The 50,502-nt window shown below is 38.0% G+C and overlaps 4 protein-coding genes across 5 annotated transcripts; all 4 read left to right on the top strand.

Annotated features, from left to right (window-relative positions):
• Window positions 1–16,418: 16,418 nt before the first annotated feature.
• Window positions 16,419–17,597, top strand: LOC104093324 (uncharacterized). The gene is made up of 2 exons (XM_070183922.1): window positions 16,419–16,999; window positions 17,351–17,597. The coding sequence occupies exons 1-2, from the start codon at window positions 16,419–16,421 to the stop codon at window positions 17,595–17,597; spliced, it is 828 nt and encodes a 275-aa protein (XP_070040023.1).
• Window positions 17,598–26,600: 9,003 nt separating this feature from the next.
• On the top strand, window positions 26,601–34,565 carry LOC104093325 (ankyrin repeat-containing protein BDA1-like). Of its 2 annotated transcripts, none has more exons than XM_070182563.1 (2): window positions 26,601–27,404; window positions 32,724–33,391. In XM_070182563.1, exons 1-2 carry the CDS (start codon window positions 26,826–26,828, stop codon window positions 32,745–32,747), a joined length of 603 nt encoding a protein of 200 aa, XP_070038664.1. In that variant the 5' UTR covers window positions 26,601–26,825; the 3' UTR covers window positions 32,748–33,391. The 2 variants fall into 2 exon arrangements, with proteins under 2 accessions (XP_070038664.1, XP_070038663.1); XM_070182562.1 differs by lacking the exon at window positions 32,724–33,391 and adding an exon at window positions 33,597–34,565 and having other exon boundaries at window positions 26,605–27,404.
• LOC108948556 (uncharacterized) lies at window positions 33,913–34,392 on the top strand. Its single transcript, XM_070183920.1, has one exon. The coding sequence runs from the start codon at window positions 33,913–33,915 to the stop codon at window positions 34,390–34,392; it is 480 nt and encodes a 159-aa protein (XP_070040021.1).
• A 3,639-nt stretch (window positions 34,566–38,204) lies between the features above and the next one.
• LOC104116467 (ankyrin repeat-containing protein At5g02620-like) lies at window positions 38,205–40,148 on the top strand. Its single transcript, XM_009627326.4, has 2 exons — window positions 38,205–38,885; window positions 39,186–40,148. Exons 1-2 carry the CDS (start codon window positions 38,310–38,312, stop codon window positions 40,011–40,013), a joined length of 1,404 nt encoding a protein of 467 aa, XP_009625621.1. The 5' UTR covers window positions 38,205–38,309; the 3' UTR covers window positions 40,014–40,148.
• Window positions 40,149–50,502: the final 10,354 nt, after the last annotated feature.

Genomic DNA, 50,502 nt, shown 5'->3' with positions numbered 1-50,502 from the left:
TGGCATGGACTAGCTATCCCCATATCATGCCGTCCTAAATTGCCATGCTAAGACTGTTACTTTGGCAATACTGGAATTTCCTAGGTTGGAGTGGAAGGGTTCGTCTCTCAGCGCATCTAATCATGTTATTTCCTTTCTGAAAGCTCGACATATGGTCGAGAAGGGTTGTTTGGCTTATCTAGACTATGTTCGGGATACTACTGCAGAGACTCCGAATATTGATTCAATACCTGTAGTTCTGGAGTTCTCCAATGTATTTCCTTCAGATCTTCCAGGCATGCCACCAGATCGTGATATTGATTTTCGTATTGACTTGGCTCTAGATACCCAACCTATATCTATCCCACCGTATTGCATGGCTCCGAAAGAATTGAAGAAATTGATAGAACAATTTGAGGAGTTACTAGCCAAAGGGTTCGTCAGACCGAGTGTATCACCTTGGGGTGCACCGGTATTATTCGTGAAAAAAGAAGGATGGAACGATGCGAATGTGTATTGATTATCATCAATTGAACAAAGTCACTATTAAGAACAAGTATCCGTTACTGTGTATTGATGATCTATTTGACCAGTTGCAGGGTTCTTGGGTATTTTCTAAGATCGACTTGAGGTCGGGGTATCATCAGTTGAAGATTCGGGATTCGGATGTTCCAAAAACTTCTTTCCAGACTAGATACTGTCATTATGAATTTTCTAGTGATGTCTTTCGAGTTAACTAATGCCCTGGCGGCGTTTATGGATTTGATGAACAGGGTATTCAGGCAACATATTGATTCGTTTGTCATTGTCTTCATTGATGATATTTTGATTTACTCGTGCAGTAAGGAAGAACATGAGAAACATATGAGAGTGGTACTTTAGACACCGCGAGAACAAAAGCTATATGCTAAGTTCTCCAAATGTGAGTTTTGGCTAAATTCTGTAGCATTCTTGGGGAATATTGTATCGGGAGAGGGCATTAAAGTTGATCCCAAAAAGATCAAGGCAGTTCAGAATTGCCATCGTCCCACTTCAGCGACTGAGATCAAGAGTTTCCTAGGTTTAGCAGGTTATTATCGTTGGTTCGTGGAGGGCTTTTCATCTATTGCAACACCTTTGACCAAATTAACCCAGAAGGGTGCTCCGTTCCGATGGTCCGATGATTGTGAGGTGAACTTTCAAAAGCTCAAGACAACATTGACTACAACACCAGTGTTAGTGTTGCCTTTCGGTTCGGGGATGTATACAGTGTATTATGGCGCTTCACGCGTTGTTTGGGGTTGTGTATTAATGCAGGAAGAGCGAATTATTGCATATGCCTCGCATCAACTGAAACTCCACGAGAAGAATTACCCGGTACATGATTTGGAGTTAGCTGTAATTGTTCACACTCTTAAGATTCGGAGGCATTATCTTTTTGGGATGTCTTGTGAAGTTTACACGGATCATCGCAGTTTACAGCATTTGTTCAAGCAGAGGGGCCTAAATTTGAGGCAGCGAAGGTGGCTTGATTTACTAAAAGATAATAATATTACCATCATGTATCATCCGGGCAAAGCAAATATAGTTACAGACGCCTTGAGTAGAAAGGTGGAAATTATGGGTAGTTTGTCTTTCATTTCAGCATAGGAGAGGCCATTAGCTTTGGATATTCAGTCCTCGGCTAATAGACTTATGAGGATGGATATTTCAGAGCCCAACTAAGTTCTTGCGTATGTTGTGGCCCAGTCTTCACTATTTGAGCAGATCAAGGCTCGCCAGTATGCTGATCCACACTTATTGGTTCTTCGAGAAACAATACTACGGGGTGGTGCCAAGGAAGTTACTATTGGCGCAGATGGTGTTCTGCGACTCCAGGATCGTCTATGTGTTCCTAATGTGGATGGACTAAGGAAAAGAATCCTAGAGGAGGCACACAACTCTCGGTATTCTATTCATCCAGGTACTACAAAGATGTATCGTGACTTGAGGAAGAATTATTGGTGGCGGCGGATGAAAAAGGACATAGTTGAGTATGTAGCTAGGTGTCTAAATTTCCAGCTAGTTAAATATGATCACCAGAGGCTAGGTGGCCTATTTCAGCAATTGACTATACCAGCGTGGAAATGGGAACGTATTACTTTGGACTTTGTAGTTGGGTTGCCGCGGACCTTGCGGAAGTTTGATGCAGTTTGGGTCATTGTCGACATGTTGACCAAGTCGGCACACTTTATTCCGGTTGTGACTACGTATATTTCGAAGAGCTTGGCCCAAATGTATATTCAGGAGATAGTTCGGTTGCACGGTGTGTCAATTTCCATCATATCAGATAGATGCCCTCAGTTTACTTCACATTTCTGGAGAGCAGTACATAGTGAATTGGGGACCCGTGTAGAGCTCAGCATAACCTTTCATCCGCAGACCAACGGGCAGTCGGAGCGAACAGTTTAAATTTTTGAGGATATGCTCGGGGCATGTATGATTGACTGGAGGTCAGTGGGATCGTTTCTTGCCTCTGGCCGAGCTTGCTTATAACAACGGTTACCAATCTAGCATCGAGATGGATCCATTTGAGGCTTTATATGGTCGGCAATGTCGTTCACCCATTGGATGGTTTGAGCTCGGTGAGGCTAAGTTATATGGTACTAATTTGGTAAAGGATTCCTTGGAAAAGGTAAAGTTAATTCAGGAGCAACTTCGTACAGCACAATCCAGACAGAAAAGTTATGCGGATCAGAAGGCACGTGATTTATCATTTATGGTGGGTGAAAAAGTTCTCTTGAAGGTTTCGCCGATGAAGGGAATCATGAAGTTTGGGAAAAAGGGCAAGTTGAGCCCAAGGTTTATAGGCCAATTTGAGGTGTTGAGACGAGTTGGGGAGGTTGTTTACGAGCTTGCTTTGCCTCCCAATCTATCAGGAGTTCATCCGATTTTTCATGTATCTATGCTCCGAAAGTATCATGCCGACCTGTCACATGTGTTAGACTTCATCACAGTTCAGCTATATAAGAGCTTGGGTTATGAAGAGGAGCCAGTTGCCATTGTTGAGAAATAGGTTCGCCAGTTGAGGTCCAAGAAGATTTCTGCAGTAAAAGTCCAGTGGAGGGGCCAACCAGTCGAGGAAGCGACTTTGGAGGCCGAGGAGGACACGTGGAGCAGATATCCAAAGTTATTCAGCACTCCAGGTATAATTCTAAACCCGTTCGAGGATGAACGTTTGTTGAAGAGGTGGAGAATGTAATGACCCAACCAGTCATTTTAACTTTTAAAACCTTGTTCCCCTAAATAAGACTTCCCGTATGTGCTTTTATTAATTTATGACTTGCGAAAATTGTTGGTTCGGGATTTGAAAGTGTTCGGGTTGAAATCGGAACACTTGGTTCCTTAAGCTGGCCTTAAAATGCTAAGTTTGACTTCGGTCAACATTTCGAGCAAACAACCTCGGAATCGGGATTTAACGTTTCCAATAGGTTCATATGATGATTTTGGACTTGGGCGTAAGTTCGAATCGGGTTTTGGATAACCCGGGAGCGTTTCAGCGCTTAATAGTGAAAATCAACTATTTGAAGGTTTAATATTCTTTACATTTGGTTTGTAGTAAGTTTTGGCGTCGTTTAAAATCAACTATAATTCCGTAATGTCATTTAAGACTTGCATGCAAAATTTGGCGTCGTTTCGAGTAGTTTAAGTACTTTTCGGCGCATTGGGAGTAAATTGAAGAACTTGAAGTTCATAAGTTTGATTCAATTGGTTTTGGGGTGTGATTTTTAGTTTTAATGTTATTTCGGGAGTTCCGAGAGTTCGAGCAAGTCCGTTTTATGTTTTCAAACTTGTTGGTATGTTCGGGCAGTGCCCCGGGGGCCCTGAGTATCAATCGGACGAGGCTCGGACCAAGTTGGAAGTTGAAAACCAAAGCTGAAGCTCCCAGCTGCTGTCAGAATCGCACCTGCGCTTGGCCAGCCGCAGGTGCGAGAGACGAGTCGCAGAAGCGAGCAGGCCAAGGCTGCCCAGGACCGCAGGAGCGAATAATTTTCCGCACCTGTGAAGGCGTATGTGTGAGGGTAATGGGCACAGATGGCTTGAGCCGCAGGAGAAACAGATTTGGCGCAGAATCGACGCCGCAAATGCGACCCAGGCACCGCAAATGCGAAAATGCTGTCTTGGCAGAACGTTAAAATGGGCGAGGCTCAGCCATTTTTGCCAATTTCTCTCCATTCTTGGACGATTTTGGAGATTCTTAAGAGGGGATTCCAACTAGCAACTTGAATGTAAGTTAATTCTATACACTTTGAGTTAAATACATAGATTATGGATAGATTATAACCTGTAATTTTAGAAAATCAAGGGTTTAGATGAAAAACCTAGATTTTTATAAAACTGAGATTTTAACCACGAAAATGGTTATGGAATTGGATGAAAATTATATATTTGAGTTCTTGAGATTATGGGTGACGATTTCCTCCGAATATTTTCGGAATCCGGGGACATGGGCCCCGGGTGAATTTTAAAAAATTTACCATTTTGGATAGGGTAATTTAATTAATAATCTAATTTTGAATTATTGAACATATATTTATTATTTTATATAACTTTTGGATAGTTTCGGATTTTTTGGCATCGAATTGAGGCTTTTACGCGATATTTTGATCGGGAAGTGGACTTTGAGACAATGTAAGTCTCTTGTCTAACCTTGTAAGAGGGAATTTATCCCATAGATGATTTAAATTAATAGTTGTTGCTAATTGTGGGGGCTATGTACACACGAGGTGATGAGAGCGTGTGCGTAACTACTAATATTGCCAAAGTTCGGGTAGTTTAGGACTCAAATCATAAATTCCTTGTGATAATTGTATCCTTATTTAATTAAAGCAATAGAATTATGTTACAAATTGTTAGAGGAAATAGTAAAAGATTGAAATCTCACATACTTGAATTTTTGTTTAGAATATTTAACTGTTGTAGAAATTTGTACATCCTCATGTGTTAATCTCAAAAATGTGTATATATATTCTCATTCCGGAGGTTCATAAGAAAATGTTCTCCTTTCTTGTGGAGCGGACCGAATGCCTCGGCAGTATAGATGCATCTATGGATCGCGCCGCACGTCGCTCGGCAGTGTACATGATACTCTGGATCGGGTCGTACGACCTCGGCAGAAATCGTGCCTAATAATAATAATAATAATTACACGACACCTTGATATTTTAATTGCTTCTTGTGAAGTTAATTGATAAATTAGAAATTATTGAAATGTAAGGAATTAATTATTCCTGCTTGTTAAGAAAATTATTGTTGTTCACCTAAAAATTATGTTTAATTAATTATATTATATTGTAATATTATTGACCCATAATGAGTGTCAAAGTCGACCTCTCGTCACTACATCTTCAAGATTATGCTTGATACTTACTGGGTACACGTTGTTTACATACTCATGCTACGCTTGCTGCACTTTTTGTGCAGGACCTGAGACAGGTACTATCGGAGGACCTATCGGCGCGCACCCTCGTTATCCAAAGACTTAGTGGTGAGCTGCTTTTCTGAGCCGTTCTGCAGCAACTAGTGCCTCTTCTTGTATTTATATTCTGTCTATTTTATTTCAAATAATATTTATAATTTTGTATAATCTACTAGATGCTCATACACTCGTGACACCAGGTCTTGGCACACACTAGTAGAATTTGTGAATTTAATTATTTTACTTGGGTTTTAATTTATCTTATTTCTCATATCGTTCTTAATTCTTTTGAAATTTTGAAGAGTTTAATTACTCGAATAATTTTTAAAAGAATTGAATATATTACTTAAATCATTAGTTGGTTTGCCTAGTTGGGATGTTGGGCGCCATCACGACCTATAGATGAATTTGGGTCGTGACAAGTTCTCACTCCATCTTTCCCGCTCCCATTTTCCCCACGCGTATTCCCACTCCATTTTCCCACTCATTCCCCACTTATTCCCTACTCATGTCCCCCACTCCACTTTCTCACTTTACTTTCTCACTCTTTGTCCCCCACTCCATGCCCCCACTCTCCCCACAAAAAACCCTTGCCGCCGCCCCCAATTTCCCAAATATGCTCTCAAGAGAATCCAATTCACATATTTCACTCCTTCACTCATGTTGTTTAGCATACACTCATTTTCTCAACTAAAAAATCTGGATAGAGAGGAATACATACCTCCACTCCCATTTCACTCACGAGAAGAAAAAACTTGAAGAGCTGCTTGCAAAACTTTACAAAAACTCCTACAAAGAACAAAAGGAGGAAGAGGAATTTAGGAGGAATTAGGAGATGAACTGCTTGCCAAACTTTAAGAGTTGAGTTCCATTTTGAAGTTCTTGACCTTTATTCGGTTGGGTTTTTTTCTACTTTTGCTGCTGTTGAGATTGCTTGTTGAGCTTCAAACCCGCCGATTCTAGCTTTATTTGGCTTTTCTTTGCTTTTAGATTTGATCCTTGTACAATTAGGTATGTCCTCTTTAATCCTGAATTTTCCAGATTTGGTCTAATATGAAATTATGTTTGATTTTAGTGATTATCTTATTTTGACTGGAATTTATTGTTTCGACCTATTTCCGCATGAACTAAAATCTCGTTTATTTACTCGCAATGTGATGTAATGCCTAAATATATCCTTCATGATATGTATGAATTAGTCTGTGTGTCAACTTAATTTATATTCATCCCCACCCTAAAGCGTGTGAGAATAAAAATTGCTCAACAATAGCGAAGAGAGGTCCATAATGTTGAAATTGACCGTATCGATCTGTACATTCAGTTCCAGCATTTGATCCCATATTTTTATGAGCATTATGCTTTTGATATAATCCATTTCATTTCTGCAGAAGATTATTTTTAGTTTAAAAGCCAATGGCTTGATTTTCACTTAAGGTTCATATTAGTTACAATTTGCAACTTCTTAAATTTTGTAAAGTTAAAATATTAGCAATTAACCAATTTGCAACTTCTTAAATTTTGTAAAGTTAAAATATTAGCAATTAACCAAGATATATTACAATCCATTTTATGAACAATTTAGTGATTCAATCCATATTTCGACACTATTATCCCTGATGCATGGCCTCACACCAATCTCCAACTTAGGAAAGTGAATGAGTCAGGAAATAATAATTTATGAATACTCGTAGGATGCTTTAGGTGCGTTCTAATTTATTATCGTGATTGTGTACACGTTCGCGTAATATAATTATGATTTTCACAAATAAATCAAAGTACGCGTTCGTGCGACTTTGACCGAACAACCTTAATAATTAATAAAGCGTGATTAATTGTGTACACGTACGCGTGACATGATTTTAGCGCCCCAAATAAAGCGGATTTACACACATGCGATCCATTTCAAAGTTAAAATCTGTAACGTCATAATTAAAAGCGGTAAAAGGGAGAATACACATAGGTTCTAAACACGTAATTGACAATTAAGCCATGTATGATTAAAAGCGACCATGCATCACGGAATCTGGGAATGCCTAATACCTTCTCTCGGGTTAACAGAATTCCTTACCCGGTCTTCTGGTTTTGAGGACTTAAACAGAGTCAATTTTCTCGATTTGGGATTTTAAAATGAACCGGTGACTTGGGACACCATAATAATTATTCCAAGTGGTGACTCTAAAAAATTAAATAAATAATCTCATTTCGAATAATGTCACTTTAATTAGAAAAACTCTCATATCCCTCGAGAAAAAGGAGGTGTGACAGCTCTGGCGGCTCTACTGGGTACTGAAACCAGAATCTCCAGTTCAGGGTTCAGAATTAGAGCTTGTAATATAATCTATACTTGGCTTTCTTGATAGTTTCTATTACTGTGTTTTTGGGCCTAATATGCTAATTACCGCTTATTTACCGCTTTGATATTATTTGAAATGTATTAAACTGTCTTCTTACGCCTTCTTTCTCTGTCTTATAAAAATATGGTGCCCACGTACGTGTGGCCCACTTTTCAGTTCGAGGTCGTACCAAATAGAAACGAGGTTGGATCAGCAACTAGGCCGGGTAGACTTTCGTGCTCACGGTACATTGCCCTCACATCGGCTCGAGCTGTCCGCTTGGGTAAGCCATGTCTAGAACACACCCCCAGATTTTTAAACCTAGAATAACATAGCCTCATGCCGGATCCCTAGTAGGAACATTTGTTTGCATCACGTGCATTTGACTTTGGGGACTCAACACACGGGTTGGGTCCATCTAGGATAGGTGTACCCAAAATAAAAGACCATCCTAATGCATCTTACGTGTTATTTGTGCATTTATTTGTTTCAGCTTGCATGTTGATCGGCTAGGGAAAGAAAATCAAAAAACAAATCAAGAGTGAGGTAAGAGAGATAAATTTGCCCGGTTCTGAATACCCCAGTATTTGGAAAAGTCTCGAAACTCTGCTGAAATGTTTGAAAACAATATATAAAAAAAGAGAGAAAATCATTTCCAAATGAGTCAATATCTTCAAAAGCATGTTTTTCCGGTTGTGTCAAAACTAACCGAACTACGCAGGACTGATTCTCACCGGATGTGAGATACATAGGTAACCTACATTGGGTTCGGCCTCATTTTTGCAAAAATAACCAAAAATAATAAAATGTGTCCGGTACTCTTGTCAAATGAGTAAGCCGACCCAGCTTATGTTATATCCCGAGCCGTTTTTGCAGGAATAGCCTTAGAATATCTTCACAATTGTCGAAGGGTTATTCTCGCAAAGAACGGACATGTCTGTCAATGGGGCATCACTTTTTCCATTAAGTGCCTTTCCCCGGCCTCAAACTTTATTTGAAAGTGTGCAGGGGCCGGGGCCATTGTTGCAAAAATAGCCACATTTTGCTAATATTGCATAAATAGTCACCCTCCTTTGATTTTTCCTTAGAAAATTGAAAACTTGTTTTGCAAAAAGAGTCCACTGGTTTGTCTTTTGAACTAGAGTCAACCCTAACCCTAACCATTCACAGGTACAAAATGAACACTGTCCAGAACCCGCCATTATTAGTTGCAGAGCAGGCTCTACTTCAGCTTCAAATGTGGTGGTACGACTTGGATAAAGATGGTCAGGACTGGGTAACAAAGCATTTGGGTGCTCTTACAGATATTATGAAAGTCAAACTGCGGGATGATCTAATTAAGGCCTTGGTAACTTTCTGGGATCTCATTCGCAACGTCTTCCGCTTCTCGGATTTTGAGCTTACTCCCACTTTGGAGGAAATAGCTGGATATTCTAGTTTCGGTCGGGATTTGAGAAATCAGCAACTTATATTCCCAAGGTCTCTCTCTGTTTACCGATTCTTTGATATCCTGAATATCAGTAAGCAAATCAAGAAAAACAATGTAGACAAAGGATGTTGTTCCTTTTACTTCCTGTATTCCAGGTATGGGCACTCAAGTGGGATTGAAATACATGAAAAGGGCCAAAACAACAAGCAAAACAAGGACACCTAGCAAATTCATCGTCTCTTTGCTTTCATAGTGGCGTTTCTGGGAATTATGGTCTTTCCAAATAAAGAACAGACAATTGATATCCGTATGGCCAAAATTGTGCAAGTCCTCACTACCAAAGAAGCTCACACGCTTGCTCCAATTATATTGTCAGACATTTATCGAGCTTTGACATTGTGTAAATCCGGGGCAAAGTTCTTCAAAGGGTGCAATATTCTGTTACAAATGTGGTTGATTGAGCATCTCCGCCATCACCCCAAATTCATGAGTTACGACCCGAACAAAAACTACTTTGTCGAAGGTTACGAGGAAAGGATTAAAGATTACAATTCTTCGAAAGGGGTTGAAGCCTGGATATCCCATCTGAGATCTTTAAAGGCGAGTTAAATTGAATGGACTTTGGGATGGCTCTCGGTAAGAGAAGTCATACACATGACGGCTACCAAAAGCTATATGTTGTTGATGGGTTTGAGAAGTGTCCAACCATATGCATCACAGAGAGTTCTTAGACAGTTGGGAAGATACCAAGTGGTGCCCGAGGATGAAGATTTGAGTGCCCAAGTCATTGAGCTACACCCAGAAGCTCCACCCCCGAGACTTTAATCCAACAAATTTGGAATGGCTACCGGTACTTGAAAGATAATACCCAGGTTCCAGATCCCGCAAGTGGTGAGGTAGACCCAAGTTATGCTATATGGTTCGAGAAAAGGTCTCGCGTTGATGATGAGCCAGAGCCCTAGTCCGAAAGGCTCGCTAAAAGGCCTCATATTCAGGCTTTTAATGAGAAAATCCGAGAATGGTTGGCCTGGGGAGAGAAGAAGAAGGGATATCAAGCAACCATTCATTCCCTAGAATAAAAGGTGAGAAGCCTCGCATTTGAGAATGACTTATAGGCGCAAGAAGCCGAAGGTGAAAAGAAAAGGTTGACCCATGATAACAAGGCGCTCCGAGCCCAACTCCGGGAAATGAGGATAGTTGCTGAAACGCCTGTGAGGAGTGAGAGGGATGAAAAGATCATGGGCAACTTAAGACGAAAAGTGCACAATTATGTAGCCGGCCTGACAAAGGCCGAGGAATATTTGGCAAAAGCTAGAGCAAAGTTGGCAAAAGGTGCAGAAGAACGGGCAAGGTCAGCCCACTAGTTAAAGTAGAGATATGATAAAGAAGTCACGACTTTAAAGAAAAAGCTGGCCACCCTTGAAAATGAAATGGTTCAGCAGATAAAGGACTTTAAAACAGAAAGAGAACATTGCTATGCATTGATTTACCAATTAGAAGAAAGCATGCAGAAGTTGCAAGACCAAAACAACACAGCCATGTAGGTGCTAGAAGCTCGTGCACAGCAAATCAGACGCTTGCTCCAAGAAAAGGGTGTCATTAGAATGAGAATCAAAGAAATAGCCGACTGCGCTGCGCAATGAAATGTCATGAATGTGAGGGTATGACCAGATCTATATTTTTTGCTTCAGTGATGTCCTTCGTTCGACAGGTGATGGCTGATCTAGAGCTCCTATAGGAAGAGATTGCATGCAGGCCCACACCAAGACCGACTGATATCCCACGGTCCCCGAAATAACATTTGAGGCCCTTTTGTATTCTTGAATTTTTGGCTTTTGAATCTGTATTTTACTTTTTCTCGAGTCTGTTTGTCCTTTCGTCCATGTCGAGTCTATTTGTTATTTTGTTTTGAGTCTGTATGTTTCCCCTTTTTTTTAGTCATCAATACCTTCAAATCTTTGTAATAGAAAAATCAAAAAGATTTTATTAATGAAAATTTGAAAAAATAAATCCCAAAATATTTTCTTTCATTTTACATTTATTCACCTAAACTACGTAATGATCTGATTCATGCGGTGACATGATACATAGGCAACCCACAAAAGGTTCGAACAAAATATTTTTCAACGATTCTAAGATGAGGGATAAAAATGAGGCACGAGTAAAAAGAAAAAAATGGAAAGAAGAAAATAAGAGCGTCAATAAGAAGCAACCTGATAAGCCGGAATGAAACATGAAGCCTTCCAAAAGCATGTTAGAAATGGTGATGATGTTAGGAACATGGAATATTACGTGTGATTCATATCTATGAAATGCCTAACCCTAACACGTTTGTTGTCTCTTATTAGTAAGCTTAAGGTGGTTGGTTTGTGGTGAAACTGGAGACACATCATTACTTCACCAGATCAAAGGGAACAGTAGTAATGGATAACAGTGATGAAATCGAGTTGGTCAGTGACAATCCCAAGGGTCAGTAAGTTAAGCAAGAGTCGGAGGAAATAAGAAAATTGAGACAACAACTGTCTGATATATATCAAGCTTGGATTTCCGGTCAGCCTCCACCCCAGGGTCTCTTAGAGGGAACTTCCACCGTACCCCGGGCTACTCAACCACCGCTCCATGCAGTGAGCGATCACATTCTACCACTAGGGTATGTGCCAAACTTCAACCTCAATACTACCACTGGTACCTCTAATATGCGACCTCTAGTTGCACTACTTAGGAAATACCCCTCTTACCGTGTCTGGCACATCGGTATATACAATCCCGCCACCACCTCCTGTGATGAGGCCAAATAATGAGCCATTACCTCGGGCTTATGATGGCCAATACTACTCTCCAAATATGGCTTTCAGGTCTCGGCTCCATATAATCAGACTCCTCAGTACGAGTCACCAGTGAAAAATGAAAAGCCTGCCAAGACAGGTGACCCAGATGAGATGGCCAGAAAAATGAAAAGTCTTGAACAAAACATAAAGAACATACAAGGACTAGGTGGTCACAAAAGTATTTAGTTCAGTGATCTCTGCATGTTCCCTCACATCCATTTTCCACCAGGGTTCATGACGAGCGCAAAACACACACTTATATTATACTCGCTAGTCAAAGATAGTATAGTATAATATCGTATTCACAAGGATTGGATTTAAACAGTATTCTCGTAGTTTGTAAATCGATTTCTATCCAAGAAGATCAACAATGGAGGTTTATATAAAGTCTAATTACAATCGCAACCAAGGTAAGCAAGAAAGTAATCAATGGGAGAAAATATGGGTTGATAAGATAGGTGCAAGATAATTGTTCGGGATCTAACTCTAGATAATTCACTTCTAATGTTCAAGTGAGTCTCTCGAATTCACTTAATTATCAGTACAATTGTTTAGTAGAAACTCCTATCTCGATTAAGTCTCAACCTCATAATATGAACCAATTAATGCTCGGTGAAGATATGCAAGAATTCCTAATAGATTGGTCTTTAGGAGAACCTCTTTCGATTATCCTCCTAACTAGGTTTAATCAAGGATTCAACTAGCCTCTTTCGATTACTTAGAAGAATCTATGAACCAACAATATAGTGCAAATATATCACAAATTATGCCTCTTTTGATTACAAGAACAAGCGAACATAGATGCAATAATTAAATCTTCCAAAAATGATCCAAATACATAAACATAGAGTTATAATCTACAAACAACCATCAATACACCAAATCCATCAAAACCCAAAAGGTTCTACTCCATAGAAATGGAGAAGTTCTTCACAAATGAAATAAAAGTAGAGGAAAATATAAATACATCTTGAGTGAGGAATGAAGGATGAAATCCTTATGATCTTGCTTCTCCCTCTTCTCCTTAGCCTCCTTAGGTCTTAAATATGTCAAAAGTGTGTAAACAATGGTGTTTTGGGGTATTTAATCCGCCTCCAAAACAAAAATGAATGAAACTACCCTTTTCTTAGTGAAATAGGACTCTTCCCGGACAGGACATGCGCGATCGCGCACCTGGAGACCTACTCGCGCACTTGGTCGTGCATTTTGCACCTTGTTATGTCCCAAGTGCGCGCCTAGTGTGTGATCACGAACTTGGTCGCACACCTGGGTGGTATAAGTTGGAAATTTAGGAAAACGTATAACATGAACGTTGTAGCCCTTTTAAGTAGCTTTCCAATGATATATTATGGATCCCAAATGTATTTATGAGAGAAAAGTTATTTTCATTTTACTGGCTAATGCACAGTATGCCTGCTCGATTCTTCGTTTCGTTCTTAAAGTGCACTATCATCCGTTGATCCCCGAACACGATCCCAACTTAATCCTTGGGCTTTTACTGAGACTTCAAAGCTCCAAAATAGTATGAATTCATGCCACAACATCTACATAACTCAGAATCACTCCTACAGGGCATAAAACACACAATAAGTGTAAAACACGCCTAATTAAAGCTCAACATAAGTATAGTATAGTAAATTAGAGTGCAATAAGCGACTAAAATATAGGATTATAGCCTACCATCAGTTCAAGACCCCAAAATTTGAGAAATATGATGGACACGACGACCCTATTGCCCTCTTGAAAAGGTATTGCAACCAGCTGAGGGGTGCAGGTGGAAAAGAAGAATTGTTGATGGCTTATTTTGGGGAAAATCCTGTGGGGGTAGCCTCTGAATGGTTCATTAAGAAAGATATCTCTCACTGGCATGTCTGGGACAACATGTCTTAGGCCTTCGTCAAACAATTCCAGTACAATATTAATATTGCACCAGATCGCAATTCCATGTCCAATATGAAGAAAAAGCCGACGGAAAGATTTAGGGAGTATGCCATCAAGTGGAGGGAGAAAGCGGCTAGAGTTAAGCCGCCCATGGATAATCATGAGTTGATCACTGTTTTTCTAGAGGCTCAAGAGCCTGATTATTTCCAAAACATGATGTCTGCAATGGGTAGGCCTTTTGCAGAAGCAATCAAGATAGGGGAAATGGTTGAAAATGGCCTCAAGACTGGTAGAATTGTAAGTCAGGCTGCTCTCAAAGCCACCACCCAAGCAATCCAATATGGGTCGGGAATTTTGGCAAATATAAAGCAGAGAGATAAAGGGTCCACGATGACTCCAGGATCCAGGGAAGTTCAAAGAGGGGCATCGCACCCTTATGTGCAGGTTCAGCAGGGGCAATCCAGCTACCCTCAACATTATTATCCCCCGTCAATTCCTCAGTACTCTGTGGGACCACCACAATAGACAATGTTTAAAACTCAATCCTATGCTCGACCTACCAACAAATAGGTACGGGCACCAGCTCCAAGGACCCCCCAACCTCAGCAGTAAAATTTTCGGGCACCCTACAACGCTCACCCCAAGCAGGATTATGGTCGAGAGCAGAGGCCGGTAGAAAAGTTCACTCCATTGGCTGAATTACACTCTAGTCTATTCTAGAAGGTGAAGCAGATGGGTATGATTGTACCCATCGCTCCCCATAATATGCATCACGATTCATATGGATTTCAAGCAAATGCTACATGTGAATATCATTCAGGTGCCCCGGGGCAGAGCACTGATGACTGTTGGACTCTGAAAAGATCCATAGAAAGACTCATCGTGGAAAAGTTAATTGTGGTAACAAATGGCGAAGACCCTCCTAATATTACAAACAACCCGCTGTCAGTACACAATGATGTTCATTTCGTGGGAATGATTGGCCGAGATCAAGAATACAAGCCGGTTGGTCAGGTACAAATGACAGTGGGGGCGATTCAAGAAAGTGCAGGACTGGAAGTAAGTCCAAGTCGAGATGTGTCGTTGATTGTGAAAGGCGTCCCGAGCTCAAAAAAGGTAACTTTACTTTTTCCTAAGGTCTCAAGGTTGGATATTTGCTCCAATGTTCCAAACCCGAAGTTGTATGTCCTTGGAGGCCACCCCATCACAAGGTAGAATCATGGTTGTACGAAGGGTATAACAGAGACGATCATAATCAAACCTTCCGTGCAACCCCCTGTGACAAACACGAAAACCATTCCTTGGAACTATAATAAAACTGTGATGACTTACAAAGGCAAGAAAATCATAGATAAAGTGGGGGAAACTGGAGGTTTGACTCGATTAGGTATGTGTTACTCTCCAAAAGAGTTGAGCAAGGCCAAGAAAATCAGAGAAGGCCAAATGCCAATAAAGAAACCAGTCACTGAAGAAGAGGCGGAAGAGTTTTTGAAAAAGATGAAAGTTCAGGATTACTCAATCATTGACTAACTAAGAAAGACTCCTGCCCAAATCTCTCTACTATCTCTGCCCATACATTCAAAAGAGCATGCCCGTGTGCTAATCAAGACCCTGAACGAGGCACATATCTCAGGGAAGATCACAGTGAATGAGTTGGAGAAGATGGCCAGCCATTTTTTGAGGTGGACAGAATCTCCTTTACTAATGATGAACTTCTTGAGGAAGGAGCTGGGCACAATAGGGCTTTGCACCTGATCGTCAAATTTGAGGGGCATTATGTAAAGCGAGTTATGGTTGATAGAGGCTCGAGTGTAGATGTATGCCCTCTCTCTACTTTGCAAAGCATAAAGATCAATACAGACAGAATCCGACCCAGCAATGTTCGCATACGGGCTTTTGATGGCTCAGCGAGAGATACCATTGGGGAGATCAACCTCACCATGACGATTGGGCCGGTTGATTTCGAAATTGTCTTCCAAGTAGTAGACATGGAAACTTCTTATAACTTTCTTCTTGGAAGACCATGGATCGATACGACCCGATTTGTTCCATCCACCTTGCATCATATGCTCAAATTTGAACATGACAGTCAAGAAATTATCCAATGCCCACTGGCAGGCCCGAGCCATTCCATCCACCATCCAGAATGGATCCTTTAAAGTACATCTTCCAAAAGCCAATACCCACCGGCAGGCTCGTAAAATGGCAAATCCTACTCACAGAGTTTGACATCGTCTATGTCACTCGCACCGCAATAAGAAATCACAGGCTTTGGCAGATCACTTGGCATAGAATCCAGTTGATGATGATTATAAGCCGCAGAGCACATACTTCCCGGACGAAGAGGTCAACTCATTAGAGGAAGTAGTTCCGAACGACAACTATGTATGGAAGATGTATTTTGATGGGGCTGTCAATATCAAAGGAGTCAGGATCGGGGAAATCCTCATCTCACCTATTGGACATCATTATCCTGCAACGACCCGACTTCGGTTCTTCTATACCAATAATACGGCAGAATATGTTTGAAAATGGCCCTCGATATGGATGTGCATGAACTATTAGTTATGGGAGATCCTGACTTGCTTATCTGGCAAGCCCAAGGCGAATGGGAGACTCGAGACATCAAGCTTATTCCATACAGACAATGTATGCAAGACCCGAGCATAAGATTTAGATCCATCGAGTTTAGGTACATTCCCAGGTTTCATAACGAGCCAGCCGACGCTTTGGCTACCTTAGCCTCGATGCTCCCTTATCCAGGTAACACTCATATTGATCCATTGGAAATTCAAGTTCGGAATCAACTTGGTTACTACAATACGATTGAGGCAGAACCAGATGGTGAACCATGGTATCATGACATAAAACGATTCCTGAAAACAAGGGAGTACCCAAAGCATGCCAAGGGAGATCACAAAAGAACTATAAGGCATCTCGCTGGTGGTTTCTTCCTGAATAGGGAAATTTTGCACAAAATGACCCCAAATTTAAACTTGCTAAGATGCATAGATTCCATAAAAGCTAAACGGATCATAAGTGAAGTGCATTCAGGGTTATGTGGGTCTCACATGAAGGGATATGTTTTGACAAAGAAGATTTTGCAGGCAGGGTATTATTGGCTTACTATAGACCAAGATTGCTTCGGTTTTGTTCGCAAGTGTCACCAATGCCAGATTCATAGCGACTTGATTCACTCGCCTCCGTCGGAATTACATCCCATGTCCTCTCCTTGGCCTTTCGTTTCTTGGGGAATGGATGTTATTGGGCCAATCGAGCCAAAGGCTTCAAATGGGCATAGATTCATTTTGGTCGCCATTGATTACTTCACCAAATGGGTGGAGGCAGTTACTTTCAAAGCAGTCACCAAGAAAGCAGTGTTGGACTTTGTTCATTCCAACATCATCTGTCGTTTTGGTATCCCAAAGACCATTATCATTTATAATGCATCCAATCTAAATAGTCATCTGATGAAGGATGTATGCGAGCAATTTAAAATTGTGCATCGCTATTCTACCCCTTACCTGCCAAAAGCCAATAGAGCCGTTGAAGCTGCTAACAAGAACATCAAGAAGATTCTTAGGAAGATGATCCAAGGGTCCAAGCAATGGCATAAAAAGTTATCTTTTGCTCTTTTGGGATACCGTACGACTGCTCGCACATCAGTGGTGCAACTCCTTATCTGTCGGTATATGGAACAGAAGCTGTAATACATGCAGAAGTCGAAATTCCCTCTCTTCGAATCATTGTGAAATCGGAGATTGAAGACACTGAGTAGGTCAAGACCCGATTATAATAGCTAATGCTGATTGATGAAAAATGACTAGCAACAGTGCGTTTTGGCCAGTTATAGCAACAAAGAATGGCGCGCACTTATAACAAGAAAGTGCGCCTACGACATTTTGAGGTAGGCCAGCTCGTTTTGAAATGCATCCTTCCGCACTAAGTATAAGCTAAAGGAAAGTTTGCCCTGAATTGTCAAGGACCCTACATCATTAAGAAAGTGTTACCAAAAGGGCCTTGCACTTGGTAGATGAAGAAGGACTGGTACCAGACATGACTTTTAATGCAGATGCAGTCAAAAGATGTTATGTTTGATATATACCCACTGCGGAAACTTTCACGCATGATTTTCTCAAATCGAGATGACGAAGGCTATCACTGCTCATTATCTCAAATAAGTGTCACCCTTTTGTTAACCCTTTTGAGCTGTATTTGTTGTCTTTGTTTTCCCGCTTTTTGGAACCTGTGTACTTGTAAAAGCAAAAATGAAAAATAAAAAATCTGAGTTAATAAACTACGTTTGACCTGATTCCGAAAGGATACGTAGGCAGCCTTACCCTGGGTTCGGTCCTATCATAATAAAAAAAATCCATATCCATAATACTCCATAACTGGGATAGAAGTTTGTTTTATTTTTGTGGTAATTTTATAAAAGGGTTCCAAAAGTTGTAATTCAGTTCAAAGTTCTTTTCACCTTTCCCCTATTAAAACCTTCTGATCGATCTTTGAAGAATGCTTAACTCATTATGTCAAGGGTGTTGGACAACCTGCCACGTGCAGTGTCTTAGTCAAGGGTGAAGAAAAAAAATAAGAGTTTTATTGGTGAAAACCCATAAAGGCACCATAAGGCGACAGTGAGTAGAGAAATCAGAGAGGTCAGTTAGCGAAAATCCGCAAAGGGCGCTACTAGCCGAATGAGGATCTTTGATACTCCGGTATGAGCACAACCAAGACAGTTTCAAGATGAACATTTGCGATGGATTTTGAGAATTATACAGCTCAAACAGATTAAGCGTCCAGTCCAAAATGTATGTCATGATTCATTGAAGTCGGCACATACCTCTAGATAAGTCTCCATATTCCTCTCCCCCGAAAGGGGCACCTTTTATTTAGACACAATTCCTTTTTTTCACTTTTAATTGCTTTTCTACTTTTACCCATAATTTTTCTTTGAGTCCTTTTTCTATCTAATCTTGCATCAAAATCAAAGAAAAGAAATGGCTACAAGACTGACTACAGTTTCCCAGTAATACTAAGCACAATTTGGGGCATATACGACATTGATGAAGGCACGAATCCATCTGTGATCTCTTTTGATAAGACGAACAACGCATCTTAAAGAAACTGAAAAGGTCGCCTAAGCAAGACTTGCTTCGTAGGAAAAGTTGACAAACAATACAGACACGAACTGGTACTGGGTGCAAGACAACTAAGTTTGATTTTAAAGGAAATTTGCCTTGCCTTAGGGACAAGGGTTAGTCGTACCATGGACATCCGGATATGAAACAGTCGGGGGCAACATCGGAGAGCCAAGGTCTCCAGGAAGCTATATAGAGTTTCCAATCATCTCGGTACCATACTGACAGAATCAGTTCTTCTACAGCAGTGGCCATGACTTCAAGATACTTAGGGCATCAAGGCCACAAATCAACCACCACATTGAAACCTCATAATTTTTCTTTGTTTGAAGCAGGAACAAAGCAATGCACAATGGCGATTTTCAAAGGACGAATATCACCAAAGGTAAGTTACTCAAAATCTCCATTTTATTTTATTTTCAGCATGCATCACTACTGTCCTTACCATTCATTTACATAGCTTAACCCAAATAGAACCTATTCTCTTAGGGGGATCCAATTCATATTTCCGGATAGAAGTACTCTTCGCCTAGGATTGTTTTACGTAGATTAACCCAGGTAGAACATATTCCCTTAGGGGGATCCAGCTCATATTTTCGGGTAGAAGTACTTTTTGCTCAGGCTTATTTTACGTAGTTTAACCCCAGGTAGAACCTATTCGCTTGGGGGGATCCAGCTAATATTTTCGGGTAGAAGGTGTCTTCGCCCAGGCTTGTTTTACGTAGCTTAACCCAGGTAGAACCCATTAGCTTAGGGGGATCCAGCTCATATTTTCGGGTAGAATTACACTTCGCCCAGGCTTTCTTTCGTAGCTTAACCCAGGTAGAACCTTTTCGCTTAGGGGGATCCAGCTCATATTTTTGGGTAGAAGTACTTTTCACCCAGACTTATCTTACGTAGTTTAACCCATGTAGAGCCTATTCGCTTAGGGGGATGCAACTAATATTTTCGGGTAGAAGTACTCTTCGCCCAGGCTTATTTTACGTAGCTTAACCCAGGTAGAACCTATTCGCTTAGGGGGATTCAGATCATACTTCCGGGTAGAAGTACTTTTCGCCCAGGTTGTCTTTCGTAGTTTAACCCAAGTAGAACCTTTTTGCCTAGGGGGATCTAGCTAATATTTCAGGGTAGAAGTACTCTTCGCCCAAGCTTCTATTACGTAGCTTAAAATCAGGTTGAACCTATTCGCTTAGGGGGATCCAACTCATATTTTCGGGTAGAAGTACTTTTCGCCCAAGCTTTTTTTCGTAGCTTAACCCACATAGAACATTTTCGCCTAGGGGGATCCAGCTCATATCTCCGGGTAGAAGTACTCTTCACCCAAGTTTGTTTTTCGTAGTTTAACACCAGGCAGAACCTTTTTCGCCTAAGATGATTCAATAGTTTTTCAGTAATACTTGGGTACCAACCCCTGGTTACATTTCCCTTTCAGTAATACAAGGTACCAACCCCTGGTTATATTTCCTTACCAGTATAGGGTATACCAATCCCTAATTGTGTTTTCCGACATAGGGTCACCATTCCCTATTTGATATTATTTTAAGCATGGGGTATACCACTCCCTAGTCTCCTTACTAGTATAGGGTACACCAATCCCTACCTGTGTTTTTCCAACATATGGTACACCACTCCCTAGTTGAGTCGAGCTAAAATATAGGGTAAACCACTCCTTGATCTCCTTACAAGTATAGGGTACACCAATCCCTAGTTGTGTTTTCCAACGTAGAGTACACCTATCCCTAGTTGATCTGATCTTAAATGCAGGGCATACCACTCCCTGGTATCTTTGTTAATAAGGGATACACCATTCTCTAACTATATTTTTTCCAACATATGATACACCAATCCTTAGTTAAGACACCATTTAGATAATCAGGGTACACCATTCCCAAAGAATCATGTTTTCTCAGGGTATACAAATCCCGACCTTTTATTATTTTTAATAATGAAGTAGTATAGAGTTTTTGTTATAATAACTCACGAAATATTCCTAGTGAAAGTTGGGGCAGAAAAATTTTGTTCGTTTATTTATTTTGGTATCTGATAAGGTTTTACCTCAAGGCAAAGGGTTTGAGATGACCAAAAGAAGAATTATATATCCAGAATAAAGAAAAGAAAATAAAAAGAAGTGAATCCAAAATGCAGAAGAGGATGAAAAGATGTGGATTGCTCGAGACATGACTGAAGTCACGAGCATTGCATTTTTTGTTTTGATTAGAAGAAGTCGTAGAAGAATGAACTAGCACCTGAAGCTAGCAAGCATCAAGTTTCAGATGAAAGTCTGCGTGAATAACTAGTCAAGACTCAAGATCAAGTTTTAGAAGACTTATAAATAGGAATCTTGTAACTCATAGTTGATAAGTTTGTTTAGTTTCTTTTGATTATTATGTAATAACAGGATCACAGACCGGAGCCTCGACGGAATCTCACTCGACTTTCCAACTCATTATTCCATCACTCTTCTTAAACTACACACGGCCTAATTCCCTTATAACCCGGGATATGTAGGCCGTCCAAACCAGGACTCAGTTGCACTCTTTTCTCTTATCTCTTCCCTTTTGAATAATAGTATGGCAAAAAATGAGTCATATCGCTCATCTTCTCTTTGCCTAAAAACTCTTCATGTTTCCAAGAAAAAAAGGGCATGCTGTGAGTACCTAAGTTTTGACCATACTTGAATGTTTTATCACTCATCTCACCAATACCTCACTTCCCACTCCATCTTTCCCGCTCCCATTTTTCCCACGCGTATCCACACTCTACTTTCTCACTCATTCCCTACTCATGTCCTCCACTCCACTTTCTCACTTTACTTTCCCACTCTTTGTCTCCTACTCCATGCCCCTACTCTCCCCTAAATAAAACCTAGCCGCCGCCCCCAATTTCCCAAAAATGCTCTCAAGAAAATCCAATTCACAGATTTGACTCCTTCACTCACGTTTTTGAGCGCACACACTCATTTTCTCAACTAAAAAATCTGGATAAAGAGGAATACATACCTCCACTCCCATTTCACTCACGAGAAGCAAAAAGTTTAAGAGCTGCTTGCAAAACTTTACAAAAACTCCTACAAAGAACAAAAAGAGGAAGAGAAATTTAGGAGGAATTAGGAGATGAACTGCTTGCCAAACTTTAAGAGCTGAGTTCCATTTTGAAGTTCTTGACCTTTATTCGGTCGGGTTTTTTTCTAATTTTGTTGCTGTTACCAATAGATTTTGTGATGCTACAGTGAGGGGGAGGTGACCCATCTCGTCTAGGGGAGGCATTGGGCGTTGCGTCTTCGTCTGTGATTTCACAACTTTCGTTGATGACGTTCATGAGGTTGGTTGGGAGGTCACTTATTATTCTCGTCCTTTCTTCTCGATTACCTGCCATGTTGGGATTTGTGCACATAAAGAAAGGAGATCTTATTCTTGCCTTTTTTTTTCTTTATGTTAGTGATCCGTGTTAGTTATAGATCTAGAAGAAACTAAAAGTTTAACTAGAAAATCCACATAGACGGCGTAAAATTGTTTGACCAAAAAATATAACTCTTGGTTCAAATAATTAAATTTATGTGATAACGCGCTAAACCTAGTTATCAATAATATTTCTAGATGTGATTTCCGAAAACGTGATTAGCATCGAACAGATCTAGTAGAGATGTAACAACAATGTGTAATAACTATTCCAAATAGTATGAGCAATAATAGAGTATTTAATAACAATGAATGACAATAAATGACATTTAAGTAAATATGAGGAATGATTCACCCAATAAAGGATGAACTAGTTAGTTGATCCTCCTGACAATAATGAATGACAACCAGATCCTCGAATGTTCGAATTATTCTCGGATTTGATGGAAAGTAGGGAATAATTTCGACAAGAATCTCGATTAAAAGGTGATGCTTGTATCTTAGTGAGAGAGAAAGAATATTTAGCCAAAAGTTTGTTCTTACGGATGAATCCCACGTGCCTTACATCATTCCCCCATTTTTCTATTTATATGAGACATATTTGTAATAAACCCTAATAGTACAAGTGCATAGAATATTCACTAGAATATTCCTTTCAATATCTTATTTCGAAAACTAATTGTTACAGCTTCATTAGCGATGCTCGACCTCGACCATTATCAACATCTCGACCACGGCTCCCATCGACTCTTCGGCTATGAGTATTTCTGCTTCCTGACCCATCTCAACTAATGACGGCTCGAGAATTCTTACTTTAGCGTAATCTTATCTTGAATATTATATGGCAGATATTGACCCATACAACATTACCCTCTTTAGTACATCTACTCGATATAAATCTAAATTAGTCGACTCGGTAAATTTTGAATATTGAGTGTCTAAAGTGAAAAAAAAATGTGGAATACTCTAAACGCAAAAGTCACGTTATAAATAACAAGGAAGATAATAACCATTTTGGAAACCTAATTCCTCTTAGTTTCTTTACCGCCAAATCAGCTTGGCATGTGACTAGTAAAATAATCTGGTAGACGAATTGAATAACATCATGAAGTGTCGCTTACTCTTTCTGTTTTTAATTAAAAAAATACAATGCAAAATTCAAATGGGAGAAGCAATCGAAAAGATTTTCTAGTTTGAGTTCGTCCTAAAATTGACATTTTTCAATTACAAAATTTCATGCTTTTAATTTTTTTATAAGAATGTTTTGTGACATCCATTATTATACTGCTTATACTAAAATTTATCAAAAACGTTAATTTCTATACCTTTGGGCTCTCTATATTTTGATACAATAACTTTATGTAGATTTAGGGATTTGGTTCGGAACAAGTTATGCAGGCAGGGATTGTATTTGTATTATGAGTATGATCTTATTCTCTATATGTTCAGAAAGGGCAAAGTGAAAAATCAGACACAGAATTCAAGTTTTGCGACCTGAAAAAAACACTTACAGACACATAATTCAAGGGTCCTTTATCTTTATGTTTCCGAGCAATAACGCAGAGAACCACAAATAGTGAGCCTCCAGTTCTAACAAAATTAAATTTAGAATTTCAAAAAAGGTGTAAATTTTATTTTGTATGAATCCCAATCATTCTCTTATCAAAGGTGGAGACTTAAAAGTATTATTGAATTCAGATCTAAAACATGGTTACAAATTTATTTATTTTAAAGGGATGTCAATCATTTTCGTACCACAGTTAGAGACTAAATAAGGGCAACTCGCTGCATGAAGCATCCCGGTTCACGCATGGTTCGGGTAAGGTTCGTATTTTAGGGGATGTGATGTAGACAACTTACTCTAATGCAAGCATTAGTGGCTGATTTCACGGCTCCCTATAGGTCACACATAGACAATTTTACCGTTACTCATAGATTCCCAATGTACCAAAGTTAGAGACTACTTTGATAAATCCTTAACTATGATTAGAATATTCTCATCTAGACCTTTATGGGGTAAGCAGTAGGGCTGCTTATCGGGCGGATTGAGCGGTTATTTACTCTTAACGGTTTGGCTTATCGGTTATCGGTTATCGGCTTTTAAATGTATTAATCCGCTAGCCACCCGATAAGATATCGGGCGAATTGGTATCGGTTTAGCTCTTATCGGGCGGTTTATCGGGCGGTTTATCGGCCTAATTCAATTTATATTGCATGCATTAATTATTTGTTGACCATTGTGACTCAAACTAAAATTCCTATGCTCAGCAGACTACATTCCAGTCTATAGAATACAATAGATGAGTCCATTACATCCCAAAGCAAACTACATTACAGATGAGTCTAGAATATGTCTTTCCTCCGCCCACAACTGCAAAGGAAAAGTCAATGCTCCCTCATTTAATTCTGAAATGATAAAATTCTAGTCTATATTCAAAGTGAGTCCAGAATACATACTTCAAAATGATTAATCCATAAGTGAGCAGACTACACAGAAATGTTTGTCCTGCAGCTAACGCCTAACAGTGCTTGAATTTCTTTAGCTTCAAAGTTCAAACAACAGCTTAATCCATAAGTGAGTAGATCCCTGTAAAAAATATGCATACACCAAATTTTAGCATTAGGCAACGAAGTAGAGACTGTGATAAATACTACTGTTAACTAGTATGCATACACCTAAAGCCCATTAACAATTTTGGAAAATAAAAATAAAAAACTAATCTCAATTAACTAATATTTAACAAGACTCCAATGGTCTCAACTTAATTGAAACGGGCAGCCATTCCTTTGGTTCGTTAACAAAATCATATATAAGTATAATGAGCAATTTATTAAGAAAAATAGTCACATAAATGGAGATGGAACATCAGAAACAAATTCATTCATGATTTCAGCCATTTTTATGGAGAAATAGTACAGATTCAGGAATGTGTACCTAAAATACTTGACAAATAGAGCTTGAAACAGCTGATAAAGGGCAGAAATGGAGATAAAGGAAGTTCAGCTACGATTTTGATAGCAAACAGCATAAGAACAGCAATGTCGACCTCAACTTCAATCCAAAAACAAATGAGAAACCCATAAATTCTCCAAGTAACACAACAGAAATCAGAAAACCTTTTTAATCTTTTTTTTTCGTTTTTCTTCTTCAGATCCGGATGTGGAAAAATGGAAATTCAGGGATTTTGTTTTAACTTTTTTCATAGGTGAGATGTATGTGCATGATAGCGAATTCTCGGCTTCCTTTTGCGTGAAAGGGAATGGGTGAGTGAGGAAGGAGACCAGGCGGGTAGGGTTTTCAAAGGGGGACCCGTGTGTCTTTTTCTTAGGGTTTGAAAAAATAGGCGTTTTAAAGAGAGGGGAGATCCGGTTGGACCAGGTGGGTCATGTAAATTGGGCTTCTAAAGGGATGGGCTTGAAACAATTGCAAAATTAGTCACTTTGGATTCAAATTTTAATTAAAACCAATTTGTGTGGCTAAACTATTATATATATTTTTGGCGTTAGATAGAGTACTGGAAGTCGACGAGATAGAGTGTTGGTGGCTGCTGGTTAAAATTTAGGCGTTAAGGTTTCTAAATGTCTAATAGTAAATTAGTAATAGAGAATAGAGATAGAGTACCGGAAGAAGAAGGGTTTTTGATTATTTAATATATATATATATATATATTCTTAACGGGTTAACAGATTATCCGTTAAGAAAATATATATAGATAGATAGAGAGAGAGAGAGAAAAATTATATATATATTATATTCTTAACGGGTTAACAGATTATCCGTTAAGAAAATTGAATAATCCGCCCCCAAACCGATAAGTCGCTAATAAAAAAATTTCAATCCGTTCTCCGTCTGTTAAACCGTTAACCCGATACCAATAAGCCATTAAGTTTCGGTTTCGGTTCGGTTTTGAACACCCCGGTAAACAGAGCAAGTGTCATTCATCCAAATAGGTTAGGTACTAAGAAAATAGAGAAAAATTGTAATTTTTTTAAGGAGCCAATCCAATAATTTGTACTACATCCTAATGAGAACATATCAATTTAGAATTTGCAATAAAGATATATCCTCATACCTTCGACGAAGAAATGAGGTCATTCTCAAATTCAATTCTCAGATAATCCCTTCCTTAATAGTTTCTGCCTATAAGGTCTCCTTAACTTTTCTCTCTCAATTATTTTTAGTAGAGAAGACTTTTTCAAAGTCGTCCTCTCTTTATTTGTTTTTCCCCTCTTATTCGAAAAATCATAGCAAGTAGATAATATTTTATTGTTATATCTCGAACATTGACTGAGCTCCAAACGAATCTCTAACTATCTAAACCTCTACCATTAGGTAATCACATTTTTAGTAAGTTTCTAGGCGATAAACTCAAAGATTGGTAGAAAGAAAGAGGAAAAGATGGAAATTGATCAGAAGAGACTCTATGAAGCTGCAGCTGAAGGAGATGTAACAACTTTACAAGAATTACTTCAAAAAGATGGTTTGATTCTTGATAGAGTACTTACATTGACTTGCTTCAATGAAACTCCTTTACACGTAGCTACAATGCGCGGCCACGTTGAGTTTGTGAAATTAATTCTTACTCAAAATCCCCATCTTGCTGCTGAACTGGATTTCCTAAAATCATCAGCTCTTCACATTGCTTCTGTTAAAGGGTATATAGAAATTGTAAAGGAGTTGGTGATAGTGAATCCTGAAATGTGCCTTGCTCGCGATCGCAATGGTAGAAATCCTCTACATCTTGCAGCAATCAAAGGCCGAGTAGAAGTGATTAAAGAACTGATACGAATCAGACCAAGTGCAGTTCTAGCAACCACAAATGATGGGGAAAATATTTTGCATTTATGTGTGAAGAATAATCAGTTGGAGGTTCTGAAGATGCTGATGGAAATGATGTCAAATCATGAGTTCTTGAATGCAAGAGATGGAGATGGATATACAATTCTACATTTGGCTGTTACTGATAAGCAAATTGAGGTAAGTTCATGTCCTTTTGCAGTAGAAATTTACTAATATACCTAGCATTCTTTCTTTCACTAAAGAAGAAAACTGATAGTAGCAAATGGGTCGGTTGAGTCAAATTTACCCGTCATGATCCAACTCGCCCAAAGTTTACTTTTGGTTAAATCAGTCAATATGGCTCAAAAACATAGTCATAAGCCCACCAGTCTTTTAAGTTTAAATAATTTTGAATCTCTAAATTTGATTTTGTATATTTTAAATTACATGTTGACCTGTAAGGTTACTGTTATAAAATAAAGACAGTAAAGTAAATATAAGTATAAAGAGAAACTGATATATTATTCAAACTCCAAACTTATATATATAATGAACTGAATTCTCGTCTAAGAAAGGAAGCTGCTGTGTAAGCTGCTACTGCAAGCTGCTTGTAAGCTGCTACTCTAAGTTGTTGTGCCAAATATGGATAATCTTCTATCATGGGTAATATTTATCCATAACGGAGTACCGAAAGGATAAGCTTCTTCAGAAGGCTTATTTTCCATAGAGTACTAAATAGATAAACATATTTACGGCGGAGTCTCATATCGATAAACTTCTTCAGGAAGCTTATTTACAACGGAGTACTAAATGAACATCCATAATATAATATATTCATAACACTCCCCCTTGGATGTTCATTAAAAGATAATGTGCCTCGTTAAAACCTTACTAGGAAAAACCCCGTGAGAAAAAATCCTAGTGAAGGAAAAAGAGTACACATATTTAGTAATACGCATTGCTAGCTGCCTTATTAAAAACCTTATAAGGAAAACCATGTGGGAAAAAACCTTAATAAGGAAAAAAGAGTACATCGCGTATTCTACTCCTCCTGATGAAAACTTTGTTTCAAATATTTAAGTCTCCGTATTCCAATCTTGTATACCATCTTCTCAAAAGTTGAAGTTGGTAAAGATTTGGTGAATAAATCTGCCGGATTATCACTTGAACGGATTTGTTGCACATCAATGTCACCATTTTTTTGAAGATCGTGTGTGTAGAATAATTTTGGTGAAATGTGCTTCATTCTATCTCCTTTTATAAATCCTCCCTTCAATTGGGCTATGCATGCAGCATTGTCTTCGTATAAAATTGTGGGTCTTTTCTCACATTCCAAACCACATTTTTCTCGAATAAAATGAATTATTGATCTCAACCATACGCATTCTCTACTTGCTTCATGAATAGCTATTATTTCAGCATGATTTGAAGAAGTAGCAACAATATATTGCTTTGTGGAGCGCCATGATATGATAGTACCTCCACATGTAAACACGTACCCGGTTTGAGATCTAGCTTTATGGGGATCAGATAAATAACCTGCATCTGCATAACCAACAAGATCTGCACTATCTTTGTTAGCATAAAATAAATCCATATCAAGAGTTTCCTTTAAATATCGCAATATATGCTTAATCCCGTTCCAATGTCTCCGTATAGGAGAAGAACTATATCTTGCAAGTAAATTAACAGAAAATGTTATGTAAGGCCTTGTAGCATTAGCAAGATACATTAGTGCACCAATTGCACTGAGATAGGGTACTTCGGGACCAAAGAGTTCCTCATCCTCTTCTGGATGTCGGAACAAATCTTTATTCACTTCAAGTGATCGAACAACCATTGGTGTACTCAATGGATGCGTTTTATCCATGTAAAAGCGTTTTAACACTCTTTCTGTATAGGCAAATTGATGGATAAATATTCCGTCTGCTAAATGTTCAATTTGCAGACCAAGACAAAGTTTTGTCTTTCCAAGATCTTTCATCTCAAATTCTTTCTTAAGATATTCAATTGCCTTTTGGAGCTCTTCTGGAGTTCCAACAAGATTTATGTCATCAACATAAACAGCAAGTACAACAAATTCTGAAGCCATTTTCTTTATAAAAATACATGGACAAATAACATCATTTATGTAACCCTCTTTCAACAAATATTCACTGAGGCGATTATACCACATGCGCTCAGATTGTTTTAAACCGTACAAAGATCTTTGTAATCTGATTGAGTACATTTCCCGAGATTTTGAATATCCTTCATGCATTTTAAATCCTTCAGGGATTTTCATGTAAATCTCATTATCAAGTGACCCGTACAGATAAGCTGTAACCACATCCATTAGATGTATCTCAAGCCTTTCACGTAAGGCTAAACTGATGAGATATCGAAATGTTATGGCATCCATAACGGGTGAATATGTTTCTTCATAATCGACTCCAAGTCGTTGTGAGAATCCTTGTGCAACAAGGCGAGCCTTGTATCTTTCAACTTCATTTTTATCATTCCTTTTTTGCACAAAAATTCATTTATGACCAACTTGCTTTATACCAGCAGGTGTTTGGACTACTGGTCCAAAGACCTCTCTTTTAGCAAGTGACTTCAATTCCGATTGAATTAACTCTTGCCATTTTGGCCAATCAGATCTTTGTCGACATTCTTCGACAGATCGGGGTTCAAAATCCTCACTATCTTGTATAATGTTAAGTGCAACATTATATGCAAAAATAGTATCCGCCACTATTTCAGATCGATTTAAATTAATTCCATCACCAGTAGAACTTATTAAAAGTTCCTTACTTACTTGAGTCTCGGGTTCATTGATTTCTTCAGGAATCTCAGAACTAATCAGATCTTGGGTCTCTTCAAGAGATCCCTTCATAATATTATTTTGATCATTTGTCGATTTTCTTTTTCTAGGATTTCGATCCTTAGAACCCAAAGGTCTACCACGCTTCAGGCGTGCTTTAAGTTCATTAGCTCTCATGCTAGTAGATGGTCCTGTTGGGACATCAATTCGGATATGCACATTCTCTGCAGGGATATGCGACTTAGTTATCCTTTTCAAATCAGTAAATGCGTCTGGCATTTGATTTGCTATATTCTGTAAATGGATGATCTTTTAGACCTCCTGATTACATATAGGGGTACGTGGATCAAAGTGAGATAATGATGAAACTTTTCACACAATTTCTCTTTTGATTTCCTTTTTCTCTCCCCCTAATTGTGGGAAATTTGTTTCATCAAATCGACAATCTGCAAATCGAGCAGTAAATAAATCTCCCGTCAATGGTTCAAAATAGCGAATAATAGAGGGTGATTCAAACCCAATGTATATTCCTAACCTTCTTTGGGGGCCCATCTTACTGCGTTGTGGTGGTGCTACTGGCACATATACAGCACATCCAAAAATTCGTAGATGGACAATATTTGGTTCATGACTAAAAACTAATTGTGACGGAGAATATTTATTATAATGTGTTGGTCTGAGACGGATAAGTGATGCTGCGTGCAAGATAGCATGGCCCCAAACAGTAGTGGGCAATTTTATTTTCATAAGTAGTGGTCTTGCTATCAATTACAGTCGTTTAATAAATGACTCTGTAAGGCCATTTTGAGTATGAACATAAGCTACAGGATGTTCAACTTTTATCCCAACTGATAGACAGTAATCATCAAAAGCTTGAGATGAGAATTCTCCAGCATTATCAAGGCGAATAGCCTTTATAGGATAATCTGAGAATTGTGCCCTTAATCGAATTATTTGGGCTAATAACTTTGCAAACGCCAGGTTGCGAGATGATAGTAGGCACACATGAAACCATATTGAAGATGCATATATTAGGACCATAAAATAGCTAAACAACCCACTTGGTGGGTGAATAGGTTCACATATATCCCCATGTATACGTTCTAAAAAGGCAGGGGACTCAATGCCAACCTTCATTGGTGATGGTCTAGTGATCATTTTGCCTTGATAACAAGCATCACAAGAAAATTCATCATTTGTAAGAATCTTCAGGTTCTTTAATGGATGCCCACTCGAATTTTTAATAATTTGTCTCATCATTATTGATCCAGGATGGCCCAAACGGCCATGCCAAAGCACAAAAGTATTTGAATCAGTAAACTTCTGGTTTACGATAGAGTGTGCTTCAACTGTACTAATCTTTGAATAGTATAAGTCAGAAGATAAAATTGATAACTTTTCTACAATGCATTTCTGGCGAGAAATATTCTTTGTAATACAAAGATATTCCATGTTCATTTCATCTATTGTCTCAACATGATACCCATATCGGCGGATATCCATAAAACTCAACAAGTTTCTTCGGGACTTGGAGGAGAATAATGCATTGTCTATAATAAGTTTTGTTCCCTTAGACAGAAATACAATAGCTCTTCCGGAGCCTTCAATCAAACTTATATTACCAGAAATTGTAGAAATATTTGCTTTTTCCTTATGCAAATAAGAAAAGTATTTCTGATCTTTGAATATGGCATGAGTTGTTCCACTATCAATTACACAAATATCTTCATGATTGGTCTTTGATCCAAACATAATTTGAGGATTATCCATATTCTTCAAAATGACATAAACAAAATAAATATGATAGTAAACATTATTATCAAAGCATAACTTTTATTTATGTACAACTATTACATAACTATACTATCTACTACAAATAACAAAAATTAAAATATTTACATTTCTACAAATTCACTACCGATCACATGACTTGTTTTTCCTTCTGGGAGTGCAAAATAATCAGCTTCATCTAAATGCATGAAGTCTAAATTATCTTCAGAAATAAAATTTGCTTCAGCATTTTTCTCTGTCTTCTTCAGGGAGGCTTGATACAACTCAACCAGGTGCTTTAGCGTACGACATGTACGTGACTAGTGCCCTTTTCCTCCACATCTATAGCATGCATTTTCTGGCTTTGTTGCTTGCACCGCTTCATGCTTTTGTTCCTTTCTTTTCCACTGTTGGTGGTGAGGAGGGTTCTTTAGTGCATTGTTATTACCACGATTAGAGTTTTCTCCCCAACCACGGCCATGACCACGACTGGGACCACGTCCTCTTCCACGCTTAGCTTGGTGGAAGTTCGTTTCATTCACTTCAGGGAATGGACAAGAACTAGTAGGTCGGCTTTCATGGGTTTTCATTAATAACCCATTATGTTGCTCGGCTACAAGAAGATGTGAGATAAGTTCAGAATACTTTTTGAATCTCATCTCTCAATATTGCTGTCGCAGGAGCATATTCGAGGCATGAAAAGTGGTGAAAGTTTTCTCCAACATATCATGATCAGTAATATTATCACCACATAGTTTTAATTGGGAAATAATTTTGAACATAGCAGAATTATACTCACTCATAGATTTAAAATCTTGTAGCCTTAGATGAGTCCAATCATAACGTGCCTGTGGAAGAACGACCATCTTTAGGTGGTCATATCTATCTTTCAAATTATTCTACAGTATGACTGGATCTTTAACAGTAAGATATTCCATTTTCAGGCTCTCATCAAGGTGATGGCATAGGAATATCATTGCTTTGGCACGGTCTTGGTTTGATGCCTGATTTTTATCTTTGATGGTGTCTGCCAGACCCATCGCATCAAGATGAATTTCGGCATCAAGCACCCAATACATGTAGCTTTTGCCCGATATATCCAGGGCTACAAACTCAAGTTTAGAAAGATTTGACATTATTTAGAAAAAGAAAGTTCGTACCTATGATACTTTCAAGGTATTTTCGTGAGATGGCAGAGTCTCGTGCTGATAACGTGTTATAAAATAAAGACAGTAAAGTAAAAACAAGTATAGAGAGAAACTGATATATTATTCAAACTCCAAACTTATGTACATAATGAACTGAATTCTCCTCTATTTATAGAAGAAAGGAAGTTGCTGTGTAAGTTGCTGTGCTACTGCAAGCTGCTGTGTAAGCTGCTACTCTAAGTTGTTGTGCCAGATATAGATAATCTTCTATCATGAGTAATATTTATCCATAACGGAGTACCGAAAGGATAAGCTTCTTCAGGAGGATTATTTCCAATAGAGTACTAAATAGATAAATATATTTACGGCGGAGTCTCATATGGATAAACTTCTTCAGGAAGCTTATTTACAACGGAGTAATAAATGAACATCCATAATATAATATATTCATAACAGTTACATTATTTTGACCTGTTTCCATTTTTTACCAAATAGATTGATTAGTCATTACAGGTCCAACTTGTTGTTAAGTCGACAAAAGGGTTATAACTCAACCCCTTTAAAAGGGTTATTGACCCGTTTAACATTAGACAACTTGATGGCTATCATAGGAAAAACATTAGCTTGATACATTAGTGTGGAGTTAATATTTCATGTTAACAAATGCAGACAGTTAAATATCTGTTGACAAACAATAAAATTGAGGTGAATCTAAAGGATGACAATGGGAACACAGCACTAGACATTTTAGCACAAAGTCGAAGAGACATGAATGATCTGCAATTTGGTGAGTCTCCGGAAATCAGGAGGATTAAGAGCCAAGGATATTTCATCATCCAACACCCAAAATTTTGCAAAATTTCCTAAGAATGAATCTTCAACTCTTCTTTCAATAAGTCACGACGCCCACAAGCACGACTTGTCAGGCGATTGGCTTTCCAAGAAACGCGATGCAATAATGGTGGTAGCATAGCTTATTGCAACAATGGCATTTCAAGCCGGAATGAACCCTCCTGGAGGTGTCTGGCAAGACAATGAGGAAGTTGATTCTCAAGGAAATTCCATACAAATGCAACATAAAGCAGGGGAAGCATATAGTCATCCAAAATCGTATCGATACTTTATTCGTGCTAATTCCATAGCCTTTGTTGCATCTCTTAGCACAATATTGCTGTTGATAAGTGGATTGCCATTCAGGAAAAAGCTTTACATGTGGGCTTTGATGGTTATAATGTGGTTGACAGTTACCTCAGTAGCACTCACTTATGGCATATCGATTTACATTGTCACGCCTAAGAAGGACAGAGAACAGCTTGGTCAGGTTATTGAAATTTCTGTTACAGTGTGGTGTTCTGTAATGGCATTGCTTTTGCTCGGAAACACAATTCGGTTGGTCTATATATGGTTGAGAAAGAAGCAACAGTCAAGAAAATATGCAAATTCGTTTCATGTCAATGTTTGTTAAATTGCATTCAAAATCTGCTTGACTTGTGACAAACTTTTCTTGAATGTCTTGTAACTCTTGATTCAAGGAACTTTAACTAGCCTATGTATTTGCAAAGACCAAAGCTAGACAAACGGTCAGTGTATGCTCAACATCATGCAGTGAAATATATACTATCCCAAATTCTACTCCGAGATTATAATTCTAATCCCAATAACACAACTACCTCTTAGGGTCTGGCAAGATTATAAATTTAAAAAGTTGCGCCAATCTGAAAGCTTTTTATAATTTAGGTCAACCACACACTTTCTCGTGCTTAGTTACAACGTACAAGCACGAAACAGGGCAACGTTGACAAATCTCATACCAACATAATTGAGTCGAGTATGATATAAAAATTTAGTATCAAAACCACTCCTACAACCACACGACCCCCCCCCCCCCCCCCCCACCCAAACAAAAGCTAATGACAGAAAATATATCCCTCTATTTCAACTTGTTGTCCTAAAAGTTGACTGGGGAAGTCAAAAAGTTCGATTCTTAACTATTAAGTCAACCTTTTGTATTAGCCACTTTGAGCTATAAGTTGAGAATTTGATCGTATTTCCTTCTTTCTTTTAACCAATGCAGAAAAGCATTTCCTGTACTCAGAAAAATTAAGGTCAAATATTGCTCCAAAAACCTGTCAAACTTACCATCAAAAATAAAATCAGACTGCTAAATTATAATAAATAAAAATAATATTAATATAAAGGGAGAATAACACATTCCTCTAAGGACTAAGGTTTCTACGAGTAAATTTCATGGTAGTCATTCAACTTTGTGCTCATTACTCAAAAGTTATTTTTTTTCCTTTTGTTACACAAAAATCATTTTACTATGCTCTAGTTATCACAATAGTCACTTTGACTAGATTTACAAACCTTTCACCTGAAAAGTCTACTATGCCTTTGACATTATAAATCATCTCATTTATGCAACACCTTCTATATTATATGCTATATAATATACTTTTACCCAGATATTTTACTTATAATTAAAATAATTAATATTATTTTATTTATTATTTCTATAATATATTCGTACATTTAATTTTTTTCTTAACATTAAATTTCAAGATGTATAAGTAGCATTATTAAATTTGTCGGTAATATTACCGTGAACAAATCTCAGGTCCACGTTCTTAACCATGCTTAATAAAATATTTTTAATATTGAGGGTAAAATCAAAGCTCACTGATTTATCAGCCAAACCATACCCATTAATCCAATAAATAAAATACTTACATTTAACACAATGACACATCGGATTAATACTTTCAAATAAATAATATTAACAGATAAAGCTTTAAAAACGTAATATTAAACACAAATATCTTTGAAACTTTTTCTAAAATTCTTATTAACTATTAAAAACTATCATTTGTTAAACAAATTTATTTTTATTATTTCAAATAAATATTAAAAAATAAATATTTTTATTTTTTCATATTTACAATATGTTCATGTTTGAATATGATTAGATAAATTGAGTGCCATGAAAAAATTAAATATATGGATATATTATTAAAATAATAAATAAAATAATATGAAGTTATTTTAATTATAAATAAAATGCATATGTAAAAATAAATTATATAGTATATAATATAGAAGGTATTACATAAATGAGAGGATTTTTAATGTAAAGGTCTTAATAGACTTTTCAAGTAGGAGTATTATAAAAATCTAGCAATGTGACTTTTGTGATAAATAGAGCTAAGTAAAATAATTTTTGTGTAACAAAAGAAAGAAAAATGACTTTTGAGTGATGAACACAAAGTTGAATGATTTTTACGTAACAAAAAAAATGACTTTTGCATAATGAACACAAAGCTGAATAACCACCCATGAAAATTACACGGTTTCTACTCGTAACGATGCTCTCCTTAAGATTCTTATACTTTGATGTTTTTCAATTGGCGTAATGCATTTCATTCAAGTTTTTCAATTAGTTCAAAGATAAATTGAAAAGTAAATAAAGTAAAAAGTCATCAAAATAGAAAAAGAAAGACAAGCTTAAAAGAGTAGGGAAATAGATTTCCTGTTTACTTTATAGTTTATAGCATTTCAGTTTTTATCTTCTTTTTTCAATTTTGCTTTCTCTATTATTATTATTATTTATATAAAGAATAGTATTTAATTCAAAGAAGTTGAGTAGCAGGAAAGAATTAATTACATTTTAAAAATAAAATAAAATAATACTATTATGTGAAGTTTAAAAAGTAAAATTAACAACAAAAAAAGAAAGTTATAATATAGTTTTAATAGCAAAGTATAAAAAAACAGAAAGTTGTGTAATATGTGAAACCACGGGATAAGTATGTGTTATAAACCAAAAGTTTAGGGTGAGGTATGTGTTTTTCTTTCTAATAAAAAATTCACTGAGCACAACCATCTTTTTCTCGTCAAATGGCTCTAACACCGCACATTCATGCATAACTGCAACTAACACAGACAGAGTCTAATATAATAACATCGTGTTGAATATTCAAAGTCCATTAAGAATTTTTATTTAGAATCACTAATTAGTAGTAGTAGTAGTAGTATCACTTTCCACCTTCTTTAACTTTTGAAAATTGTACTAAATTACAACAACTAGTTGATAGTAGTTACAATCTCTCTCTCCCCCGCCTTTTGTTTTTCTTTAGTTGTTACTCCTTCCCAATTTAAGTGACACTCCTTATTAGGGGTTAATTTCACTGATGCTCATCCAACTTATCATTTATTTCACAACAGTCACTTAACTATTTTTCATCACTTAAAAATCACTCAACTTTACATTTGTAACTTAAAAGTCACTCTAGTTCAAAACCTACAAAATATCTAATAAAAAATATGACATGACATTAAATTTAATTAAAAAATCTAACAATAATGCCACATAAGCTTAAATAGACCAAATCTAAGTTAGATCCATTTATTCTTCAACCCGATTTGACCCATAACTCAAATGAGTTTTAATATTTTGACAATTAGAAGGAAAATAAGAGAATAATTATTGTGTTAAAAATATCTTACTTAATTTGTTACGTAATAGCCTTAATACCACCACCTATAATTTCATTAAAAATATGAACAGAACTAGCATAGAACCAGTTTTTATATCCTTCAAATCATTTTATAATTTTTCATGAAGTTAAAATACTACCATATCAATCTCACATAACAATTAAATATATCACTAACAGATAAGAACAACAAGCTCATAAGAACCTATTTTCACAAATTACTATTTCATTAAAGTCAAAATAACGATCAGTGAAATTAACCCTCATTATTAGTTAATCCCACAAAGAATGTTACCTTTTCTTATTTAAAAATAATTTATCATTATAATTTTTACTTTACTCTTAATTAAATTTAATTTGTAGCCACACAAGTATCTATTTGTTTTAAATCATAAATTTTAAAAACAATTCTTAATTTCGTGATGAGTCAAGTACTGCGAGATAAAATGATAAGGAGGGAGTATTAGTCAAGAGTTCACACTTCAAATTCAATTTGACAATTGACTTGCGAATAATTTATCATCTATGTTTGCTCTTGGATCCTAAAAAATATCGCCACACATTCGATAGCATTTTTGAAGTGTTCTAGCTACAAGAAAAGTTTGGTGAGGGTCTTCTCAATTAACCAGTTCACTTGGTTGAGGAAGAATAGTCATTTTCTCCACGTAGCTTCCAAGAAGAGGGGTAATTTTGAAGGTCTTTTTGTTTATAAGAAGATAAGACTAGTTCAAAGCATTTATAATATCCTTTTAAAGCAAGACTAAAATTTAGTAGAAGACTTTTCCAAGTATGACTAAATCCAATAAGTACAAAAGATCAGTCATATAAATCAACCAGTTCTTTTACTAAAAGAATCTCATTGAAAGAGAGAAAAACAGATAAGAGCAAGATGGAAATTGAGAAGAAACTCTATGAAGCTGCAGTTGAAGGAGATGTAAGAACTTTACAAGAATTACTTCAGCAAGATGCTTTAATTCTTGATAGACTTACCTTAACTTGCTTCAATGAAACTCCTTTGCACATAGCAACAATGCGTGGGCATATTGAGTTTGTGAAGTTAATTCTGGCTCAAAATCCTCAGCTTGCAGCTGAATTGGATTCGCGAAAATCATCAGCTCTTCACATAGCTTCAGCTAAAGGACACCTACAAATTATCAAGATGTTGTTAGTAGTGAATCCTGATATATGCTTAGCTCGTGATCGCGATGGTAGAAATCCTCTCCATCTAGCAGCCATCAAAGGTCGAGTTGAAGTCATCAAAGAACTAATACAAATCAGGCCTCGTACAGTTCTAGGAACGACGATCAATGGAGAAAATATTTTGCATTTGTGTGTGAAGCATAATCAGCTAGAGGTTCTCAAGGTGCTGATGGAGATTGGATCATGGGACCATGAATTCTTGAATGCAAAGGATAGTGATGGCTTCACCACTCTACATTTGGCTGTTGCTGATAAGCAAATTGAGGTATGATATTGCTTCCTTAGAAAAGAAATTTACTTCATTTTTTCTTATAATCGCGGTGTTCGGGCCAAGTTGCGCACCTCTCGACTAATTCCACGGGATACCTGCTACCTCCAACTAGCAATAGGTACCAGGTAGTTCTGTTCACCGAGGTTTGAAATGGAAAAAAATCACCTTGTGTTTTTTATTTCCGCTAGGATTTGAATTTGATACCTTTGGTTCTCAACCTACTTCGTTGACCACTAGGTCTGGAAAATTAACTTCATTTTCTTATAGTTATTAAACCACCTACCATTCTTGCAGACTATCAAATACTTGCTAAAGACCAATCAAATAGATGTGAATGCAATGGATGCAAATGGGAATACAACATTAGATATTTTAGCACAAAGTAGGAGGGACATGATTGATCTACAAATTGGAGACAGTCTTAGAGAAGCCGGAGGCTTAAGAGCAAAGGATATCAAAAATGATAGTAGCAAAATTCCGAATAAATCAGCTGCAAATCCGCATTCACTACCAGCTTCAACAACACCAGCATATTTAGGCGGAAATCAGGCCCAAAGCCACCCATCCAAAGGCGATTGGCTATCCAAGAAACGCGAAACAATAATGGTGGTGGCGTCACTTATTGCAACAATGGCATTCCAAGCTGGAATGAACCCTCCAGGAGGTGTTTGGCAAGAAAATGAAAAATTGGATAATCGGGGAATACCTTCACACAAAGCAGGGGAAGCAGTAATGGCTTATAATCATCCCAAATCGTATCGATATTTCCTTCGTGCTAACACCATTGCCTTTGTCTCCTCTCTCAGCACAATATTGCTGCTGATTAGTGGATTGCCGTTCAAGCGCAGGCTTTTCATGTGGGGTTTGATGGTTATCATGTGGTTAACAGTTACCACTACAGCACTCACTTATGGCATATCAATTTACATCGTCACGCCTAAAAAGGACAGTGAACCACTTGGTCAGGTTATTGAAATTGGAGTTACAGTATGGTGTGGTTTAATGGCACTGCTTCTACTTGGAAACACGATACGTTTGTTGCGTAAATGGCAGAAAAAAAGGCATAAAATAAGATCAGCAGCAGCACGAAAATCTGCAAATTCAATGTTTGTCAATGTTTGATATGCTGTATTGATAAATAGGGGTCAACCATTAAGAGAAATATTCATGTCATTTTATTGTCAAATGTCATGAATCTAAAAGCATAGACAAGTCTAAACAGAATAAATTGATATTCTGTCTAAGTTTTCACCATAATTGCTTTTAAATAGGGAAAAAAGAAATTCACTAGTACACATAATATCTCAAGCCGTCTCTTCTTACCAACAATAAGGGAAATTTTTTTCTACAGGTCGATGAAAGTGTTTACCCTCAAAATCGGATAAAAATTAAATTTGTAAGTGATTTTAAAGATACGCAGATTAATTTGATACAAAGCGATAAATTAAGTCAAATTTGAACAAACAAAGATAAAATGGATTCAAACCACACAAGGAGGATAGTTTCAGCCTTAATGAAGTATTCGCCCTCGATCCGGGCTCACTATGGCCAGCACTGATGAACAAGAGAAAGAGCTAATAACAGAGAAAATAATAATATTCCTTTGGAATGCATGTTACAGTGTGTCATTTGAATAAAAATCATCTTTTTTATATAGTAGGAGAGTTTCATCCCTAGTACAGTTCTAAAAAAGGTAAAAGTCTTCTTTTTCGTTATTCACTGATCTGCTGCCGATACGGGCCGAGATCCGTGCCGTGATATCCGGTCGGGCGCTAATATCACGGCGCTTCGTTAGTCGTGTGCAACCGTTTGGTAAGGCTTTTCCAAGGTCTTGGAGCTTGAATTGAATCTGGGGGGCGTGGTCTCGTTGGCTCCGGTGGTAAACGATCTGTTCGGCCTTAGCACGAGAGCTATATTCGGCTGGTCCAGGACATAACGGCCCTCCGTTGGACGTGCTTGATTGCCCAACAATGTTCTTCGAAGTCGTTCAAGGCTAGGACCGATTCCGAACCATGACTCGAAGAGACTCTTGCCCCGATTTCGGCCCCCTGCCATCATGTCTCGAGCTTGGCTTATTTTGTGGGATACCGGGGTGTACCATGAGCCCGATTTTAACCATATACAGATAGTCCCCTCATTTCTCGGAGAGTAAATGATGAGAAACGACATGAGCTTATGATTCTTACTTCGACACATCGCGACAGAAATGACAAAACATCTGAAACGTCTCGTTAGTCATGTCATAATGGCATTAAATGCATGTCAGTAGCCGGTCGGCCATCCCTAGACGTGAAATGTCACTGAACTCCTATAAATACCCTATCTCTTATCCATTTTTCACTTTGCACCATATCTTATACCCTCGTACCTTCAGGAATTCAATATTCTCTAGTGTTTTTACCCCCGTTACCCAAGGTTCTTCAGTACTTTGCGAAAACTTTTACTCATCTCCTACCCAAGCGAACAAGTCTAATCTTCCAACTTTCACTCTTTCTCCATCTTTTCCAAGATGTTTCTTCCATAACAATGGCAAAAATCTCAAAATATGTTCCTCGGAAGGATGCTCCTTCTTTCGCGTGACCGACCACTAAGGTCGAGGAAACCGTCCCGACACGATTGTTGATGTCATGCCCCGAACTGGGGGAGCGCGACCGATGCTCAACCGAGTGAACCTGGTCAACAAAGCTTGTTAGATACGTTCTACCCAATTCACTTATTTTCGTTAATTAGACAATAAGGAGATCATGTATACAATACCAATTCATTACCATTAGTTACTTTATTTTAAAGTCTCTGATGTTTGGCATATTTCGATATGTGTTGATGTTACTTTACCCATGTTTTAACCGCTTCTTGATGTTATTTGATCTTTAAAATGCCCAACATGGTTTAATTATTGGTTTTATGACTAATTGAGTTGTGTGTGGTGAATTAGGGTGTTTGGAGTACAAAAATATGAAGAAAAGGTGCTCTAGGTAGAGGAAGAGAGATTGGATGCGTCGCATCCATCTAGAAAAAGATCAGTTCGCGCACCCTTAGCAGTGAAGTCAGCCCATAGCATCCGCCATAGCATCCGCACCTGGGCAAAGCTGAGATGGAGGAACTAGGGGTGGATGCGTCGCATCCACCCTCGCATGCAAAGCTGAGAAATAGAGGACAAGGTGGATGCGTCGCATCCACCTTCGCAGGAAAAATTGAAATGGAGGACGAGGTGGATGCGTCGCATCCACCCTAGCATCAATCCCTGAAGCCGATTTGGACTAGGAATAGGAGAGCTTTGGCCCACGACTTTTGTACGCAATATATAAGCCAAAAACGCCTCTTTTAGGGCATCTAACATATTGGGAAGAGGAAAAAAAAAGCCACGACAAAGCTGTGGAGGCCGGAATTCATCAACTTCCATCTTTCTCCCACCAAACTTAGTAATTTTTATGTTTCTTTATATGATTTGTTGTTTGGCTACCATGTCTATATGGAGCTAAACTTCACGTTCTAGGGTTGTGGTTCTTTCATGACTATTGTTATTCGGATATTGATTTTGACTTCTTGATTTATCATATTAGTTTATTTATTCAATCTTGCACTTAATTATTTAATTGCTTGATCACCAATTGAATATTATCTACGAATCTAGAATTGAACTCGAAAGTGGGAATTCTATATTGCATATAGGATTGAGTAGGGCAAGTTCTTGAACTCGGGCATCGGGGGACGGATTCGTAGTTAGGATAGACATATACCTAATTGCCTTGCTTGGTTGATTTACAGGAATTATAAATGCGTTCTTGTTGATTCTAACTCCATAGACATATAGGCGTTAGGTTAGCTTGAATAGGCGAGTAAGAACTCGACAGATTCTTATGAGCATTAACCCTGTCAACCAATAAGCTAGATAAATTAGTCGGTCAATTCAATTGAAGAATACAATAGGATTGTTAGATAGCCCATAACCCTAGATCGTTTTCATTACATTGATATCATTAAAATCTGCTCTTTCTCTGTTCAAAGTTTATTATTTATATTTTTCTTATTTAATTAGTTTAGAATAAAATATTTTTAGATTTAATTCTTGTTTAGATAATTGGGATAGTCTAATTTAGTTAATAGTTAATCATAAGTCCTCGTGGGTTCGACATCCGACTTTTAGTCACTTTATTACTTGACGACCACGTATACTTGCGTGTGCGTTTGGCTGCAACAAGTTTTTGGCGCCGTTGCCGGGGACTTAGAAATTAGCTATTTTTCTATATTAGACATTTTTTTTATCTATTCAATTTTTTTAGTTTAGTTAGTATTTGTTATTTATTTTAACATGGCATCTTGGAATGAAAATTATTCGAATGATGGTTATTCTTATTTTGATGATCCTTGTCCATATTGTGGAAGATCCCACTGGTGGAAAAATTGTCAGAATATTCCCGGGACCGATTTGTGTGCACAATCTCAATCCTTTGAGTGGAATATTTGTAATATGTGTGGTGGTCAAGATGGCCATTGGGATGGTTGTCCTAATCCTGTTCATCCTTCTCTGAGCCCTTATTATGATCTTTCTAATGATGTTTCTGAGTTTGATAGGGGCAATGAAGTGCAGGATATGGAGCCTGATGCATATATTAGGGATATTCTGAGGCAAGTAGCAGAGCAACAGGATGAACTCAAAAAAGATATGAAAAGAATGAGGGCAGCAATCACAAGAATGAAGGCCAATATGGAAGAATTGAATGAAGAGAGCGAGTACCAGCAAGAGAAAATTTTTGAAAAAGAGGAGATTTTGAGCCAAACTTGGCTGGCAGAACAGGCTGAAAAGTTAGAAATATATGAAGCTCAACATGAGGAACTTACTGATGGGATGAGACACTTTATAGAGGGAAGATCTAAACTGGGACAAGGGATCTATAAATTTGTCACTACTATTCACGACTTGCAAGATAAATTAAATGCAAAGGTTGTTGCGTCTATCACCCAACAAAATAGTAATGAGTTGTCAGAAGCTGAAAAGGAGCTTATACGCCAAATTGAGGAGCTAAAAGTGGAGAGCCAATCATTCGAGCATATTTCTGTTGATGATGCCCATGTTGAGAAAAGTACACTAGAGCCATGCGAGGTAGCAGATAATGTTATATTTGAAGACTCTAATGTGTGCACATATGAGGATATAAATAGTAATACAATTCTAAAGTTGGGGCGTGTTGGTCCTCATTCTAAACATTTTTTGACATTGTATTTGGATGATGACATGGAAATCGAGTCATCTAAGCCTTTGGAGGAGTCAATGGAAGAGGAACATGATGCCTATATTTTTGAATTTGTCATGCCAAAAAGCAAAAAATACATTCCTCATCTAAAGGCCGAGAAGTGTAGAGTAAAAAATTTATTACTTGGCCTGGTTATCTTTGTAGCCCCACCACTGGAGCATAGCCGCAAACTGGATGCCATGTTAGGGGCTCAATTCATAAGTTCGAGGTGGAGGCAAAAAGTGGTTCACGTCGTGCCGCTACGTTAAATCAGGCGCTTGTTGGGAGGCAACCCAGCGTTACTGCTTTCTTTTATTTTTGTTCACTTTTTATTTTATTTTATTTTTATTATTTTGTAGTATTTATTTTTGTTTTGTAGGATTATGAGCATAGGAAGCAAAGCCATTAGAAGAGTGCAAAAGCGAGCTAGATGGTGAGGACTAAGTGTGGGGTGCCCACACAAAGGACGATGCCTGGGGAAGTCTGAGTACCTCGTGAGCCGCTATTGCTTCGGCCTTTGACTTACCAGGGAGTCTCGTTTACCCTCTTATTATTTATAGTGTGCATTGAGGACATTGCAAAATTTTAAGTGTGGGGTGAGGAGATCGTTTGGATGAGTTTCTGTGCTATTTTAGCTTAGTTGTAGTACTCATTCTTAAGTGTAGTAGCTTTTGTGAAAAAAAAAAAACGAAAAAGTAGAAAAATTGGACTTTTCCCGACGATTGATCTCCTAGACAGTTTTCTTGAGGGATTAAAGTCTAAACAAAAATTCAAAATATGTCTTTTAGCTTTCTTTAGGTAGTAATAATCCCCTGTGGTTTTTCTTTGTGCCTCGGTTCTTTTCCATGGGATGTAGTTTGAACCGGGTAGTTTTTTTCTTTCCGAGTAGATTAGGAATTTAGGGAATAAAAGGAGCAAGAATGATGAACCTAGGCGCCCTTGACTTGTTTGATAGTAACATATTTATGCTTTGGCACGTGTAGTATCTTCTGTATGATTTGAATTTATTGATGATGCCTTGTTAAATTGGATAGCATGTTTTGTGGCGCCTATGTCTCGTTTACATGACTTATGTTCACCTTGTGTTTAATACTTAATATCTCGTGGCTCCGTGAATACTTGCATTACTTGAGAGTCGGAATGTGATCGTCCTTAGTGAGTCATGTGCCATGTGTGGTGAGGTTTTTTGTGTTGTCCATGTAGTGTACTTGTGTCTAGAACTTGCCCGGTATGTGAGTTGAAGCGAAATTTTAGGTGATGCTCGGTTTGAAAAATAATTTTAGGCTTTCTTTGATCTTTTTGAGCTTATTTATTATCACAAATAAAATCTATCCCTAGTTAACCCTTTTGAGCCTGTAGACCTTTTATTTGGTACCCACATTACAAGCCTATACCCTTTTTATTTTTAATTGACATTGTTTTGATCCTTTTACCTCTTAAAGTACTTTAATTGTTAGATGAGCGCTAAAAGAAGTAAGAAGGGACTAAGTGTGGGGTGACTTTTGAGTGGAACCAATGAAAGAAAGAAGGGTGCACTTATTTTGTAAAATAATACACCACTAGCAGAAATTAAAAGAAAAAAAAAAGAAGAGAAAAATCTGGAAAAAAAGAAAGAAAAATATAGATGAATAAATTGTTGTCTTGTTCTTGCTAGTGGGTATGAATTAAAGTAGTGCTTAAAGAAAGAGAAAATATTGTTGGGGTGATATTATTTGTGAAATTGAAGTGGTGTTGAAGAATTTGCGCTTAAGTTATTTGATGATGTGTTAAAGTGCTTAGGAGGTTGAGTCACTATTCCTAAAATATATCCTACCTTTCCCTTAGCCCACATTACAACCATGAAAAAGTCCTAATTGATTTTAGATCGAGCGAGCTTACATTAGTAGAGATTTACATTAAGGGCAAGCATATGGTACCAATTGCATGCATGTGACTTCTTTGTGAGAGAGAGCGATTTTTTTTGATATATGTGAGTCATTAAAATATATTTGATCATGAGATTCGAATGTGTGGATTGAACTCGCTCTCTTGTTCTTGTTGTGAGGGCACATGGTTTCACGAGGGATAGGTAATGTTATTAGACTTCTCTATGATGTTGGGTGTTCAAGCCATGAGTGCATAGTGACATTGAGTCGGTTTTTGAGGTTAGGATTGTTGTGAGCATGTTGTCTTTGTTTGAATATTTTTAAAAGAATGACACAAGTAAAGGTAAGTGCATATGATGCATATTCTAGAGCCTAGTTGTGACAAATAACCACGGTCATAGGTGCAGTGTGCTTTGAATGATAAGAGCTTAATTTTGTTTTGTCTACTATAGGATGGTTTGTTCGAGGACGAACAAAGGTTTAAGTGTGGGGTAGTGATGTTTGGCATATTTCGATATGTGTTGATGTTACTTTACCCATGTTTTAACCGCTTCTTGATGTTATTTGATCTTTAAAATGCCCAACATGGTTTAATTATTGGTTTTATGACTAATTGAGTTGTGTGTGGTGAATTAGGGTGTTTGGAGTGCAAAAATATGAAGAAAAGGTGCTCTAGGTAGAGGAAGAGAGATTGGATGCGTCGCATCCATCTAGAAAAAGATCAGTTCGCGCACCCTTAGCAGTGAAGTCAGCCCATAGCATCCGCCATAGCATCCGCACCTGGGCAAAGCTGAGATGGAGGAACTAGGGGTGGATGCGTCGCATCCACCCTCGCATGCAAAGCTGAGAAATAGAGGACAAGGTGGATGCGTCGCATCCACCTTCGCAGGCAAAATTGAAATGGAGGACGAGGTGGATGCGTCGCATCCACCCTAGCATCAATCCCTGAAGCCGATTTGGACTAGGAATAGGAGAGCTTTGGCCCACGACTTTTGTACGCAATATATAAGCCAAAAACGCCTCTTTTAGGGCATCTAACATATTGGGAAGAGGAAAAAAAAAGCCACGACAAAGCTGTGAAGGCCGGAATTCATCAACTTCCATCTTTCTCCCACCAAACTTAGTAATTTTTATGTTTCTTTATATGATTTGTTGTTTGGCTACCATGTCTATATGGAGCTAAACTTCACGTTCTAGGGTTGTGGTTCTTTCATGACTATTGTTATTCGGATATTGATTTTGACTTCTTGATTTATCATATTAGTTTATTTATTCAATCTTGCACTTAATTATTTAATTGCTTGATCACCAATTGAATATTATCTACGAATCTAGAATTGAACTCGAAAGTGGGAATTCTATATTGCATATAGGATTGAGTAGGGCAAGTTCTTGAACTCGGGCATCGGGGGACGGATTCGTAGTTAGGATAGACATATACCTAATTGCCTTGCTTGGTTGATTTACAGGAATTATAAATGCGTTCTTGTTGATTCTAACTCCATAGACATATAGGCGTTAGGTTAGCTTGAATAGGCGAGTAAGAACTCGACAGATTCTTATGAGCATTAACCCTGTCAACCAATAAGCTAGATAAATTAGTCGGTCAATTCAATTGAAGAATACAATAGGATTGTTAGATAGCCCATAACCCTAGATCGTTTTCATTACATTGATATCATTAAAATCTGCTCTCTCTCTGTTCAAAGTTTATTATTTATATTTTTCTTATTTAATTAGTTTAGAATAAAATATTTTTAGATTTAATTCTTGTTTAGATAATTAGGATAGTCTAATTTAGTTAATAGTTAGTCACAAGTCCTTGTGGGTTCGACATCCGACTTTTAGTCACTTTATTACTTGACGACCACGTATACTTGCGTGTGCGTTTGGCTGCAACAGTCTCAAATTACACACACTTTCATAGTTTGAAGCGGAAGATGTAACACACATACAACATTGCTATCTTGACTTTCCCGATACCAATACAACCCACACCGTATCTACGGAGCCTCTAATAGAGACCAAAGAGTACTATGATAGTGCTAGCAACAAGGCCCCGACTATACCTCAAACACAATACATAAGGAACAAAAGATACATGACCCCGAAATAAAGTGGGGCACACCAAGTCAGCTGGAAAGAGGCTGTACCGCTATCACTGATCAATGTCTCCTGCTGTAGAACCACCTGCATCCATTGAAGATGCAGCGTCCTCGGCAAAATGTACGTTAGTACATATGGAATAGTACTAGTATGAATGACAAAGCACCCTCTCAATAGAACGATTAAAATTACAAGCAAGAACAATCATAATATTAGTGGAAGCCTCAAACAACATCAAACCTCAAGTTAGGACCAAGACAATGTTCAAGTAAATTTTTATATTTTAAGTTGGAAGATCTTTAGTACCAATATGCCACCATTCACAATATCACCGTTCACAATACCAATACCACCGTACCTTTAGACGGAGTCCGATCACGACTCGATCGGCTTGGCCGTCTCAATAAACTATCTTTGCTATTGCAGAATAAACTATATTTGCTATTGCATAATGGAGAATTGAAAAAGAAATGGTTTTATTTTTCGAATAGGGAATGTCGTACCCTATGTTAACAAGATAGAAGGCAACCAGGGGATGTAGTACCTTGTGTTGACAATAAGATGAGGCTCGTGGTACTCTAGGATGCTACTAGGGAATGTCGTACCCTATATATGTTAGATGAAAGTAATGCAGCCAAGGGATGTAGTGCCCTGTGTTGACAATAAGATGAGGCTCGTGGCACTCTGAGATGCTATTAGGGAATGTCGTACCCTATGTTGGCAGAACATAAGGCTCGAGGCACTATGAGATGCTACTAGGAATGTCGTACCCAATGTTAGCAATAAGAAATGCAACCAGTGGATGTAGTACCATGTGTTGGCAATAAGTTGAGACTCTTGGCTCTCTAAGATTCTACTAGGGATTGTCGTACCCTATGTAGGCAAAAATTAATGCGATCAGGGGATGTAGTACCCTGTGTTGGAAATAAGGTGAGGCCCTTAGCTCTCTAAGATTCTTCTAGGGAATGTCATACCCTATGTTGGCAATAAAATTAGGTTCGTGGTGATTAGAGATGCAACTAGGGAATATCGTACTCTATGTAGGCAGAAAGTAATGCGACCAGGGGATGTAGTACCCTATGTTCGCAATAAGGTGATGTTCTTGGCTCTCTGATATTCTACTAGGGCATGTCGTACCCTATGTAGGCAGAAAATAATGCCTACATAGGGTATAATGCGACCAGGGGATGTAGTACCATGTATTGAAGATAGGGTATTGGTCCCTATAATGTGTAATGACCCAGCTGGTCGTTTTGAGAGTAATAGCCCCGATCCGCTATTAACTACTTTTTTCGTATTATTTTTCTACTTATGCGACTTGTCGGGAGGTTTTATTTTTGGTTTCGGAGTATTATGGGACACTTAGTCCCTAAAACGGAAGCTTAAGTCTTAAGATTTTGACCGTAGTCGGAACTGTATGAAGACGACTCCGGAATGGAGTTCCGTCAGTCCTGTTAGCTCTGTTGGGTGATTTTGGACTTAAGAGCGAGTCCGGACTATGAATTTGAGGTCTGTAGCTAATTTAGGCTTGAAATGGTGAAAGTCGAATTTTTGGAGATTTTGACCGGAAGTGGACTTTTTGATAACGATGTCGGATTCTGATTTCGGAAGTTGTAGTAGGTCCATAATGTCATTTATGACTTGTGTGCAAAATTTCATGATTTGATAAGTTTTGGCGTCATTTGTAGAATTTGGAAATTTTGAAGTTTCTTAGGCTTGAATCTGTGTAATTCGTGTTTTCGATGTTGTTGGAGGTGATTTGAAGATACGATTAAGTTCATATGATGTTATGAGACTTGTTGGTGTGTTTGGTTGAGGTCCCGGGGGCCGCGGGTAGATTTTGGGTGGTTAACGAACCAAGGTTCAAAGTTGAAGAATGGATGAAGGTTTACAACTACTGGTGTAATCGCATCTACGGATTGGGGACCGCAGATGCGTGCTCGCAGAAGCAAGAAAATGGACCGCAGAAGCGGCCAAGGAGGCCTTGGGCAGAGGCCGCAGATGCGGCCACTCGCGCACAGAAGCGGCTTGCACAGAAGCGCACACAGGCGCACAGATGCGGGCAAAGGTGCAGATGCGGGGGATTTCCCTTCACATACGGTTGGCACAGAAGCGGGAAAGGGGCGCACCTACAAGACCGCATAAGCAGCCAAGTTGCTGCAGGTGCGGAAAGCCAGGGCAAAGTCCTTGAATGCGAGACTTTGCGAAATTTGCTTAATTTCATCATTTTGAGCCCGACTTTAGTGATTTCTTGAGAGCATTTTCAAGGGATTTCGTGAGGTAAGTCCCTTGTGCTTATTTTTGATCAATAATCTTGCTTCCCCATTTATCTTTACACCTAGTTTGTCTATTTAAGGTGGAATTTGGGAGTTTGAGGCTAGAGATTTGAAGAGATTTTGGGTTTTT

This window comes from Nicotiana tomentosiformis, chromosome 8 (genome assembly GCF_000390325.3).
Source record: "Nicotiana tomentosiformis chromosome 8, ASM39032v3, whole genome shotgun sequence".
NCBI lineage: Eukaryota > Viridiplantae > Streptophyta > Magnoliopsida > Solanales > Solanaceae > Nicotiana > Nicotiana tomentosiformis.
Note: the sequence above shows the minus strand (reverse complement) of the source record. Positions and strands in the feature narration are given on the sequence as shown.

Coding starts and splice junctions, on each gene's coding strand:
- LOC104093324 (XM_070183922.1), top strand. CDS start 16,419: ATGGCCCTCGATATGGATGTGCATGAACTATTAGTTATGGGAGATCCT. Junction 17,000..17,350: donor AAGAAGATTTTGCAGGCAGG/GTATTATTGGCT, acceptor CAATCTAAATAG/TCATCTGATGAAGGATGTAT.
- LOC104093325 (XM_070182562.1), top strand. CDS start 26,826: ATGGAAATTGATCAGAAGAGACTCTATGAAGCTGCAGCTGAAGGAGAT. Junction 27,405..33,596: donor TTACTGATAAGCAAATTGAG/GTAAGTTCATGT, acceptor TAACAAATGCAG/ACAGTTAAATATCTGTTGAC.
- LOC108948556 (XM_070183920.1), top strand. CDS start 33,913: ATGGCATTTCAAGCCGGAATGAACCCTCCTGGAGGTGTCTGGCAAGAC.
- LOC104116467 (XM_009627326.4), top strand. CDS start 38,310: ATGGAAATTGAGAAGAAACTCTATGAAGCTGCAGTTGAAGGAGATGTA. Junction 38,886..39,185: donor TTGCTGATAAGCAAATTGAG/GTATGATATTGC, acceptor CCATTCTTGCAG/ACTATCAAATACTTGCTAAA.